This window comes from Ziziphus jujuba, chromosome 3 (genome assembly GCF_031755915.1).
Source record: "Ziziphus jujuba cultivar Dongzao chromosome 3, ASM3175591v1".
In the NCBI taxonomy this organism is placed as follows: Eukaryota; Viridiplantae; Streptophyta; class Magnoliopsida; order Rosales; family Rhamnaceae; genus Ziziphus; species Ziziphus jujuba.
The window spans coordinates 26823162-26894614 of record NC_083381.1 but is presented as its reverse complement, the minus strand read 5'-3'; the positions used below and the strand labels follow the sequence as shown (position 1 = coordinate 26894614).

General features: G+C 32.8%; 6 protein-coding genes across 10 annotated transcripts; 1 reads left to right on the top strand and 5 right to left on the bottom strand.

Moving 5' to 3' along the window:
* Positions 1-8474: 8474 nt before the first annotated feature.
* LOC107423034 (mavicyanin) lies at positions 8475-10238 on the bottom strand. Its single transcript, XM_016032546.4, has 2 exons — positions 9970-10238; positions 8475-9048 (listed from the first exon to the last, which is right to left on the bottom strand). Exons 1-2 carry the CDS (start codon positions 10136-10138, stop codon positions 8666-8668), a joined length of 552 nt encoding a protein of 183 aa, XP_015888032.1. The 5' UTR covers positions 10139-10238; the 3' UTR covers positions 8475-8665.
* A 2199-nt stretch (positions 10239-12437) lies between these two features.
* Positions 12438-17809, bottom strand: LOC107423040 (sugar transport protein 13). The gene is made up of 5 exons (XM_048477649.2): positions 17544-17809; positions 16719-17038; positions 14841-14965; positions 13535-13826; positions 12438-13432 (listed from the first exon to the last, which is right to left on the bottom strand). The coding sequence occupies exons 1-5, from the start codon at positions 17674-17676 to the stop codon at positions 12701-12703; spliced, it is 1602 nt and encodes a 533-aa protein (XP_048333606.1). The 5' UTR covers positions 17677-17809; the 3' UTR covers positions 12438-12700.
* A 4163-nt stretch (positions 17810-21972) lies between these two features.
* Positions 21973-24255, bottom strand: LOC107423032 (sugar transport protein 13-like). Its single transcript, XM_048477100.2, has 5 exons — positions 23941-24255; positions 23521-23843; positions 23243-23367; positions 22847-23138; positions 21973-22758 (listed from the first exon to the last, which is right to left on the bottom strand). The coding sequence occupies exons 1-5, from the start codon at positions 24071-24073 to the stop codon at positions 22129-22131; spliced, it is 1503 nt and encodes a 500-aa protein (XP_048333057.1). The 5' UTR covers positions 24074-24255; the 3' UTR covers positions 21973-22128.
* Positions 24256-24666: 411 nt separating this feature from the next.
* LOC107423013 (sugar transport protein 13-like) lies at positions 24667-26724 on the bottom strand. The gene is made up of 5 exons (XM_016032518.3): positions 26545-26724; positions 26121-26443; positions 25867-25991; positions 25480-25771; positions 24667-25390 (listed from the first exon to the last, which is right to left on the bottom strand). The coding sequence occupies exons 1-5, from the start codon at positions 26696-26698 to the stop codon at positions 24761-24763; spliced, it is 1524 nt and encodes a 507-aa protein (XP_015888004.2). The 5' UTR covers positions 26699-26724; the 3' UTR covers positions 24667-24760.
* Positions 26725-35917: 9193 nt separating this feature from the next.
* On the top strand, positions 35918-43204 carry LOC107423012 (protein TIME FOR COFFEE). 5 transcript variants are annotated; one of them, XM_048477969.2, is made up of 13 exons: positions 35918-36332; positions 36437-36901; positions 37034-37206; positions 37328-37646; positions 37905-38313; positions 38437-38497; positions 38614-38706; positions 38864-39176; positions 39309-39375; positions 39502-39571; positions 39674-40039; positions 40131-42555; positions 42741-43204. In XM_048477969.2, the coding sequence occupies exons 1-13, from the start codon at positions 36236-36238 to the stop codon at positions 42743-42745; spliced, it is 4863 nt and encodes a 1620-aa protein (XP_048333926.2). In that variant the 5' UTR covers positions 35918-36235; the 3' UTR covers positions 42746-43204. The 5 variants fall into 5 exon arrangements, with proteins under 5 accessions (XP_048333926.2, XP_048333927.2, XP_048333925.2 ...); XM_048477970.2 differs by having other exon boundaries at positions 37331-37646; positions 39505-39571; positions 40131-43204; XM_048477968.2 differs by having other exon boundaries at positions 37331-37646; positions 40131-43204.
* An 11137-nt stretch (positions 43205-54341) lies between these two features.
* Positions 54342-59764, bottom strand: LOC107423047 (vacuole membrane protein KMS1). Its single transcript, XM_016032565.4, has 8 exons — positions 59321-59764; positions 57667-57878; positions 57088-57166; positions 56534-56833; positions 55669-55823; positions 55367-55483; positions 55003-55182; positions 54342-54858 (listed from the first exon to the last, which is right to left on the bottom strand). Exons 1-8 carry the CDS (start codon positions 59412-59414, stop codon positions 54703-54705), a joined length of 1293 nt encoding a protein of 430 aa, XP_015888051.2. The 5' UTR covers positions 59415-59764; the 3' UTR covers positions 54342-54702.
* Positions 59765-71453: the final 11689 nt, after the last annotated feature.

Here is a 71453-nt window from a genome sequence, read left to right as displayed (position 1 = left end):
AGATGATATGTGCAGTGGCCATGGTGATTATTAGGGAAAACTGTAAGTATCGCTTTCACAATGCATTTGTGTCTGTCCGATATAAAAGCTATATTTGGATCATCCCCAAACGCTTTTTTAAAACTCTCAAAAAACTACGTGTAAGCCGCATCCGTCTCCCCAGGGCCTATTCCATAAGCAAATGGATAAATTTGATTGTTCCCATCCAAACATGATGCAATATATAACAAACCCCTATATCTATTCTTCATCGTAGTTCCATCGACTGCTATGACTCTCCGCATATGCTAAAACCCTCTAATGCTAGTTTCAAGTGCCATGAAAAAATATAAAAATCTGTTTTGATCATCAGTTTCAATTCGAGTAAATGTGGCCGGATTTTTGCTCTTCAAAACGTGACTTCATAAAGAAAGTTTTGCATATGAATCTTCTGGCGTGTCCCACAAACCTGATAGTACAACTTCCTTAGCGGCACATGCTTTGTTGTAGCTTATGTTTACTCTGTAATTAGAGCGAATGTCATGCACGATATCTCAGGGTTTGTATTACCGTGAAATCCTATCAAATATTGCCTGGATAATGTCTTCGATAACTGAACTTGTTGCTTGATGATGATCCCTTTTCATGCTATTTAAAGAGCAAATATGCTCATCCTTGAAGGCCTTAATCATGAAGGCCTTTGTATTATCACCATGTAGCTTGGTAGCACCCATTAGCCACATGCAATTGTTGTTTGCACATACAACCTCATATCAGACTCTATCTGACTTCTTGACCTTGAATTCAAAATTTCTCCTTAGTGCATAAAGATTAAGCTTCTTCTGTAGCGCATTCTTATTCACAAAGAGTTGGTTGATTCGAATGATTTCATGGGCATTGACAGATGAGAAGCGATGGTTAACCCTAAGTTCAGCCATGGATGCGGTAGAATCCTGTCGAATGTCCAAATGGTTTTTGGTATAAGGAGAGGCAAGCACATCATCATTCACATTATCAATTGGACTATTACCATAAGGAGAATCACCATGTCGACTATCACCAGCTGAATGTCCCGAATGTTGGGTCTAACAAATGTCACGTAACCCATCTTCATTACGATCAGTGTTGACCTCAACCTCAAATTGTTCATCTTTATCATAATCATGTCCACGATATTCATTCATATCATTAATGTCGAAGCACTCATTATCATGATCATCTTCCATAGATTGCACATTATTTTCACAAATTTGATTTTCGGAGAATCCAGGTTGAATTTCCGGCACATGAAGTTCGGTCGCTGGGGACTGCATGTCATCATCAGAGGTACATATAGCTGTCTCTGGAACTGCAGATAGTGGGGCAATATTCATAAATCCTGAACTTGTAGGTATCCTATTCACAACACATCCAGCAGTATTAATACTTTGTGCAACCTTGGATAACACATCAACAATAAGTGGAGATCTGTCTTGAAGTCTGTGTGAACTATACTCTTCTATAAAACTTTGTAGGTCTTCATCATTTTGCACAACGTACGACTCACATGACAAACACACATGGTATATGAACTTGAAGATTAATTGATGTTGTGTAGAATCTAAGTTGAGCGCATTGTAGACAACATCTTCAAGTTTTGCCAACGTACAATTCCTTTTGATATGTATAATCTTCGTTCTTTGACTTTGGTATCTCTAAGTACCTTCAGAACATACACTCCATGTTCCATCATAGAACAGTAAAACTGAAATTTGTGACATTGAGCACAAAGGGTTTGCCAATTCAAAACATAATAAGTATCTCCGTGTCACAAGCTTGTGGTAATTCATGAGTTCGTATGACTAAAAATAATTGCAATCGTAGAATCTTTGCTGGAAGGTTTAACTATAATCCTGAAGCAAAAGTAATGAAAAAATACAAATGCATTTTCAGTAAATGAGTACAGAAAATAAGCCAAACAATTATGTTATTAACGCCTAGTGGAATAGCATTTTAAATGCAAATGAGTAGAATAGCATTTTAAATACAAATACAAATGCATTTTCAGTAAATGAGTACAAATGCATTTTAAATGTTGCATATTAACGCCTAGTAGAATAGCTACTCTTGACAGACATAGTGGATCAAGTAGATTAAGATGTCAAGTTTGTAGCACATGTGCTAAATCATAACATAATGTTAGCTTGAATGGATGCAATGTTGAAAATGTGGTGTTCTGTGGATTATTTTGTTCAACATCATAAATATAGTTACATTTAGCATGTCATTCGTATACAATAACATTATCAAAGTGGACAAATTTGATTGTCCAATTGGTTTGCTTTCAGAAAATGGAAAAATTATATATTCCGATGGAACCGCAGGTTAAATTTTCCAACAAGCAAGTGTTTCGGTAATTACTGATGGACCGTACGTAACAAACAAAGGTTGTAATTTTCAAATGGAAATTTCCAAACCATTTATGGATTGTTTTACATAAAATAACACCAACATAGAACTTGCACTTATATATCATGTCAAAACGTGACAAACAATGAATCCAATATAAGGGAAAAATGTATACATATCTGTACATATATATATATATATACACATACCAAAAAATCTTTAACTCTGATCCGCACAAACGTACAATTTAATTACACCCTTTTGCAATCTATGGGCATCACAATGAAAATTTTTAGTCTTGTTGTTATCACAAAAGGTTGGGGGTATGCAGAGAGAGTGAACTGAATTGAAGGTGGTATTGTGTTTTCTGCAATGGTTCATCAGTGCGAAGAAAGGCTGAAAGGTACGTAACCAACAAAAGAGAAAGAGAGAGGGAGACACACAGGATTCATTAAATGTGGGAGCAGGGAGAGTAGAGAGAGGGATAGAAATTAATGAGGGTAGATGAGAAATGGGAGATGGTCAAAAAATTTGTTTAAATATTTTCCACTTTATTCGACAGTTAATGAGAAATGAGGGTAGATGAGAAATGGGAGACTGTTACATATATTCTACACTTTCATATCCATTTATTTTAATATTTTCCACAAGTGCACAATTAATTCCCTCCTGACAACTCTCGTTTGGACATACTGCCATGGAACTGTATTTTAAAAGTGATTGGAAAACGCTTGCAAGCTGGGAATAGTCTACAATCTAAAACTAAGTACATTTCAATGGATACCATTCAAACAAGTTCAAATGGTCAGAAACTAGAGAGCCAGTATTTGAGAACTCAATTACCATTCATTTAAATTTTCATCCTTCTTATTTATTGCTTTTCCACATCTCAAATAATATAGAGAATTTAATAATGAAATTGGGTCCTTACACATCATCTTGACACGAGAATCGTGTACAAAAACTGAAAACTAAATTTGAATTAGCAAGAGAAAATTGTACAAGTGTTTTATGAATAAAAATTAGAGAATATTACAGCTCCTACAAAAGGCTCTGTTGGTATCAATCCCAAATTGACCCAATGTTCCCCATCAATGTCAAAATCTCAAACACCAACTGGCACCACAAATGGTATAATGCCAAACTTTAGTGACAGCATTAAAAGCATACGGGGCACCTCCACTAAAACGGAGACCGATTTGATACCTGGATGAAATTAAACGAAATATCTACAGTTACTTACAATATTTAGCATACAAGTTTCAAAGAAAATAATTAAATACCTATAGTATCCATAAAGAAGTATAAAGGTTCAAATCTAACAGTTGAGGCAATAGCTCATACCCAGTAATATCCTCTGCTTTCTATGAATTGTATAGAACCAAAATCCAATCTCATAGACTGATTTGCTAAAGGATGCCCAAATCTCCAAAACAGCAAAAAAAACACCAATTGAAATCAAGACATTGAGTAGATGGCCAACCTTCAACAAATATTAATCCAGACTGCCAGAAAAATATAAATATTAAAAAAAGATACTCAAGTCAATTTTATTTTTTTTCAAGGATAAAATAGGTATAAGAGGATAGATAAAAAAATGTTGAAAGGGAGAAGGTATATTTCATTAACATATATACATATCAACATAAGGAGGGGTATTTTTCATCAAAGCTTTCAAAATTGGGGCATTCACCCAAATTCGTTTCAAAAAATAATATCTAATTTCATACATATTCAGGAACTAAAAGAGTCAGAAAAAATATGCTAAAAGGATGTCTGCAGATACATTCTATGAATTTCCTAAAGGCAAGACAAATAACATAAGATATAATTAAAAGTAACACAGAAAACATTTCCATGTCAAGTAACACCTTCAAACTTATAAACACATCAAATTGAAATAACAGTGAAAATTCCATCAATGGCATGGAAAATGTTATAAATGTTGGAAGCTATATACAAATGAGTATAATGAAGGAAAAAACACTCACAAATAAAGGAATGGAAATAGAGATGCTATTGGCAGCACTACAAACAAATTGAGAAAGATACTCAGTCATAAACAACTAATATGCTGAGAAAATCATATAGATCATACATCATACAAGTAATCCCGGACATGTGTGATTCAAGCAAGAAATGAAGAAGAGATCATTTCTTAAACAATTTATATAAAAACATGGTATAAATAAGACTGATCCACGTAAAAAGTACCAAATGATGAAAATTATCAATGTGATGCACAACTAAATTCTATTTGAAAAGGAAAACAAAAGACAATAATAAATGTCTAATCTATTTACAGATAAAATAAAATAACTTGAAAAAAAAATTAAGAAGGATGAAGAAGAAGAAAAAGAAACAAGGCTATAAGTCAGACTTCAAAAACGTTAAGAAAACTGAATTAAAGTTAAAGATGTTTGTTGGATCTTCATTCAATCCTACTTCAAAGCATGTCTATCAAAAATAGAGTGTCAAGAAGAAGGAAGAATGTGAAAATGTTTTCCATCAAATTCTTTTGCTACTTCCTTGTCAACCTCTACCAACCTTCTAAAGTGCAGCATCAAATTCATCCACCAGTAATCTAACAATTACAAGACATGTAGCAGAGAACAAAATACACATCACAGATGCAACAAATCAAACAAAACATCTACATGATCAACATTCAACAATGCTTTGGAATGCCAATAACCAAAAATTAATAAAAATAAATAAATAACAAACAGTAGAAGAATAAAAAAAAGCACCATTACACAACACAACTACAGTAATAAAAAGAAGGCCTCGAATTATTCCTTACATAAAATGTTTTAGAGCCTTTAGCATATATGTTGAAACATTCCTTACATAATTGCCAATGAAAAGTTCACATTAATATTCAATTTCATTTCTGCCTTGTCATTTCCAAATAGACCTTTCAACAAAATACCAAACAAATCTTAGGTTCTTATTCAACACATATTCCACTCGTTAGCCTAAAGCCACTTAAAAAAATGATTAGATAACTTCCTACACTTTGATGTCAATGGAATAGGGTAAGCCGTAAGTCTCAATAGCTCCAAAATTGTCCATGACCCTCCAAATAGAAGTTTGAAACATCCATCTTTCAGACTAACTATTCAAAGGGCAATCTTTTCTTTTATGGAGTTGGGGAACCGTATTACAAACCCCCAACTTTAACCAGTTCAGCCATCAAGCTCAATAGGAAAAAACGAACTCTTGTCCTAATAAAGTTAAAATTACTTTTACATATATATATATATATATATATATATATAATGAACAAGAGACAACAAACAACAAAAACCAAATGCAACCCTTAAATCATCATAGGAGACGCTTTTGATGAGTGAGAAATAAGAGATACGAGAATCTAAACCTTTTGGTCGTTGTCTTCTCTCCTGAGATAGAAGAAGAAATCACTGTAAAGTGAACAGCAGACCCAATTCCAAAAAGTCCAACGGTTTCATTCGCATAAAGCAATTTACAATCAGGATTTTCTATTTCCTTCGACATAAAAACAGAGGGAAAACCTCGCAAGACTCTGACTGACAGGCAAACCAATCCAAAGCTTTCGCACTGCAAGGCACAGCGACCTTTAGAAATCCTCACAGAATCACATATGAAATGAAAACCAAACAAAACGATATAGTATCAAAACAGCAAAGTCTTACGGAATTTTCCAGTACCTGAAACCGAAAGAATCCATTGGAGGTAGAAGGAGGATTTAGCTTCAACTTCCCCACAACATCTTTGATACTCTCTAATCCCTTCTCAAGCGTCAATGCCGGGGATAGAGTACATGTAATGCAAGTCTCCACCACAAAATCCCCGTCCTCCATTCACGAATCCTTGCCGATTTCCATTATTGGACCATCAAATTGCACACCGAACACTACCTAAAACAAAAATTACAAAAGCATAAGGAAAAAAATTACAGAAATAGCAAAAAAAAAAAAAAAACATAACCCTAATTTCGATTCCAACTTATCCCAAAAGCAATCAGAAAAATAAAAAACACACCCCACAAATGTTTTAAAAAAACCCTAGAAACCACTCAAATCGAAAAGTCAAAGCAAAAATGAAGCAAACAGACCAGGCATTTTATCAGAGAGGCCAAGTGAAACAGCAAGCTTAGGCATCTGCTTCCACCATGCAGTACCACCCTTGAGCTTCGTATACAAATCCACGTCCTCCTTCTTCACAATACCCTAATTTCGAATTCCAAACCATCAATTTTTTTGTATGGAATTTTGGTGATAGGAGAGACGAAACGGGGCTGTTTGGCAGAAGGACAACTAAGTGAAAAAAGCTTGATGAATGAGAAGAGATGAGCCAACTTTGGGGAAGGGTGATGAAGGAGAAGAGAACAGTCGTGTGAAGAAAAGAAAGAAATAACATAAAATAAAATAAAAAGTTAAAATATTTGATTTGGATATAAGGATATTTTGGGATTATTAAAAATTAAAAAGGTAGAAAAAAAAATACCAAATGAAAGGGTAAAAATCGTGAAACTCATCCCTATAGAGGCATTGGACCAAATTCCCTCGGAGTTGGAGAAGGTAGTAGGCCCACAAAGTAGGAATGGACTTTCAAATTTCCCCTCGTGAGCCCGTTTTCTATCTTTAGTCTTGAGTTTAACTCCAAGCCCGTTTTCATGATGAAGTTGAGTTTTTGAGTCTCGTGTTTGTTTTTTCATTTTTTTTGTCTTTTTCTTTTTCTTTTTTTCAGCAAGAAAACCTGCAACGTACTTGACCAAAAAAATGAAAATCCTTGCAACTTGAATTTGGATATGGTCTTGTGGTTTTTTTTTTTTTTTTCGATTAAGAAGAAAAAAAGGAAAATGCAAAAACGAAGCAACGATGAAATGCATACTAGTTTGTATTCGTCTAGTTTGCATTTGTTATTATTCTCATGATTTCTTAATTTAATAATATTATTATTATTTTTTAGATTTTCTTGTTGGGTGTAAAGTTTTTCTGTTTTTAATTTTTATTATTTGTAAAAAGGGATATTATTCTAATTTTTTTAGAAATTATATTTTTAGGCACCGTCATCGAGTTTAAGCTTTGTGGGATTTTGACACCATTACCCCTCTAAACTATATTTGGGTTGCATTTTAATCTCCTCTCCCCTCATGAGTTTAGAGTGAAATGGCCATAAAACCCCTTTTCCTTCAAGGAGTTGATGGAAAAAATTGGAGTCCCTACAATTTGCAAAAACGGATATAGTTTAGAGGTTGTTGGTGCCAATTACCCTGTAAACTATGTCTGCTGTGTGGAGCCTTTGTCATCGCATGTGTTTATACAGTCGCAGAAATTTGTGTAGGTTTGCAAATTAATACCCTACATGTTTCCAATTACAACTGGCATATATTCAGTGTGCGTAGAGTAGATTATTACGTAGATGTCAGATAGACCCACAAAATTTTCCGCTGATTGGAATTTATAAATTCACCACAATATTAGAGTGGTGTGGGTGTGTAGAATATCAAATATATTTTCTGAAAACGCATACAATGTGTGTGTGTGTGTGTGGGGAATATCAAATGTATTTTCTGAAAACACCACACAATGTATGTGTGTGTGTGTGTGTGTGTATATATATATATATATATATATTTCTGTGTGCGTGTGTAGATGAGATCTAGACTCTTAAGAGTGAAAAATTCTAAACGCACCCTCAAATTCATTTAGTTGCATATATCATCCTCACTTTCCTCCGGAATGGATGGTTTTCATGTTTGTTTGCTGGTTAACTGTCTTAAGGGCCTTCTAATTTGGTGAAGTTCCTACTTGATTCTGTCATCAGGTTCTAATGGTTTGGAAGAGACTGTGATGTTCCTACAAAACGTTTTATGCACCTGCCCAAAAATACTGCTCCTTCTTCTATTCCCTAAAGCACGAAAGTTAAAAACTTACCAGTCTGTCAACCTTGTGAAGCATTTTAATCCCTGAAAAACTTGACATTTTCATACCAATTTTTTCCCAGCTTTAAACTCATAAAGATGACAAATATTTCAGAAGCTTTTATCTAAATTTGATACAATTTGAATAGCCCAAAATGATCTGAAAAGAGGGAAGGCCGTGGGGTTGATGTCATGATGAAGTTTCAAATATTCTACTACAATGGAAAAAGATTTTATTTAAAATCATACATATTATGTCACATTATGTAACTCAAAAACTAATTACCCCACTTCCAAAAATTCCCCCAAGAAAAAAAAAAAAAAAAAAATGACTGCCCAAATATGCCCACAAACTAAAAAAAGAATTACTTCCTCGAACTGTTTTTCCTAAGCAACACCAGAAACAGAGACTACAAAAACTGCAATAAGAACCCCAAACATAACAAAACCACTTTTGAAAGCTTCTAATGGAGCAGCAGCCGTACTGGTAGTTGGTGCAGGTGTTGTGGCAGCAGGAACTGTGGGAGAGGCCAACGCAGAAGGAGTTGGAGCTGTCGAAGACAAATTCCGAGGCACATTGATATCAACCTTCTGCCCAGCTTGGCAATGCCCAGGGACACCACAGAGAAAGAAGTGGTGGCCTTTAGTTTTGACGGTGTAGGAATCGTTTCCAGTGTTAAATGTTTCCAATGGCACTGACGCATTGCATGATCTGTACATTGCATGTGTAACTCGCATCACATTGTGAAATTGAGAATTGTACTCGAATTCTGTTTTGCATGCACAAAAACAAATGAGAAAAATTGAGATCACTTCAACGGCATGAGAATTAAGTTTTCCAATAGTTGAATACATTGGTCTATATGAAAGTACACTCAAAAGCTAACACAAAAAAAAAAAAAAAATCTTTTTGTTTCAGATAATTTCAAGAAACTACATGCTTTTAAAAGTCATTAATAAACAAAAACTTGTAGTATGAGAATGTATAGGAATGGAATGGAGAAAAGTGAAACAAATCACACTGTTTCTACCATATTCCCAAAATCAACTTGTATAGCAACTAGGAATGGAATGGACAAAAGTGAAATTGTAAATAATTGATGGGGTCTCTGTTTGTTTTCTTCGTGGAGTTAAAGAAAAAAAAAAAAGCTACATCATGATGGAGATGGGTGGGTGGGTGATGTTGAATGAAAATGGCCCACGACAGAGACCACACGAGAACAGACGGCAGAGCATGAAAGTTCCCCCTTCCCAACAAAAGGTTTGGTGTATATGATCATTACCAATCATATAAACACCAGATGTTTTCAACGTAGGACAGAGACAAGGACAAAACTTCTTTTCTTCTTTCAAATTATCAAAATAAATTACTCTTTTACTGGCTGCCACACAACCCCACCTGGGTTATAGCACCAGCAGCCGTGTAAGGCATGCTTAGTTGAGGTATTTTTCCTATTCATGAAGTCCCCTAATACTACAGCATAAGCCAAAAACCATCCCCATATGAGAATTATTGCAAGAATGTGAAAAGCGGTTAGAGAAACAGCACAAACTATAGACTGTTGGAAAACAAAATTGGAACTTTGTAACAAAAAATGAAGCAACCTGGAAAATTCTTATCGATAAATAAACTACCAAACTGATCATCACCCAAAACCCAGAAAAGTTACCATTATCAGATAGAAACTTACGAATAATGTCACCAACTTGGAAGGTCTTAGTAGCAGCCCACTGTTTGTAATTAACGTTGCCAATGGTGGTCCATCCAGCAGAGTCCCCAACCTTATACATCACTCCAAGTGAAACCTGAAACTTGGCCATCAGGACCAGCAAAGCCACGGTCTTCACAAACAAAGCCATGGCTTGAGATTCTGGAGGAGGTTAATTTACGTTCTGGGATTCTTTTCTGGTTGTGTTTCGAGGCTGTTTGGGTGGTTTTTCCATTGTTGCATTTATAAAGCTTTTGGACTGCCATGGTTGGAATTAAGTAGGGACCATTGGAGGTTACAACCTCATAAAGGAGAAGGAAATAATTCGGTCCCTTGCTTTTCAACATATTGCAGAGGGACCCTTTTTGTTTGATATGTCATAATTATTAGCAACTGTTAATGAAAACAATGACTTTTTGTTTTGTCTTTTTGCTGAAAATAGTTTCAAACACACTTTTTTTTTTTTTTTCCTTTGTTTTCTTTTTTTGATTAGGTTACTTCAATTCGAAATTTCAAATAGGAAAGAGTATGATATTACCAATTTAACATATGCAATTGATTAGATCTCTATTTCATATTAAAAAAAATTTGATTGGATCTTTCTTTTTTTTTCTTTTTTAAATCATTGATTGATTGGATCTCTATTGGTAACTTATCACAAAAAATCCAAACCCAATACAAAAAGCAAATTTCAGGTTCAAATTCTAAATTATAAGTGAACTCACTTGGTTGGATTACTACTTTTTACAGTATTTTTTTTTTTTTCAATAAGTAATTTTCTAAAAAATTTACATAAGTTGTCCATGCCCATCTTTTCATTAAAAAATAAAAAAACACAAAAACAAAAAAATAAAATAAAAGAAAAATAAAATATATTTACGATTATGATTCTTAGGTCCAGACACCCAAAGAAGTGCAAATCAAGTTTATAGTGACAAAGTATCAAGTTTGGTGATCTTCAACATGAAGATTAATGAAGCAAATTTTTTCACTTAAAATATTTGGGTGTTGGGTACAAGAGTTAGTACTTGAGACCAAATTTGATTATCGAGAGAAAAATTGAAATTGAAAGTTGGAGTTCAAACTTGTTGGGGGACAATGCACAATATACTTATTTTTCAAGTAATACCTATACATGTAAGTGATTAAAAAGGCTTAGAAAATGAAACTAAATAAGAAGCAATTCTAGATGTAGATCATTAGATACATGCAAAAGGATTAAAGTCCAAGCAAAAAGACAGCTAATTAATAATTCTGATTTATAAACAATAGTTGACCATACCATGGTTCCTAAGGTTGAAGGACTTGAAAGGAAAGAATGTTTGGGTTTATGGGTAAGTGGTGGGTATTGGGATAAAGCCAATCTTCATTCTTCAGTTCAAGAAAATTAAAAATTGTGGAGGATGCTCTATCACTTCCATGATTGCTACTTTTAACTTTTATTTGAATATACAGTTTTATATGTTCTTCTTGGTGAATGATATGATTGGCATTCCCCACCACTCATTATTTCCTTTTAGTTGGATCTTATTGCTTTCTACATGGGACACAACTGCCTTGCTTCGTACATTTTCTTCTACCAAGTTATACACATGCATGTGATGTGCATTTGTATGTATGTACGTATATATTTAAATGTATTTCTGTGTGTGTTTTTTTTTTTTTTTCCCATTGCTTAGTCAAACCAATATTTTTGTTAAATAAAAGAAACACATAATATTTTATTGCAATGGCAGTGAACATAATAACTCACAGATCTATAGCTTCTTAGTGAAGAAAACAGGGGAAAAGCCAAAAATAATGTGACTGAAAAAAACTGCTTTTCATTAAGGTGAAAAATACAAAATGTTTTAGTAAATAAAACTGTTTCCCTGTAAAATTATTGAACTTATCAAAATATACCATGTAAAATAGGGAAAAAGAAAAAGCACAAGTTGTAGCAAAAATAATAAGAAGAAGAAGAAGAACAGAAAAAGCACCATTATTCTTGGCTTTGAGATTACAGGGGTACCAAAAATGACTTATGCTTTAATCTTCATTTAAGTTGGAACTGGTTTGCAATAAATAAAAGAAAAAGTGTTTGTAATGCTGTCTCTTTCAAAAATATTAATGCATGCTTCCACGCTTTTAACAGTACGGCTGTTGATGATGTCGGCAGGGAACAAGAGGTAGACCCACACACTTTGAATTTGGCTTCAAGATTTTCCACAACAACCACCTCCACATGCACCCAAAAAATTCTTTTCTCAATTGGACAACTTATATGACTAAAATGTGTTTCTTACGCACAAAAAGTTACGCGAACTTATATTAAACTATACTTTACAAAAAGTTACATGAACTTATATTAAACTATACTTTCTTATTTGTTTATTAATAAGCATTCCTAGAAACACATTGCGATCAAACTAAAGAACAAGATGGAGAAAAAGATGATGAACAATATGCCATAAGGAAAAAGAAAGTATTTTAGCCTTTAAAAGTACAACAAACAAAAAGGAGGTAAAATATATATAAGAGAATAACTACTGCCCTTATTAAAGCTTCCCTTTTGATTCCATGGCCCTATGACCAAAGAAATAAAGGCAAAAATTAATACCACATCTGTAATATAGCTTCCGTTTAATTGTTTCACATATACCTATTTCCTATATTTGCTATGACTTTCAATAACAGAAAAAATAAAAATAATAATAATAATAATAACCCAAATTTACAACTGAGAAGCAGGGTCAAATCCATTTGCATGCCCATTTTTCTTGGCATCACCATAACCATTTCCAATATGATTAACAGTTTCTTCCACCTCATCCACTTCATAATCCATAAATCTCTTCCAATACCAGTGCTGCTTCCATACTCTATCTGTCATCTCTTCGATTGGAATGTTCTTCGTCTCCGGCAGCAGAAACAGCACGAAGGTCGACATGATCAGAACCCAACCGGAGAAGAACAAAAAGATACCCCACTTGAAATGGCAAAGCATGGACAGAAAAGCCTGTGCTATAACAAAAGTGAAGAGCAAGTTGACACAGACGGTAACACTTTGCCCCGCCGATCTGGTCTCTAACGGGAATGTCTCACTGGGTATCAGCCACCCCAAAGGTCCCCAAGACCAGGCAAAAGCAGACACAAAAGTGCAGACCATGACAACAACAAATATTCCAATGCCTTTGCTAAGGCTATCAGATGTGTCTGTGACCTTCAATCCTAGTATTATTGCTATCACCGTTTGGGACAAGAACATCTGAACTCCCGCTTGCAATAAGAGCATCCTACGACCCACTTTGTCTACCGAATAGATCGAAACAACGGTGGAGAGAACATTCACTGCTCCTGTAATTACAGTTGAGTAAAGGGAAGCATCACCGCCAAATCCCAAGGTGTTGAAGAGGACTGGCGCATAAAACATGATCGCATTGATTCCCGTACATTGTTGGAAGATCTGCAACAAATTTCATATGAGAATTTAGTCCATGAGATTTCATATTCATGAATTAATGGGATAAAAAGAGAAACAGGATTTTGGAGGGTAATGTTTACTGACCTGAAGAGCAACAGAAATGACTAGCTGGGGACGATTCCTACGCTTCAGGAGATTTCTGAAAGGGTGCTTCACTTGTTTAGCAATTTCACTTGCATCAACAAGTTCCCTGAACTCAGGATCAACATTGTCAACGCCTCTGATCTTTTTGAGTACAGCTTTTCCTTCTTCCAAACGACCACGCTCAATGAGACTGTTGGGAGTGTCCACCACTAGAAGAGACCCTACTGTTAGAAGACCAGCAGGAATGCCTGCCAAACCCAATGAAAGCCTCCAACCCCATCCACCTTCGATTCTGTTACGATAAAGACAAATTATCACCAAATTAGCCATGGTTAATATTAATTGAGCAAGCATTAAGGGACGACAAAATAACTATATTACTATACTTTAGATGACGTTTATGCGTTAATAATATTACTTCGACAAAGTACTGACATCATAAAAGAATAAAGATCGCAGCTCAAAATGAGGGTTCCTTAATGGAGATCCAAAGACTGTTTTTTAGTTGCACATTGATGACATTATAGAGTGAATAAAATACTTGAACATCCCAAGAAAGTATAAAATAAATGAAACTTTTTCTAATCAATTTTTGAACCTGAAGCATCAGAAGACAATGCTATATAAAATAATCTACTTATAAGTATTCACCTTCATGTTTGAACATTCCCAATGTGACTCATTTCATATTCACTGGTCTAACAATTATAGATTAAAAATGAAATAAAAAAAGAGCACAAAGAAAACTGAAAAGCAAATAGCATACGTGTTAACCTCAGATATCAAAAGTCTATGTGTCTCATTCACTGAATTGAACCGCTATCTACTTAAAACAGTAAAATTTGAAAACCGTTAACTTGATTGTCAAAAGGTCAAAGCACGGTTTTTGGAAATGTAACACCTTAGACAAGTCAACAATGTACCTCAAAAAATCTTGGAACCAGGATCATTTGGTATTTTAAATAATTACTTCTGAGATTACGAAATGAGACACGTGTGTTTTTTTTATTTGGATAAGTGGGCACGTACATTATTCCCACATGATGTCAAACTGTCAATACACAGTAACTTGGAATTGTCTCTATTATTGTATTATACTGCCATATATTTATATTTATATATATATTACATTCATTTAAAATATTATTTAGCCACAAAACAATACTTTCATTTTACGCAAGATATATATAATCCAGGAATCTTTCTTCTAGTTGTCGCTTATATAAATATTTTAATACGAAAAAATGCAAAAAACCAAAAAACAAAATGAAGAACATGATGTAATTAGAAGGAGAATCTGTCTTACTTGGCAGTGCCGTAATTGATTAGGTTTGCCAAAAGAATGCCAATAGTAACATTAAGTTGGAACAGTATGTTCAGCCCTCCACGTATTCTTGTAGGAGCAATTTCCGAGAGGAACAGTGGCACAGCCTGTTATACATAGAATTTGAAAAGCTTAGAAACTATATAATTAATTAATTCTCTGCTACTACCAAATTAATACAAAGAATTGAATAGCCACCACCACCAATTGAAAAAAGAAGTCCAAGAGAATCGACATTAAAGTGACAATTACATGAGCTTATAAAGTGAGGTATTAAATCAAATGTACCATGTAAAAGAAAAAGACAATTATCAAGATGTTGTGGATTAAACAAATCAGATTACCGATATGCAACAAAAAGTAGACCTTGTTAAACAACTTGTTTCTTATAGAACAAAATATATAAATATATATATATATATATTCACAAAGAAAACTTTATTTCACATGCATCATGCCTTCGCGTGATTTCTATATGTGATCCAAGCCCTCGAACGTGGAGGGTTGAATTTAATGTCCGAGTGTAATTACAAAACTGGATAAGAAAAAGCAATTTCACAATGAAAATATTAACCACAGAAGCATGATAGGCTATTCGTTGGAATTTATAATAGAGAGAAAAAAGGGGGCAAAAAGGGGTCCACAGCATCACATTATTCAACTAAAGCCAATGACTTTTGATATGGAAAATGATTTGAACACATAAGAATTAGGTTTTTTACTCGGTTTTTGTCCGGATAACTCCGGACGATATATCATTATCACATGAAGTTTCCAAAAAATAAGCCAGAATAGACTTAAAAAGGTCTCAATTACATACAAAAACGTCAGAGACTCAAAAAGGGTTTGAGCATATTTAAAGCAATAAAAGTTGGAAAAGGCTGTGGATGATTACGACTCAATTGCTAATAAAGAAGAAACTGAGCTAACAATTTTTTCATAGTTTGTGATTTGATACAAAGCAAAGCCTTTTTTATTTTTATTTTTTCTTTTTCATTATCATATTGCTTTAACCTCCAGTCAATTTGGGCAACCTTGTATAGTCAACATTGGCCACCCTCTTAAAATTAAAAACTCTGTTCTTTGATCAGCAGCTAGATGCCCAAAAACCATTGGTGGGCTTCAGAGAATTAAACGAAAGCCCAGTATTTTGCCGACTACATGCACACATGCTAAGGTGTCTCTTCAACCCACGTAATCCAAATTATGGAATTATTGTTAGTTAATTGTTAATGGTCAACTCCTCGTTTAATTTTGAAAAGGATTTAATATATTTAATTATGCAACCTTAGCCAAAGACAAGATGTCTTTTGTCCTATTTTTTGGCTAATCTCTGGCCAAGACTTTTACTTGGAGTATGGGGGTATTCTACCAAGGAAAAATAAAAATAAAATAAAAAAAATATCTAGACTATTTTTATTTTTATATATTCTTTAATTCTTTTTTTTTTGAAAAAACCAAAAACTTATATTCCAGTGTATAAAAATTCAGAACAAAATATAAAAAATGTTATAAATCTTATTTTCCATTCAAACACGTTCAGGCATGATTGGATTTTCGAATCTTTCTAAATAAACGAAAACCAATAAAAAATAAAAATACAAAATGTTCAGTTGTTTTTACATAAAATATTTTTTTAAAAAAAAAAGAAAGAGAAAAGTAAAAAAGTATATATAATAAAACCCCCCAAAAAAAAACTTTCTACCACATAAAAGACCAAATAAAACATATTTTATTATTTTAACAGATAGAATATCCCTATGAAAGAAATTTAATTTTCCATTTATTGGACAAGGAAGAGCAATTATTGAAATAGTAATATAGCAAACAAAATTGACCCAAAAAAAAAGAAAGTCGAACCTGATTGGCGAAACCCACACCGCAACCAAGCAAGATTCTACCGATGATGAGCATGGCAAGGTCTTGAGCAGCAGCGTTAATAACGGTACCTAAGACGAAGAAAACCCCAGCGATCAACATGGTTAATCTTCTTCCCAGCCTCCTTGTTGTGTAAGAGGCGAAGAAAGTCGCGGTTAAACCGGCAAGGTAAAGTGAGGAGGTGAACAATTGGAGTCCTTGATTATCATACTTGCAGTAATTTTTATCATCTCCTTCCTGTATCTTCCTGTGTACCACTGGGAAGAATTTCTTCAAGAATGACGGCATAGAAGTCACTCCACCTATCCAAATTCCATTAAAATTATTAAAAGAAATTATTAAAAGAAAGAAAAAATCATTCAAAAAGGAAAATAAATAAATTAAATTAAACAAGCTTTCTTTTTTTCTTTTCTTTTTTTTTTTTATCTTTTTTCTGTTCTACAACAAATAGGGGTAAAAAAAAAAAAAATTAAGAAAAAAATTCGACGTAGGATAGCGAAGAGACAAAATAATAATAATAATAATAAATAATAAATCCTCATTGGGCAGCTCGCAACTACAACAACCAAAAGCTACACTGTTAACGGATTACGGAAAGCTGATTCGCTATCCAATCGAAAAACAAAGGGGTAATTTGGTCTTTTCAGACTGTTTCCCTCCCGTTTGCTTGGATTTTCCCACTTTGGCGAGCGAAAAGAGACACTTTCTGCTTCAAGCCATTTTTTTTTTTTTTTTTGGCTTCAAAGTCTATCGGTTTCAGAGAGGAAAAACGAAAGAAAGAGAAGCGATGAAACAAAAATCGATTACCTGAAATACCGACATCGTAACCAAACATGAGCCCTCCGGTAGCCGCCATTATGCATGAAATAATCACGATCGGAGTGATCTTCGCCTCGAACTCCGTTCCGGCCGAACTGGCCGAAAATCCTGCCGCCGGCATGGTTTCAGTGTCTTCTTCCGATCAAACTCAAACTCTCTCTCTCTCTCTCTACAAGAACAAAAGAATTCGAGGACGTGTTTGGATAATTGGATTACACAGCGTGTAGTACTGGAGATATAATGTGGTAGAAGAAGAAGAAGCTAAGGGGTTTATATAGACGAGAAAACAGAGAGCGAGAGAGGGAGAGAGGGAGGCACCAAATAGATGATGTTAGTGGGGGCCACTTATAGGATCTTTCCACGTGTTGTGTACGTTTATTCATTTTCTCCTAGTCAACTTCTAAAAACCTGTTTTATTTCTTCTTTTTTTATTATTTTTTTAATAAATAAACTTTTTTTTTTTTTTTCCTACCTTGTTTGTATAAGCCGTGACTTCAAATTTCAGCACTGCTCATATATTAATACAACTCTAAGTGAATACAACTAATAGTTACCTACATAATTTTATATTATTATTATTATATATATATATAATATGCACAAACACGTCAAACTTTTCAGCATGATCCCATGTTTTATAAGTTTCTTTTGAATTTGATTTCTTGTATGGTAAAAGCCAAATCTGAATATAATATAATATATTTTATCTAATTATATTAGTAAAAACAATGATGGGTACCTTTAAGGAATTAGTAGAAGAAGATTGGCAATTAATTTGTGCTCAAAATTTTGCTAATAACCATGATTTCATATATGAGTGAGTCTTTGGTGTATTCAATAAACAGGGTAATTTTCTTTCTAAATTTGTTGTTTTAAAGTTTGGTATATTACGAGGTTACAGCAAACGGATAAGAATATAACAAGTAACACCACGTCATATATTAATAAAGAAGGAACCAAAATATTAATCGTTAATATCTTTTTCTCTTCCACCAAAATTTGGATAACAAGCTTTCATTTATTCCTAATAACTCAAATTTGTAGTTTCAAAGTTTGATAAATATAATCAGGTATAATGAAAGTATTACTATTACTAAGAGATTGTTATTGAATTTGATACCCACAAAAATAGTAAGAACGTGGTAATTGAAGATTAAAGGAATATATTTGTATTTAAAAAATAAACAAAGGAGGGTCCAAAAAAATCTACAAGAGGGCAGTCTACATCAGCTTCAGCACAGCAATTTGTATCAGAGACGTTTAAGAAAGTGAAATAAAAAAAGGAATATAAATGATGAATCTTGGAGGGGCCAGCCAATAGTTTAGAATACAAATTGGATTTCGCACTTGGACTTCCTACTTTGAGAATGGATTATTTGGTGGTCCAACCACTTCATATTTCTTCTTTTCCCACCTATTTATTTCTCAAACCTTTGTTATCTTTTAAGGAAAAGTATCCGCCAACTTTTTTTGAGGCCTAAATTTGAACAAACATTTTGAGAAATTATTTCAATTTAACTATAAGTTTCAATTAATTAATTAATTAATTAATTATGTTATCCTCTTTACTTACTACCTACAAAACTTTTTACTAATAGCGTTATTTCTTTTTAACGTTCATAAATTTGGAGAGGAGGGTTTAAAACTTCAAACCCAATATGAACAGAGAGAAGAAAGCGTGCGTGGAGTGATTATCACAGTTTGACGTAAATTTAATTTTTTGCATTTGGCCCAAGAAGATAATACACTGCTTCTTTACCACTAATTGGAAAATTAATTTTATGTGTATTTAAACAAAGGAAACCAAAGCAACCACTTAATGGCGATTTCAATTTCAAGAATTTGTATCATTAATTCCACCCTCATCTTTCACTAAATCATATAGAACATGACCACCATAGATCGATCTTTATCATTTTCCACTAAATCTCTAAAGTTGTTTGTAGGACCCAAAAAGGCTTTTTCCATTTTATTGAATTATTCATATATATATATATATATATATAAAGCCAGTAACTAAATATATTTTTGTAGTAAAATACTCAAAGAACAGTAATAATTAGTTAATCCCAGCTAATTTTAAATACGATATGCCATTTTAATGACAAAGTAAATAAAAGCAGCAGAGTGTTAGCAAATATTAAAAAAATTACAAAAAGCAGCCTTCTAATTTGCTGATCTTTTGGTGACGAGAGCCAAGCTTTTAATCAATTTGTGTTATTAAAGATTATAATTACTGTAATTATTAGACTTCTTTTTGGTTCTTTTAATCCACCTTTTTTTTAAATAATATTCTTTTAATCCACTTTGTCGAACAAATTATTACTTCTTTTTTCCTGTTAATAAACTTATAAGCGAATAAAAGAAGAAAATTCAGTTCAAACTTCAAATCTCAAATCTGATTGCTTGGCGTGTTCTTATATATAATATTATATTACAACGCTTGTGACAATCTGACTAGATAAATAAGAATCAAAAAGTATAATGGAATTAATACTTTGTATATTCCAACTTTTATTTTAATTTTTCATATTTATTTCATTGCGAAAAAAGGAATAATAATCACATTTATTTCACATGTGACTTTAACCTAAAAACATGCTGGTCGGTTACGTCACGTAGATTTATTAATTAATTATAAGATAAAATAAATTTAAAATTACAACACAGAAAGTGTATATGACCATATTTAAATTTTCACCTATTGATAGATAATTATCATTATTTGTATGAGCTTTTCTGAATCTGTATATAAGAATTAATTTGCTTAATCCTGTACGTTGAATTTATTACAGTTTTTCACTTTAGAGGTACAGATAATTTTTTTTTTTTTAAAAAAAAAAGAAAAAGAAGAGAAAGTGAGAAATAAATATTACTTTATGAAGAAAAATAATCTAAAAATAAAGGTAATTACAATGAAATCAAAATCCTTCATCTTCCTTTGTCATTTTACCTTTTTTTATCCTGTTCCGTGAATTATTGTTTTTGTTACTTTTCAAAACACTTTTCGTGATTCTTTTCTTGCATCATTTTTTTTTTTTCAATGATTTTCCTTTTTTTTTTTTTTCCATGAATATGCCTCACAAATTATTTCATTATTTGCCATCATTCCATTTGGAAAATTGAAGGAAAGAGAAAAAAAAAAAATATTACCTTTTTAAAACCGTGCATTTTGGATTCCAACATATCCAATGAAGTTGGACAATACTTTTTATCTCTTCATCTTTCTCTTTTCTTTTCTTTTTTTCCTTTTTTTTTTTTATTCGGCTTCATCTTGTTGCATAGATTATAATTAGCTTCTCACGGCAAAATAACCAGCTGAGTTTGACCAGTTTAATAATTTCTTCAGAAATGAAATTTCAAAGAGATGACGTGGACTGCTGACATCAGACGGAGAAAGAAAAAGAGGCCGATATGTTGTAGCACGAGGATTATTGCCTGATGGACAACCGAGAGACCACCAAAATTGACTAAATTTCGTTGAAATTGAATGTCTAAAAACAGAGTAAAACCAAGTTTTTGAAACTCAACGAGCAAATAACTATGAAGACTTTCTGTTTTTAGGTTCTTCTTCTTGGATAAAGAGATAAAGATAAAAAAAAGTCTCCAAAGATGCTCACGAGAAAAGAGCAACTAAAAACTTTGTGCAAGAAAAACAGAATACGGATGAGAAAGTCTGCCGCTGGAAAGGAATAGCAACATGTTTTGGAAGATGATAATTAATTAACAAGTTTTTGGTCAGAACCATAACAGTACAAAAACTAAAACCTCCAATAATCATGAAAAAAAAAGAAAAAAAAGAAGAAGAAGTGAAAGAATACAATTTTGAACAAGGGAATTTGCTTGCCTTGTAGCTAGAAAATAGATTTTTTACTTCTTTTTTAAAGCTTTCAATTTCATATCTGCATAGAATATTTTTGTAAAGTTCACATCTGTATTTTGAAATGATTGAAAATAATAAATCACAAATAAAATAATAATTATTCTGGTTCTCTGTCTCCTAAACAGTGAGATATCCAGAGGGAACAAACCATTATTATTTTGTTATGTCAATCACCTAATTGAAAGTGTTTATATTGGTGCTGCATTACATGAAAAAATAAATAGACAAGCAAAAGCACTTATTGCCATTGCGCCATTGTCATGGAGCAACTTTAAGTCTTTTAGAAAAATCAAATTCCCTAATGATTGCCTTAGTGAAGTGAGTTTTGCACCCCATTAAACAAAGTGTTGGGAATCATTTCATTTCATCGATACCGTTCATTTTTAGTGCCCATCATTCTGATATTGACTTTAGATTTCTAACTATCCAGTAGCCCCATTTCAATTTAACCCCCCACTCATTATAACCATTTTTTACTTTTTTATATGCAGGAAATTATGGCCAGGAAATTTCTCGTGCTAACTAACAAGGAAATTAAAAAACATATATATATATAGAAGAAGAAGAAGATGAAGAAATTTTTTGTACAACTGATTTACAAGTATATACCAGTTGGGGTCCGGCAACTAAAAAGAATTTAGTTTTGCCTCTATTTTTTTTTTTTTTTGGAACTTCTTTTCTTCCGAGTATTCAATTCATATACTGCTTCCAGAACCAATGTTGCTTCCAGACTCTTTCTGTCATCTCTTCGATTGGAACATTCTTAGTCTCCGGCACCAAAAACACCACGAATATCGACATGACGATGATCCAAGCAGAGAAAAACACGAAAATGGCATACTTAAGGTGGCAGAGCATTGATAGAAAAGCCTGAGCAATAACGAAAGTGAACACCATGTTGCTACACACGGCCACACTCTGTCCAGCAGATCGAGTCTCCAATGGGAATATCTCACTTGGGATCAACCATCCTAATGGTCCCCAAGACCAAGCGAAAGCCGCCACGAAAATGCAGATCAGAATCACCACGATTATCGCCCACCCGCTGGACATGCCGTCATCGTCATGGTCCTTGAGTTTCAACCCCAATATTATTGCAATTAGTAGCTGAGACACAATCATCTGAACTCCGGCTTCGAGAAGAAGAACCCGCCGTCCGGCTCTGTCAACGCTGTAGATCGATACGCATGTCGCTAACACGTTGACGGCACCAGTTATGACGGCAGAGTAAAGGGAAGCATCTCCCCCAAAACCCAAGGTGCTGAACAGAACTGGAGCATAGAACATGATGGCATTGATACCAGTGAATTGTTGGAAGAACTGCAGCCAAAAAAGCTTGTTTAATGACAAGTTTTTGAAAAAATTTTGGTACTAAAATGTTTTGACAATTTATTTTTTAGTGACTCACCTGCATGAGCAATGCTAGGGCTAATTGTGGACGATTCTTAGGCAAGAGAAGATTCCTGAAGGGATGTTTGACTTCAGCAGACAAACGACTTGCCTCAACAATGTCTTCAAATTCGGGTCCTACATTTTCAGTGCCCCTAATTCTTTGAAGAGCGGCTTTTCCTTCATCTAAACGACCTCGTTCTATCAAACTGTTTGGTGTCTCTGTCACAATGAGAGATCCAACGGTGAGCATAAGTGCTGGAATTCCTGCCAAACCCAAAGATATCCTCCACCCTGCTTGTCCATCAATTCTTCACTCCACATAGAGAAAAAAGAAAGTAATTAAATGGTGGTCCTTAATTTCTTTTGTTTATAAAAATGGAAACAATTAAAATATGTAGAAAAAAAAAATTACTTTGAAGTCCCATAGTTGATGAGGTTAGCACAAAGAATGCCAATTGTGGTGTTGAGCTGGAATAGAATGTTAAGTGCCCCACGAATCTTTGTGGGTGCAATCTCGGAAAGAAACAATGGCACGGCCTATCATACATTGAATAAAATCTTAGGCGGAATGACCGTGTCACATAAATAGAAACTTATATGATAGTAATTTGAAGTGGTGGAAGAGAATGTGTATGTGTGTGTGTGTAAATATATATATATATATATATAGAGAGAGAGAGAGAGAGAGACCTGGTTACCAAAACCGACACCGCAGCCGAGTAAGATTCTTCCCAAGACAAGCATGGCAAAGTTCATAGCAGCAGCATTAAGAATTGATCCAATAACGAAGAAAATTCCAGCCAGTAACATGGTATGCTTTCTGCCTAGTTTTCTGGTGGTGTGGGAGGCAAAGAAAGTGGCTACTAAAGCAGCCAAATACAAAGAAGATGTAAATAGTTGTAATCCCTGATTGTCATATTTACAATAATTGCTGTTGTTTTCTCCTTCCTGAGTCTTCCTATACACGGCCGGGAAGAATTTTCTCAAGAAATGAGGCATAGAAGTAACTCCCCCTGTAGTACATTAACCAATATATACACATTACATGCATTTCAAAAACAAAGAAGAAAAAAAGTACCATATTTATATGACCAATAAAAGATGCATTACCAGAAATACCAATGTCATAACCAAACATAAGACCGCCAGTGGCGGCCATTATGCAAGAAATGATGACAATGGGGGTGATTTTTGCCTCATAGTGTCCTCCTCCGCCGGTCGTCGTGAACCCCCCAACAGCCATGATTTAGTTTTAGTATATGGTACTATTTTATTTAAATCAAGCTTCTCTATATCCCTTTCACAAGGTATGTACGTCAGGGGGACCGACGACGTTGTTAAGATGGAATTGGATGACCAGGAAGAAGATTGAAAAAATAAAAAATAAAAATGAAAAAAACGTAGAAGCAAAACAAAAGTTAGGACCCTAAGTATGGTACTGTATTGGGGGTTCAATTTATAGACATAGACACATAAATGTTTGAGAAGGAGAGTGAATGGCGTAAAGAATAAAGATGAATGGATAAATACAAAACCAAGAATGGGTCACAGTTAGTTTGTTTCTATAGATTGGGGCTCTGCTTGAAAATAGTTTTAATTTGTTATACTCTGTTTTGCTCTGTTTTAAACTATCCCATACTATTTTTAATCAATATAAAAATAAATAAATAAAATAAAATAACATCACATTCTTTTAATTCTATTGTAAATTAAAAAAATATATATTGTACTTGAACATTAATATAGCAACAACATATTAGCATGTTTAGATGGAATAGCATTAAAAATTATTTAATACATATACTCTATTAAACATGTATGTTCTATGTTCTCCAACCAACAAAACCGCAAACATTCAATTCACAACAAAGGAAGGTCCGGTGCTGAGTTAAGCATATGCACTTTTTTCTTTCTTCTTAATTAATCGTGCTTAATCCATAAAAGTCCTCCAAAACCAATGTTGCTTCCAAACTTTCTCCGTCATCTCTTCAATGGGGACGTTCTTTGTCTCCGGAAGCAAGAACAGAACGCTGAGGGACATGACCAAAACCCAAGCCGAGAAGAATACGAAAATGGTGTACTTCATTTGGCAGAGCATGGATAGGAAAGCTTGAGCTATGATGAAAGTGAAGAGCATGTTAACACAAACAGTAACACTCTGTCCCACCGAGCGAGTTTCGAGAGGGAATGTCTCACTAGGAATCAACCATCCAAGAGGTCCCCAAGACCAAGCAAATGATGAGACAAAAGTGCATACCATGACCACCACAAGGAGAGCCAGACCATGTGTTAGCCCTGCTGAGCTCTGGTCTTTGACCTTGAGTCCCAATAGTACAGCAATCACAGACTGAGAGATAAACATCTGAACTCCGGCTTCTAGAAGGAGTGCCCGGCGACCAACTTTGTCAACGAAGTAGATCGAAACAAAGGTGGCAAGCACGTTGACAGCTCCGGTAATCACCGCGGAGTAAAGCGAAGCATCTCTTTGAAATCCCAAGGTGTTGAACAGAACTGGTGCATAGAACATAATGGCATTGATACCAGTGAATTGCTGGAAAATCTGTAACCCAAAGGAAAAAATAAAAAATTAACAACTTTATTCATGTAACTATATATTTTTGGTCCAAAATTTATATGGGTTAATTTTACCTGCATTACAATTGCTATAACCAATTGTGGTCGGTTTCTACGCTGAAGGAGATTCTTGAAAGGGTGTTTCACTTCTGCAGCCAGACGGCTTGCCTCAACAATTTCCATATACTCTGGTTCAACATGTTCAGTCCCTCTGATCCTTGTAAGTACTGCTTTTCCTTCTGCCAAACGACCTCGTTCTATCAAACTGTTTGGAGTGTCTGTCACGACAAGAGCACCAATGGTGAGCATAAGTGCTGGAACTCCTGCCAAACCCAATGATAGCCTCCATCCCCAACCTCCTTCAATTCTATACATAATGGAATTAAAAAAATATGTGTTATATAATTAATTGTGGTCTTTATTAATTTAAAAAAAGTATTAGTTTTCAAAGTTAATAATTACTTTGAAGTGCCATAGTTGATGAGATTAGCACAAAGAATGCCAATTGTGACATTCAGCTGGAACAGTATATTAAGCGCTCCTCTTATCCTTGTTGGGGCAATCTCAGATAAAAACACTGGCACAGCCTGTTATGTATACATATGCCCAAAAAATATGCAAAAAGTGGTTAATAAAATGCAAAACCGTGTTTTGTGTATAATTAAGTAAAAAAATAGAAGTAAATTATAAGAAGAAACAAGTACATATATACAGACCTGGTTACCAAAACCGACACCACAGCCGAGTAAGATCCTACCGATGACAAGCATAGCAAAGTTGACAGCGGCAGCATTAAGAATTGCTCCAGAAATGAAGAAAAGACCAGCTAGTACCATGGTTAGCCTTCTGCCTAGTTTTCTTGTAGTGTAAGATGCAAAAAATGTGGCTATTAAAGCAGCCAAATACAGAGAAGATGTGAAGAGTTGTAATCCTTGGTTGTCATATTTACAATAGTTACTTTCTTTTGCTCCATGCTCAATCCTCCTATAAACCTCTGGGAAGAATTTCTTCAAGAAATGAGGCATTGAAGTAACTCCACCTGCATTAATTAATATTTCAACCATATGTAACAATAAAGTTCAAATTTATAATAATAAAAAATTTTAATTAATTAAAAAATTAGGCTAAAAAAATACTTGCCAGAAATACCAACATCATAACCGAACATGAGACCACCAGTTGCAGCCATAATGCAAGAAATGACGACAACCGGTGTGATCTTCGCCTCCAATTTTATTCTGCGGTCTCCGGTGGCTGTTTCAATGGAGACAGAGTAGGACCTTTCTAGTGCCATGGTTTAAGTGGTAGAATAGTAGTTAATCTAGGTTGTTTATGATTTTTTAGCAAGTGTAATGATGGGGAAGAAAATGGCATGGAAAATTGAATGCTGAAGAAGAGGGAATTAAAAGAGAAAGCAAAAATTACTAGAGAAGGCCTTTGTGTACCTTTTTTGTTCTATGTTCATGAAAGGTATATATATATATATATATATACATATATATATGCAGATCTTATGGAGTTGTAGAGACATGAGTGAAGTCTGTTGGACAATGGATGGATAAAAAAAAAACTTAGTGACAATGCCATGTGTAGATCGCTCAATCCTTGCTATTTAAGGATGAGATTTTGCTCTAAAATTGCTTTTGAGTTAACTATTTTCTCACTAGTTTAAACTACCTTTTGTCATATCAGTTTAACAAAAATGCTATTATGATGGATAACATGGCTTTTAGTTTAAACTATCCCAGATTTATCACTCATAAATTTAATAGTTTTTTTTTTTTTTTTTGGACGGTTATAAATTTAATAGTTACTCTAAGAAACTTAAATCAAATTGGTACTTATATGTTTTTTTGCATTAATTTTTTTAATTGCATATCAAAATGCATTACTCATTTGTTAACTAGGATTAAAGATAAAACTCATAACATTACAAACTACTCGGGATATTAGCATAAAACCATATCAATTTATATTCATAAGCTTAGTCTAATGATAAAAATACACCTTTAAGTTTAAAGTTCAAATCTTGATTTTGATAAAAAAATTTCCCTTGTCAAATTGCAATTAAAAAAGGAAACAAGGGTCAATTTAATAATTAACATATATATTAACAACAATAGTGAGAGACAAAATTCTAATCACAAATTCTTGCTATACCCAATGCAAAACCAGTACAAATAAGCAAAAATAGGCTCAAATGAAAGCCCAAGATTGCATATCTCACACATTTGCATAGTATTTGAGAACTATCGGTTTTTGATTATTTTTTAACATATAATTTTTTACATAGGTAATCTATTCTACTCTCTTTAGTCTTTATATATTGTTGGCGGGGGATCAAAACTTTACTGGTTTTACATGGGAATATGCATTTGTAGTAGTTTTAAAATTAAAAATGTTAATTTTTATCTATAAAATTATGTCCAAAATTGATCCACCCAATTGGGGACGAACCCTCTAGGCGGCTGCTCATACATATTGGTTTTTAATATTTTTTTTTATATATGCAAAAAATCACAAACTAAAAATTATCGAAACTCTCATTTAATTAAAAATATACTATTTTAGATACAAATCCCAATTATTGCGGCTAGATTGCAAAAGCATTAACAGTTTGTCGTTTCAAATGCATTAAATTACTTGCCGTACTAAGCAATTATGTGATTTGATTATCTCACAGTTCATTGAAGATTATTATGTAAAGGGCAAATTTCTTATTAGAATGTATTGATAGAGTTTGTAGACCAAAAATAAAATAAAATAAACAAATCAAAGTGAATTGAACTGTCGTTGACGCTATTATGACCTTTGTATTCACTTGCAACAGTCGGGAAAAAAAAAAATGGGGGAAGTGGTGGGGCACTGGAAAATTACCCTCCAAATTTTGCTAGGAAACAAACAGCTCCAGTACCGGGATTGGTCGTATGGGGATCATTTTATTCCTTTATACCTACGCATTTGACAGATTTTCTTTGTTACAGAAAAAGATTGGCATTGAAAAGGTGGATTATTTATCAATTAAACTTAAAAGCATTTCATTAGGCATTAAGCTTCAATTAAGCATGTGTTAAGAATATTAAATATAATATGACTGAGAATATTTTACATTGCCCTTATCACCATCAGTCATTTTGTCCAGATTACCATCATTTTTTATTTTATTTTTTTTGGAGTTTTTTTGGCTGCAAAATTAAATTGAAAAAAAAAAAAAAAAGGCACTCCTTTTGAGGATTTAAAATTTTGATTCTCAACCCCCTGAACTAGGAACAATTCCCCACTGATAGAACCCCAAAAAGTCCAAAACCCAAAAAGAAAGATAACAAAGTAGGTGATGCTGACCCCACCTGAAGTCACTTTTTATCGTCAGAAATCTATTGGAATTGTGACACATGTCAACATCTCAACCCTTCATCAGAGCATCTTAAGCACGTGAAATTTTATTTTTTAAACCAAACGTTATGGCACTACACGATTTACATTACTAAAGGAAGAAAATCAGAAGGTCTTTGATGAGAACTCTAATTTTTGGTTGTACCCATATAATATGAAAAAGAAAATAATTGCAAGTCCAAACCGTATCTAGTTTTTTACCTACTTGATCTTTTTCTCGGCCTACCCATATGCCCATGAAGCTCTTCTTTCCTATTTACCAAAAAAAATGAAGCTCTTCTTTCCTTTACCAAAAAGAAATGAAGCTATTCTGCTTCTTCTTATCTTTTTTTTTTTTTTTTTTTTTGGGTACTCCTCAAAAGTTGATCCTCAAGGTCAAAATTGATCACATGGTCTTAAAAGCTCTTCGTTTATTCATTTTCTACTTTGGGGGGCAGATAGAATTTTATCCAAAATTTGAGGTATCATATTGTACAATTCTCTTATATTTACTAATTATTGTATATACATAGAAACTATACAGCTAAAAATAATACAATCAGAACCTTCCTAAGCCAAAGCATCTTCCCCGTACATATACCCATTAGGGAATTAGACAACTTTCAACTAAATGCTGACCTGTAAAGTACATAGGTTGCCCTTCTCCGAGATCATTATCTAATATAATACAGATTACGATTTGATATCTATAATACTATTAAAATTTTTTTTTTTCAGAAAAAAAAATTTATATATTAAATAATTAGGTACTGCTATAAAACTTTAGTAATAATAGTTAAAATTCTGTTTTTACTGTTTTTGTGGAGCTAGAATTTGGCTATTGAAAATGAAGAAAATTTTCACGGTACATAAAGTAAAAAGGCAAGTGTAAGAGCTCTAGGATTATATTAGTCAAGGCACCATGAATCATCCGCAATATACTTTGATGGATGATGATGATGTGACTGGAATCATCGATGCCATTAATATCATCATCATCATCATGTAATTATTAGATAGTGACTGTTATGTCCCATTGCCATGCTGCTGGGTCCTCAAATTTGCCATCCATGAAGTTTACACACTTTACAATCAACATAACCTACTCTTCATCACGTCCTGACAAGGCCCAAAATTGTTTAAACTTCTGTCTTTTTCAAGGTAGCCCAATTAGTAAACATTTTTTTATTGATGAAGCCCATTTAAAGGTATTAACTCGACTTTATTCACTCCTCCTCAATATTTATTAAATAAAAACTGTGAATAAATCGACTTTTAGGGGAGTCCCATGTAAGGGTGCTATTCATATTAAATAACTAATGGAAAAAGCAGAAACGTCACTAAATCGTACGCATTTTTTTTATTTACATATTAGAGGTGGTTGGGATTGGAACTTTAAACTTTTGTTGAAAAAAATGGTAACTTTACCACTAAACGTTAATGAGACCTATAATTTACATTTTTTGTTCTTTTAAAGTTTTTAGTTTTGAAATTTGAAAATAAATTTAAATTATACCTCATTAATAACTGCCTTCTTATATGTGATAAATAGATGGTATTTATATGAAAATTGATAGTTATTAAATTTTTTTACCAAATTTTATTAATAAGATGTTATAATACAAAGTTTGTTTAAACGCCAAATGATATGATGAATTTAAGGAGTTCAATTTCCATTAGTCTACTATATAGTTTTTTGCTAGCCGCTAAACCAATCTGACACTGTATTATTTAGTAAACAAAATTACAAAATTTTGGTCATCGCGATAATAACTTATACAGGGGTGATGAATAGTAATACTATTTATTACTTTGTTTTTTTGATACCTGTACTATTTATTACTTAATTGTCGCATTAAACATCCTATTAGATACCCAAAAAAAAACAAAAAACACCTTAAAGATAAATATGAACGCCTTCCCTTTTTCCTTTTTCTTTTTCTTTTTTTCTTTTTTTTTTAACTTTTTTGTAGATATGAACGTCTTCCTAAATAGGTAATTGAACAAATAAGAATTGTTTTGATGATTAAAAATGCAAAAGGAATCTTTACTATTGCAACATCAATAAACAGGGTGACTATTCAGTAGGATAACAAAATGAAGAATTGGAAAATCCATCAGGGTCTACAACTTGCAGAAGACACAAGGTGCTTATCCTTTTCTCAGTTGAATCATATGATTTAGAAATGTCTTGTGCTACAAGGGATATTAATGAAAAAAAATATGCATCCATCTTATTTAGAGTCAATTTTATTAGTCCATAGTCTATGCTAATAGGAACTATCATAAAGTTTCTATTGCTTACTTTTATCACTTTCATATCTTCCATCCAACTCATATTCAATGAGTTAATAACCCATTATGTTTATATCTCAAAAAGAAAATAAAAAAAGTATTAATATAAAATATAGGTATATTAATTAAATTGTAATTCCATACATAAATTATTATTTATTTCGAGACTATAGGATTTCATGAGTCTTTATCAAATAGTGTTATCACCATTTTTTTTTTTTTATCTTTTTTGTCTTATAAAATTTGTTCACATTAACAGATAAAGAAACTAAACTAACAGATATATTTATTTTTACATTAAAAACTACCAGTATATATGCATTGACAAACTTTTTTTTTTAATTTTTTATAAACTTTTGATACAAATACTTTTTATTTTCTTAGCTTAGGATAAAAATTAAAAATCAATGGGTTTACAAATTAAAGTGAAAGTAATATTAACTACGATGAGAAATTATTATTTATTTATTTATTTTATTTTTTTGCTACAAGAAAATATGTAATAAATTATGACAAAAAAATGCGTTATGTAAAATTAAATGGCAATTCCAAAACTTTTGTAATTTGAACATCATCTCTCCAAATATACTTCCTCATAAAAATCATGAATGTCTAGTTCTAGGCAATTGCATGCTCAAATTAAAAAATTAGTTTTATTATTATTATTATTTTTTGGGTGCATTAATTAAAAATTTAGATGATAGCGAAAGTAATTACCGCATTTCACACCAATTTTCTGTTATGAAAAATAACTATAGTAATAATAAAAAGCAGCATACCTAATACATGCAACAAAGGGTGACACAATAACTACTCCAAAGTCACCACTTTGATGCACCTCATTGTGGCACGTGGGTCACATCCACATGGCACACACACACGTGTACCCTAAAAAATTTATCAAAAATAATAATAATATTACATAGATCCTTTTGTCCATAGCATAAGCTTGGATCTTGGGATTTAAATTACAATATGATTATGTTTTTTTATCTCTTTCCTTTTTCTTTCTTTTTTTTTTAATTAATTAAAGCAAAGCAAGAGCGAGACTTGTCGTATGCCACTTCAACTACACTAGAATTCAAAATTTTTTAATGAAATATAAAATTATAGTCATTGCTATGTTAGGTCAAAAAATCCATATTCCAATATAAGAATACAAAAATAAATTAAAATAAAAAACCCTTTAAATTTTTATCTAATTTTTTATTTAAAATATTCTTAATATATGCTTTCTTAAAGAATTGTTCCATGTATTTTAGCAAAAGAAAGGTGAAGATAGGCCCCCCTCTTTCTGAGCCTCAAAGCCCGGATACAAAGACAATAACATAAGGCAAGTGAGGCAAACTTTGATTATTATAAAGATGAATTTTAACAAAGTGGTGTAAAAAGTCACTGTGTGATACTACACGCTTTGTCCCACTTTGTGGACCTTTCTATCATATAATACAATTTTTATTTTTATCTTTTTTTTGGATCTTTTTTAAGATTGCACCGTCAACATTTTTTTAATCTATATCAGACTATCTGAAAATTTGGTCTTTTTCTACATCTACCTTTTTTGTTTTTTTTTCTTTCTGTTTTTTCATATTTTAAACTCCCAAAGATTGTGTTTGGGGTTTTTGGGGTCCACAAAACTTGCTAGCCAGCTTGTCAATTTTTGTTTTCCTCAAAGTGAAAACCCACAATATATAAATTTTAATTTTACAATATTTTATATTTGGAAATATTTTTAAATTTTTTAAATCAATCAAGGGAATAAAATAATTAGAGTGCCATATATTAATAATTCTTAGCTGTTAACAAAAAATCATAAACTATTAATTTCCTAATATTATATTTACTGATTAAATATTGTGGAGAGCCCAACAGGAAATATCTAGATCAACATTACCTATTATTTTCCTTTGTGTAGACCCTATCCATTGCTATGGCTTAATCAATTTTTTTATTTATAATTTGAACTCTAATCATCCGATTATTTAGTTTTATCATACGTAGGGCATATCATGCCTTTTGTTAGTAAAAAAAATTCTGTAAGTAACTTCACTTATTGCCATCAACTTTCAATTTTTTCCATTTACTGTATTTAGTATGTACTTGAAACTTGAACTTGTTTCCATAGTTTAATTTTTTTTTTTTTTTTTAAGTTAGAAGATTACAACGTAAATCAGATTGATTTACTAAATTTTAGATACCAAATCATCTTTGACGTTGACAAAAAATTTAGATCGCATATTATTGCAAGTGAAATTAATAGGTTAATATCAGGAGTACATCAAGATTTCATGAATAAAATAGGCAACTTATATCCCCAAAAAAAAAGAAAAAAAGAAAGAAGATAGCCTTTGACAAAATAGATAAAATCTAAAATGATTTTATAACGATGTATAAAACGTGGCAAAATGCAAAACTTGACGAATTTCATTTGTCATCATATAGAGAAAAAAAAAAAAAAGTAATAATAATAAATAAAGCAAACCCAATAGACAAATCCCATTTGGAGTCTAGTTGAAATTGTGTAAATGCCTCTTCATTTTATTGTAATTTCAAAATTCTTCTTTGGCCAAACAATGTTTAATTGGGTAAAAGACATGGAAGGCAGAAATGAAGGGTACCACATTCATTCTTTATTATTAATTTTATCTAACAGTCAGCAAATATAATAATAAAAAAAGAAAGCGGAGAGAGAAATATATATTTTTTAAATGGTTGCATTTATTAGAATATACTAATGGCAAATCCAAATTAAAAAAAAAAAAAAATTAAAAAGTAATGGAGGGTGAGTCAGGAAAGTATTTGAGAGTCTAATGGAGGAAGAGAGATAGATGGTGTTTATGGTTGACGGCTAGGGTTCCATATACACACAGACGGTAATAAGGAAAGCCACGGAGGCTTGATGACGTAGCACATGGGATGTACACGTGGCGAGCCTCTGAGGATTTGACAATAGTGAGGGAATGAAAACCCCTCACAAGCCGACAAAGGGTGGAGAAAGGGATCCATAATGGTGGGTCAACCATTTTATGTGGGCCCAATCTGATGTGGCCACACTGGTCTTCAGAAATATACTATTTTTTTTTCCCGAGAGATGATAAAACAAATATTACTGTTACTCAAGTGTTTTATCACCCGCGAGTGTCAATAGGTGTGGAGTGTGGACGCTTGCTCGGGCTGCTACGTGAAGCAATAGCATTGCCCGTCTGGTACGTTTGCGTGACAGCAGCGACTGATTTAGAAAAGTCTTAAATTGGGGAGCGAAAAGATATTTTTACTCAGTGTTTGAGGGGTGAGCGTGGAAAAGGGAAAGGGTTGCGAGTAACAAGATCCGAGGCGACGAATCAGCAATGAATGGTAATACGTGTCTCTTCCTGATTATGACACGTTGCGAAAACGACACTGCCACGCTGTACAACTTTATATATTTTTTTTTAGTATTACTCAATGTGAAGCCCGCCATAAGCGCGTGGAGTAAAAGCGGGAAAGCGGAGGGGTCTGTTTGTTTGTGTTTTTTATTTATTTATTTATCTATTTATATTTGTACCATTTTTCTTTTTTTCAAATTCTTTTTATTTTTTATTTTTATGGTTTTTTTTACTGCGCTGAAATATTTGACCGGGTGAGTAGGTTCGTTGGCTTTATTTTTTTATTTTTATTTTTATTTGTGTAGTGTGTGTGCGTATGTGTGTTGGGTTTATTATTCTTTTATGGGAACAGAGGTGGGACCCAGTACACGTCACCCAAGCGGCCACATCCCACGAACGTGACAATAGGCCAACGCGAGGAAATAATTTCTAGATCGGCAGCTAACGCGGGACCCACACTTCTCGGAAGTTCCGTGACCGTGACTGGAGTTTCCTCCCCGCTTCTGCGCTATTCTCAGCCGTCGGATATACCGAGATCCATGGTCACGATCTGGCGCGCTGTTCGACACGCACGAGCCTGTTGGTTCGGTGCCAGCTCGGACTCGATTGTTTGGGTGGAATCTTAGTTCGGGGTATTTGCTTTAATAGAAGCTATCGGAAGCAATAGCCACGTCAGATGCAAATCGGACGGTCCACAAAGTTCGTGCTGATGAAAATGAGAAGATCGGGTTCGTTGGATCCCTTAAATGGGTTGCTTTTTTTTTTTTTTAAGGTGGGCCCCAGGGGTCAATTTTTGGGAAATATTTTAATCCATTTTTAATATCAATCCACATTCAATAAAATTATAAAGAAAGTATTTTTTTCAGAAACGAAAGAAAGAGAATAGAAAACGTGGAACGGAAATAATGAATTTGACCGGTTGGAACGATATTTTCTGCGGTCACCTAGATTCCTTGTGATCGTCTGTTGCTTTTTACCACGGTCTCTCTAACCGGGAATAGCCGGTAACCCACAACTCCCTAGGGGGAAATTATTATTTTATATTTATATATATTATTATGAGTTCGTGGGCTACAGTGTTCTCACTCCAGATGACGAATATTTAATTATATTAATTAATTAATATTTTAATACGAATTTCTTATTATTATGTTATCTTTAAGAGGAAAAAAAAAAATTTATTATTATTATTATATTTGTTGAGTACCAAATCGGTAGTGAGTAAACATGAAAGCTTGTTGGGTAAGAAAAAATGCTGACACGTGGCTGTACTAGGCCTAAAAGGATATGAGTCTCTTAGGGTAGTGGATTGGACGGTGGTGATTTTGCCATGTTGGTTTTAACCAACGACAACCGCACGATGTGTCTGGAAAATATACGGCTGAGATGAAAAGAGGAATTCAGCTTGAAGATCGTGACCGTCCACGAAACTTTGGAGTGGGTTTCGCTAGGAGTGAAATAGCGAAAAGAAGATGAGATGAGAGCACAAAAGAAGAGAGAGATAGTTGGGAATAGAGAGAGAGAGAGAAAGGGGGAGGCATAGGGGGACTAGAGGAGCACAGAGAAGAAGAACAAGATAAGCGAAAGCTAGGATCTTTTTTATTGCTCCGAGTGGAAGATCTTTGAGACTATTGAAAATCGTTTATCCGATTGCTTTTTCTTTCTTTAAGCTTCGGTACTTGAAAATTCCTTTGACCGTGATTCTGTTTTTCCGGTGAATTATGATTAGTTTGCTGTGATGAGAGATGAGATTAGTTATCTGGGTGTAGCTGATTTGTTAAGAAGAAATCAAAGCAGAGATGGATAGGAACAGAGAAGCCAGAAGGACAACCATGACTGCCTCAAATGGCTTGCCAAGACGTAGACACAGAAGTAATAGTCTTAGAGACTCCCCAGGTTCGAATTTTTAACAGATCTAAGTCCTTTCTACAAGACCCTGTTCTTCGATTTTTTTCTTTGGTTTTTGATGGAATTTTTTTTTTCTCCTTTTTTTGTTACAGAGGAGGACGGACCAGTAGAGTTACAAGAGACGGCGAGGCTAAGAGATCGAGGAGGGAGCGGGAAGAAAGATCGAGATCGCGATCGGGATCGAGAGCGAGACCGTGAACGCGAAAGAGAGAGGGATAGAGATCGGTTGAGCCGGAGCAAAAGGAGGAGAGGTGATAGGTTGATGCACGGAAGCAACAGAGAAGATGGAGGAGATGATAGTTCGGAGGAGAGTGTGAATGATGAAGAAGAAGATGAAGACGACGACGGAGGAGGTGGTGGAGGTGGAGGTGGAGGCGGTGCATCCGTAAGGATGCTTCCTCCGCCGAACCCATCAGTGTCGTTGTCTTCTTCTTCATCCTCTATGTTGAATCATCACCGGAAGAGCTTCCCACCGGCGAAAAGTTTTAGAGCAGCGCCGGCGTGGAAGGCCGCCGATGAGATGATTGGTGTGCCGGTGCCCCGAAAAGCACGGTCAGGTAGAGCGTTGGAAGAGATTGAAAGAACGAGTTTTTTCTTCTTTCATTTTCTGATTTTCAGTGTCAATCTGTATTCATGGATTTTGAGATTCTGATTTTTTATTTTTTTTTTTTGATTTTGTATTTTTCCAGTTTCAACGAAGAGGTCGCATGAATGGGCTTCGAGTGTTGTTGGAGAGCCAATTCACCGACAGGCTTCGACGTCTCCGGTGAGACCCAGCCTTTCGTCTATGGCGGCGGCTGCGGTTTCTCCATCTCCGGCCTCACCTTCTTCTTCAAATCCTTCTTTGATGAGGAAGAAGCTGGTGGGTTATGGTGGTGGTTCTTACTTCTGCTGTATTTCTCTACTTTCTCATCCTTCTTTACTGACGAGGTGTTTTCTTTCTTTCTTTTTTTTTTTTTTTTCTTTTTCGGTGGGTGTTATAGAAGCCCAACGGACCCAAACTCAGACCGACGAAGACATCGTCGAAGCCGTCTTCATCGGCTCAGGACGAGATCGAGATAGAGATCGCCGAGGTGTTGTACGAGATGATGAGGCAGCCTCAGGGACCTTCCAAGCAAGAAATTCTGGCCACCGATTCAATTAAGTTTGAATCCAGAGAAGCTAACAAATCCACAAGTGATGCGAAATCCAGAGTTTCATCTCCGATCTCAAACTCGCCGTCGGCACTTCCTCTGTCATCCCAACAAGCTCTGCCTCAGAATTCTAGCTCTTCTGTCACTCCTTTGTCCGCTACCGCTACTGGTGGGGTTTCTTCTTTTTATTTTATTTTTTTGGCTTTGAGCTATTTGGAGCTCAATTTGCTCGATTCTTCTTTCTCCTACCCAATGCTCCATTTGGTCACTGGGGAACTGTAAGAAAAGGGAAAATGAAGTCTGGATTTGGGTTTGTCAGATTCCGAGCCTTCACTTTTCTCATGGTTTCTCAGCGAGCAAACAGAGTTGGTTTTTGGTATGTCTGTTTTGATGGAAATTTCCTGGTTTTTTTATTCGAAATCTGCAGCACCCAAGAGGAAAAGACCGCGACCCGTGAAGTATGAAGATGACAATCCTTCAATTTTCAACGCTCAGAACAGTCCCCTTTCGTCTTCTGCTAAGCTCCTTCCTGATCAGCCAGCAGAAATTGAGACTTCTTCACCTATTCTGGAGAAGAACTCGGGATCTGCAGCTGAAAATGGCGGAGTTGCATATGATTTGGCGCAATCTCATGCCGTACCGGCATCGACGACGGAGGCCCAGCCGGAGTCAATTAAGGCAGAGGGTAACAACGTCGTGTCAGATTCGAAGCTTGTCTCTGAAAAGTCTGAGAGTCAGGATTTGAGAATGAGCAAAGAAGAATCTCAATCGCCCAAGAAGGATTCTCCTGAGCTTAGATTGGATGATAATCGTGAGGATACGACGACGAATAAAGCGTAAGTGTCAAAAAGATTGATCTTTTTTTTTTTTTTGGGGTATCTCTCCTTTTCGATTCTTTTTCACAGTTGGTCTTTGAATTTTTTTCCTTCTGATTTTTCATCTGGGTTTTGTTATTTCAGGCATATATCAGTCACCGAAATTGAAATCCAGCGAGAAGAAAAATTCCAGATAGATCTGATGGTGAGGATCTTTGTCCTTGCGGCTAATATTTTTCTTCTGAAAATTTTCAGTCTGGAAAAAATTTTGATTTTTTTTTTTATTTTTTTATTAATCCATTTGGGTTAATTTTATTGTAGGCTCCTCCTCCGTTGAGATCTTCTCCAGAAAGAGACGGTGAAATTGATTTTGTGGCTGTAGATGCTAAACCTATGGTCATAGATACAGAAACGGTGAGTGGGCCACCCTCTGTCTATTTTCTTTCCTCCCAATTTGGTATGATGATGTGGGGAGGATTTAATAAACTTTTCTTTCTTTATTTTATTTTATTTATTTTTTGGTCAATACAAGAGAATTTAATAACTGGGTCTGTGCCTATTATTTTTACAGGAAATAAAGCCTATCATAAAAGGAGGAGATGCAAAGACAGTGAAAATTGGTAAGGAAGATAATGCAAATGTGGAAATTGAAAAGTCAAAGATTACGGTAGCAGAAGAAGCTGAACCTAAGAAGCCAACAGTTGTTAAGGAAAGGAATATTGATCTCCAGCTTGATTTGGAGAAGACTGATAGAGATAGTGGCGCTGCTGGTGTGAGTGGGAACAAGCTACAACAACAGCAAGTTCCAAAGCCGCAGCAGCAGCAGCAGCAACAGCAACAACAACAACAGCAGCAGCATTCGCAGCATAACACAGAGAAAAATGGTAATTGTAAATTATTTTTCCTCCTCTTATTTTTGCCCCCTTTTGTTTTGGTTTTTTCTTTGAGCTCTTGACCCACTTGGGATGCTCATTCTACACTCTTTTTTTTTTTTACCGTTCTCTTCCATTCTTCAGCCCAATCGAGCTCTCTACCTTTGCCAATGTCAATGGCTGGCTGGCCTGGTGCTCTTCATACTATGCGGTATGGTTTGGTTAATTTGTTATGTCTATCAATCTCTCCTCCTCTGTTTCTTTTCTTTTTTGATTATTGGCTATTGTCTGCTATTTCAATAGTCTTTTACTGGGAAAATGACTATGTTGTCATCAGCAGTTATATGGCGCCTTTACAAGGAGTTGTATCCATGGACGGGAGCACCGTTGCTTCTGCTGCTATACAAGTATGTCATTTTGCCACTTTTGTTGTGCTTGCTTGTTCAGAGAGACTGTTAAGTAATTGGACTTTGCCACCGTGTTTCTAATGAGTGTTCCAACTTTTACAGCCACCGCCTTATCTTTTTAACCAACCTCGGCCGAAGAGGTGCGCAACTCATTGCTACGTTGCAAGGAATATATGCTATCATCAACAAATTGCAAGGATGAATTCTTTCTGGCCTGCAGCCGCTGGATCTGGACCTCTATATGGTGCCAAGCCCTGCAATCTCAATGTTTTGCCTTCCACAGAAATGCATGGCAATATTCCAGGTGGGGGGGTGAATTCAACACATGAGAAGGGGCAGGGTCTTGCTATATTTCCTGGTCATGCTGGCAAAGACAAAGGCTCCCAAGCTGCAAATATCGTGGATGCCCAGAGAAAGCAAATTTTACTTCAGCAAGCTCTACCCCCTGGTGCACCCAGTAATATCCTGGTATGATTGGCTTTATTCTTATAAAATTCTTGAAAAAAGTGAATTCTCTTGGTGGATGAATCTTAATTGTGCTGTGTTTATTTAATTTCAGCATGGACCCGCTTTCATCTTCCCTCTGAGCCAGCAACAGGCTGCTGCTGCTGCTTCTGTCCGGCCTGGGCCTGTGAAGTCTCCTCCAACTGCCGGAAATGTAGCACCTTCAAGCACGCCTAATTCTACAACAGTTAGTGCTGTGGCAACTCCAGGTGCTGCAACTCCGCCAATGAGTTTTAACTACCCAAATATGCCTACCGAAACTCCGTATTTGGCAATTCTGCAAAATAATGCAGCATATCCATTTCCGCTACCTGCACATGTGGGAGCACCACCGGCTTATAGAGGAACCCATGCTCAGATGCCCTTCTTTAATGGATCATTCTATTCTTCCCAAATGCTTCATCCTTCACAAATTCAACAGCAGCAACCACCAAACCACTCGCAGCAAAGCCAACAAGGTCATCAAAATACTACCATTTCCAGTGGTTCCTCATCTTCCCAGAAGCATTTGCAGAATCAACAGCAGAGAGCACATGCTAGTGGCATGAACGGTGGCAGTGGAAGCTTGCAAGGCTTTCCAGCCTCAAAAGGCCAGTCTTCTCAGCCACTACAACAACTACAGCAGCGACAACAGCAACAGAACCAACATGTTTCTCATCAAGCTCGGCAACTCGAGTCCGAGATTGGTGGTGAAGATAGCCCATCAACGGCTGATAGTCAAGTGTCACGAGCAAGCATGAGCATGTATGGTCAAAATTTTCCAATGCAATGTCCACCAAACTTTGCCTTAATGACCCCTCCTGTATCATTCAGTGGTGCCAATGGTCCTACTGGTGCAAGTGGCAGTAATAGTGAAAAGAAACAACAGCAACAACAGCAGCAGAGCGCTAAGGGTGGAGTTGAAGCATCTCAAGCTTTTGCCATGTCTTTTGCTAACGTAAATGGAGCCACTACTGCTCCTGGCCTTGACATTGCATCCATTGCACAGCATCAAGCAATTCTCCAGAGTGTTCCAGATGTTAGGCAAGGCTACCATTTTATGGCTGCGGCTTCAGTTGCTCAGGCAGCACAGCAGAAGAAGAATTACCGAGTGCCTGAGGATGGGAAAACTGGATGTGATTCTTCCAATATGGAAGAGGAAAGAAAGGCCATGGCGGGGAAGGCTTCATCAACTGTAGGGCAGTCAATTGCTTTCTCAAGGCCAGATTTGTCTGATACACCTGGCAGCAATGTGATTGATAGCTCTGCCCGAACTCTTAACCTTGGCTCCAATCCATCTCGGGCTTCCAGTTCTGTTGTGCCTGGTGTCATTGGCAATGCAAATGCTCCAAATTCTCAGCAACAAATCCAGCGGCTTCTGCAACAGCAACAGCAGATGAATCAGCTTCAGAAGCAGCAACAGCAATTTGCAGCTGCTGCTCGAACCAAAACACCAGCAACAAGTAATGGCAGTGTTTACACTGATCACCTTCCTTCTACTTCGATGGCTGCAAAGTTTCCTAATGCTCTATCTTCATTTCCTCCAAACCTTGCACAAAGTAACAGCAGTCCAAGTCAACCTCCTCAGTGGAAGAACTCTGTGAGGACAAGCACTTCCCAAGTTCCACCTCCATCTATGGCCTCATCAAACTCATCCTCCCTTAAAAATCTTTCTCAACAGCAAGGTCGCATGCAGCAAAGCCACACTCAAATATCTTTTGCAGCCAATCCAAAAGGGTCAACACAACCTCAAGGACTACAACCCACAAGCAATAACCAGTCTCCATCTCCACCTATAATGGTTGGCTCACCCACAACATCAATGTCAAAGAGTGCTGGTGGAAGCCCGAGGACAACTACTTCTTCAACAGGAAACAAAGCTAGCCAAGCTTCTTCATTGTCGGCTCAGCAGGCTAAGAACTCGCCAACAATTGGCAACCTGAAATCATCTCCTGTTGGTGGAAGGAATGTGCCATCAATCCTTGGCAACCCCCATATCACCTCTTCTTCAAGCGCTGGAACCAAGCCTCAGCAGCAGCAACAGTTGTCTAAGCAATCTGTGCAGCAAGCCCAGTTAATTTTCTCAAATGCATACATGCAACCTCAAACTTCGCATTCTAATAGTAATACCTCCAATGCATCAGCCATGAGTGGGTATTATAATCAAAGACGTCGGAATGATCAACAGCCACAACAGTCGCAGCAACCGCAAAACTCATCAACTACGTCGTCCAGCGGAATGTTGTCGCTGTGCCCTCCCATCACGCATTCTAACACTAGCACCTCCGACCCCGCCAAGGCTGCTGCTGCTGCAGCAGCAGCCGCAGCTGCTGCATCTGGCAATATAAAAGGTGCATTGCCCTCACAAGCTTTAATCCATCCTGCTCAATTTGCTGCTTCACAGTCTGGGAATCCACATCAGCTTATGCCTTTCCCTTATGTTCATGCTGCTGTTCCAACTGCAGTTCAGGTGAAACCAGCTGAGCAGAAACAACCTGCTGGTGAGTAGAATCCATGTCATATTAGTGCTTTACATTGCAACCCCCCATACACAGTTAAAAAAAAAAAAATAAAAAAAAATCTTGAAAGATTTGAGAAAATAGTTTTTGAGTGGGGGTTGTCAATTTATGAACGGAAGGGGTGGTTTGTTGCCCAAGAAAATGACAATTTGCATAACCTCTGGCAGCCTGAGAAGAAGATGGAAGGTCCAAACATTTGGAGGAAAGCACGACCAAGAGAGGCTAGTCGAAGTTGAACCCACAATTTTGGGGTTAGCCAAGTGGGTGGGGGAGTAAATTATCCTTTGGAATGTGCTTGGAAGTGTATTCGTTTCTGTACACACTTTGTGTTTATAAAATCTGACCGGGTTGATAGTGAAAAGTCTTGATTAAATTTCATTGGTTTCATGGGGAGATGTGGTGGTGGGCGATGCTAAATGTTTATCAATGTTTTTGCCAGGCAAAGTTATGGAATAGTTGCATGGCCTCACATTTTGAGGGTCCAAAAATTTTTCATATTTATTTTGTAATTTTTTTTTTTATTATATATTACATCTACATAAACTTCCTTTTAGAAATGTTAAAGACTTCTACTAAATGTGAAGATTATGGTGAATGAATGTGAAGATATACATTGACAAATATTTTCTCATCCCCTCGTATAAAAATTACTCTTCCTTAAATGCAAAAGACACAGAAATGCTACTTTGCTGAAGCCTATTAATCATCTAATTGCATATACATAATAGTCTCCATAAAAAATAAAATAAAATAATATGCAAATCACTTGATGAATATGAAATGGTTGCCAAAAACTAGAGAGGCGAGGATATGCTTTTACCCAAAAAAAAAAAAAAAGTAAAAAAGAAAAAGACAGGAAGGGATTTGTGCTTTTAATACCAAAAAATAAAAAAATAAAAAAGGGAGAGAGGGTGGTTATTTATTTATTTACTTATCTTTTTAAATTTTGGTTTTTGTATTTATTTTTTTGGGGTGAATTTTTAAAATTTAGTTGTGAGGACTGGGTTGAGGAGAGATAGATAAACGTACAATAAACTGATGAGGTGGATCAATAGTAGCCTGAGAAAGTTCAAAATGTACAACCTCCATTTTGGGACTTTTTGTTTGGTTTTATACAAGGATGGCTCTTGGCACCAAAAAATAAATAATAAATAAATGAAATAAAAGAGAGAAAGATGGCGTAGGGTTAGTGGGCCATGTTTTGCAGTGCCATGGAGGCTAATAATTCTAAATTGCCAATTTAGTTAAACAGTGGCCACTACTACTCAAAAAAAGTTTGGTTGTTGAAAAGGGCAAACCCCTCTTTATTGTCTTTATCTTACACGTGGCACTTCAACTCCATTTTGCCAGGTATATAAAAAGATATGATAGCCTTATCTTTTTGTATGCTTATTATTACTATTATAATATTATTAGGTTGAAAAAAATGGATTAAATGAATATCTTATCTTAAATACTTTTCCAATATGAAATATGCATATAAATATCAGTTTCCATATTTGCCCTTCCTTACTGGTCCCCAGCAAAAGAAAGCCAAAGCGTTTTTTGCCAATGCTTCACTCAGGGTGGTTCTTCCAGAAGCCCTACCTTACGTAGGACATGTTTTTCTGACATCCTGACTGTAAAAATGTAAGAGATTAGACTTTTGAGCTTTCTTTCCTATTATCTGCACACGTGTCTCTATCTATTTATAATTTATTTTCAGTTATTTCTCAATGGAAAAAAGTGCAGCACTTTTTTTTTTTTTTTCTCTGATTTTGCTTCATTTTGATCTTTGCTTTTCTAATTTATTGAACTTCCATAACAGGGGAAGAACAAAATTACAAATACTAAAAGTTGAGCAGTTTCTTTTCCTTTTTTTAAAATTTTTTTTACTTGGGAAAATTTATATTTTTCTTTCTCTATGCAAATAATTAAACTTATACTAGATTTGGAGTTCAATTATTATGTGGACCAATATAGAACCCAAAACAAAATAAATAAATAAATAAAGTGGGTGGGTTTCTCTGTAAGATCTACCAATCACCCAAAAGCCCCCCAAAAAAAAAAAAAAAAAAAAAGCTAAAAAGGAAAAGAAAAGAATGGGCCTCCCCCATAGTGAAGAGTTGGTTTGAGAATATTTGAATGTTTCCAAGTAACAGATCCTGCACTTATTGCTACTTTCTCTTTCTTTTGGTGATATGAGAGAGACACTTTTATTTCTAACTTGTTTTCTTTTTTAATCTTTTCTTCTTTTATTTATTTAATTTATTTAGATTTTGTCAAAGACGGACCTACAAAGGGAATCAAATTGATAGAAAGATGAAGCCCATGCTGCTATTAGCTAGTCTTTATTAATTTGAAACTGCAAAAATAAAAAATAAATAAAAAATAAACATTCTTTTTTATCAAAGATTACGTGATCACTTCCCAAATTTTTGTAATTACCACCGTACTGACCCTACCACGTGTAAAATCTACCCACGGTGTTTGAGCGACAGTGACACAAGTTTAGGTATTATCATTTTTTTTTATTTCTTTTTCCTTTTAATTTTCACTTTAACAATTCTGATACAGTAAAAATGCCCCCAAAAAAAGAAAAAAAAATAATAATAAACACATCATCTAAATCTTGATATCGTTTTTTATTTTTTTAAATAAATTTAATTGGAATTGATAATTAATTTTTCTAAATGATAATCAGGACATGATGTAACTTGTTATGTATGATATTTTTACTATAAAAACATCTTCAATAATTTGGGTTTGTTTTGCCATATAAAAAAATAGATAATCATTAAAAATAATTTTTTTATTAAATATCCTATTAAACTGACATGGTAAAAATAAAAAATAAAAATAAGTTATGATAAAAATATCCCGTGTAGCAAAACTAAGATTGTTCAATAATAATCCTCAATTTCTACCCTTATCCCAATATCAATATATACATATGCTTTAATCAAATAAAAATGACTAATTTGATTAAAAATAGCAATGTCAAATGTTCAATATTATTGACTACATGATCAACAAGGTATGTATGACTGTTTTGGTATGTATGACTGTTTTGGGTTGAATATTATGGCCAAAAAAAAAAAAAAGGAAGGATTAGGAGGTTGTTGTAAGATATGGTAAAAAGTGATAGGTATTGTTGTTGTGTTTATCAATGATTTTCAAAGCAAAACCCATTGTTTTTTTATGACGACAGATTTTTTTTTTTTTTTTTTTTTTTTTTTTGGGGACAACGATTTATCAGAACACAAAATGACAAAGATAGAATGTGTTTATGGATACTATTTATATCTTACTATTAAAGAATAGAAACTATAAGTTCAAATTCTATTTTTTTGACAAGGAGAAAAAGAAAATATGTATATATATATATATATATAAAGATTAATTGTTGGACCCATAATTATAGTAATTATACTCAGGATCGATTCATATAAACATGCAATTTATTCTTACCAAAAAAGATAAAGATGCAATTTTTTTGGTGTGTAGAAATATGCAATTTGTTTATTTTTATTTTTATTTTTTTTATGAGATAGTTTAGAGTCTCTAGAACAAAGAAAAGATACCCTGCATATGGAAGAAAGTGATCTCTATATATATAGTCATGGAAATTAGAGATGTTTAATAAAGAGCAGATTTGTTCAATGAAAGCAAGTACTTGGTTTTTTTCTTTGGACAATTACTTATTAGCGTATGGTTATATTTACCAAAATGAAAAACAAAGTACAAAATTAAAGTTGCGAATAAATGAAGCAAAAAAAGAAAAAAGGTCATGCATAGATGAGGACAAAACACCAATCTAAAGGGACAAGCTAAAAAAGAGAGGGTAAAGGTCAATATCAACTATTTTTAATATTTTTAAAAAGCAGATAAAGGGAATTTGAAACTAAAGATGCTCGCGTCGGGCAAAAAAAAAAAAGAAGGAAATTGTTAATTTAAAACCCACTTGACTTAGAAACAACGTTGAAGATAAAATAAAAAGAACCAAAAAAAAAAAAAAATCATAACTACAAAGACATAGGGCAAAGTTCAATGGCTCCAAGAAAATAAAATAAAATAAAATCATATCATCCTATAATTATAAATGGAGGACCCTAGCAAGAGATATTCAACCTTAAAAGTTAATTCACATTGACAGGAATGGTTTTCTAGTGAAAATTTGTTCAGAAATATTCATCAAGCAAAAGGGTAAAAGCTTGCCAATAGTGATTCGACAATTATTATATTTATTAAATATAAATACAATATTATATATATATATATATATTTATAGTAAAGGGTTTGCAAAAGGACCAGAATATTTCAATTTTTTATTTGCTTAAGTTTCCTTCTTCTTTTTCTCCTTTGAATTTGATTAGTGGCTTTTATTTAATAGAGAAGTCAAAGTAAAATAGATGGCTTTACTCTTTGTTTCCTTTTATTTATTTTTTCTAAATAAAAAAGTCTTTTAAGAGTCCTATTTAAGCAATCAATGAACTTTTTCTAATGTTTGAAACTTCATTAATGAACTTCAACCATTTGAAAAGAACTTCCTTCTCTTGAGAATTTGGACGCGCCCACAAACTTCTTTTTCTGTTCTCTTTCATGGGCTAGAAAAAAAAAAAAAAAAAAAAACTCTTGCTTTCTTAAGTCTACATAAAAATACCGACATTACCCCACTTGAAGTTTGAAGCTAGAGGATTGCCTAGGACAACTCTTTGATCAATTTATATCGTACGGGTCCATTTCTGTCATTTTAACTTAACTATATCTAGCAACATCTTGTCAATATTCAAAGCGTGCTATGATAAGTTGGGTAATTTTTAAGTTGGGAGCAAATCCTATTTTGAATTTTTGGTCCCTGATTGACTCTAATTATACAAAATTATTATATATAAAACTCTTTTATGCTTTTTGGTTGGTCCTGGGTTCACATAGCTAAAGCCTAGAGGTTGTTATCTACCTCATCTCATACGTAAATCCTCGATGAAGAATATATAAATCAATTATGAGGACGCAATCCAACTAAATTTTTATTATTCCAAATAAATAATCTTTAATTATTGATTGTTCTAAATGATCATGATTTTGTTTGGGTCAAGATGAATTTGATTAAAGTACTAGGACAATAACCAATTTTATAATAATTTGCACTCAATTTTAGGTTCCTAAATTAGAGTTGGGAGCTAGAATTGTTGTAGTTGTATAAATTTTGGTCAGTACAATGTGATTGGCTAGATGCCCCCCCCCCCAAAAAAAAAAAAAAAAAAACTTATGCTCTAAGCCTGTTGCTAATACTATATCATTTTCTCATGAGGCCCCATGGGGGAAAAAAAAAAGAAAAAAAAAAGTGCAAAATTCACTCCCATTTAATTATCTATACCTTTCATGTGAACTGTCAGTGAAAGCATTTCAAATATGAAATTTATAATGAAAAAAACATTATGAAATTGCAGAAATCCCATAACTAGAGGATTAGATTAAGTTAAATAATTATGTTATAGTATGGCCCTGCAAATTAATTGGACGGTGACATACCAAACGTCACAGGTTAGTGACATGAAGCCAACCAAAAATAAAAGGTATTGTGGGACCCATAGATGTATGTTCAACCGTGTTGAAGGATGATGCAGCAGACAGCAATGCAACAAAAATAAAAATAAAATAAAATAATTAGATAACAACCAGAAAATCGGGGGATGGATGGGAAAATGTGGGTCCCGCATCATATAAACCCCTTGTCAGTTTTGTCAGTCATGTCTCAAAATTTGATAAACCCCGACACTTTCTCACCAGGCAGAAGCTAATCTCATCTTTTTTGGGTCAAAAATAATAAAGAAAAGTATATATATATATATGTATAATAAATAAATAAATAAGTAGAAATAATGTGATCTCTAATTTTTTTTTTTTAAATTTTAATTTATAAGAGGTTAAGTTAAAAAAAAAGAAAAGAAAAAAGAAGTTGTTCAGTTAATTAAATTCTTTAATGATTTTGTTTTGGTTATAGGTTTTAAAATGGAATTAATTTTAATGATTATATAAAGAAATTGTAATTATATAAAATCCTCATGGGGAGGGAATTGTTGAATGTTGTACCGGCCAACCAAATTAACTGGTGGTCCCTACAAACTTTAGACATTGGGATGGTCGATTGTGGTGGGGGTGTAGGAGGGTCCACTGCCGAATTAATGGGCCTGTTTTGGTGACAATGCCGTCACTTTACCACTCAGCAACTGACCACGTTGGGTTGAGAGAAGATTAGAGTTTACCTTCATTATTTTTAAGTTGAAATATTTATTGAATCATATAGACTCATAGCGGTCCTTCACTTAAGTGATGTGACTACAGGGTGAGTGGTAGCAACTGGGTAGTGGGTTTTCCTTTTCCTTGAGACATGTTTGTCTATGAAATGTAATTGGCAATAATCTATGGTGGGATTGAAAGCAACCCTTTTTTTTTTTTTTTTTTTTTATTTAAAAACACTTTTCGCGGTGATGATTCTTGATACTATCTGGAATGTGGGAAACAAACTGGTCTTCGATGGAAAAAAGAGCTTACTTGAAGAAGAGGTTAAGGTATTATATAGCAGGTTTGAAGAGTTTATGAACACCAATTCCACAGCCAGTGGCCCCCAGTTTTCAATCAGGATGCAATCAGCTCATGGTCCCCTCTCCCGAATGAAGCTATTAAAATTAACTCTGATGTCTCTATTGGGAAGGGATTTGCAAGTTTCGGGATGGTAGTGAGGAACCATAATGGAAGAGTACTAAAAGTTCCAAAAAAGTTAGAAATCCCTAAAGCTACGGAAGCTGTAGCAATTCTCAATGCCATTTTGCTGGCTCTTGATGATGGCCATCTTAATCTCTATTGCGAGAGTGACGGCAAAGCTGTAACACAAAACCTTAACCATTCGGAGAATCAATCTGGTCATTGATATGCAACTGGAATTATCAATCTGGTCATCCTAAATCACTGACAGCGTGCCTTTCTATTTGTTTTCAACATGAATTTTTTAGATTGCGTTTTTTATTTTATGATTTATCTGATTTCCTTTTACAATCTCACTTACCTTTTTTTTTTTTTCTTTTTTTTTTTTTAGTGACTTTCATATACAATGCATAAGAGCATTTTAAATGGCTACATGTGTTATTAATATTTAAAGCTGATTTTTTTTTTAATAAATTTAAAGCTGATGTGTTAAAAATTAAAAATAGACGCTACAAAAAAAAATATATATATATATATATTTGTTGGACAATAAGATTTAGTACAAATAAATAAATAAAAATAATCCTTATCGAAAATATAATTTTTTTAAAGAAAAAAATAGATAGTTATATCAAGTATTTGACACAATTATTAAACAGATATTTATTTTTTATTTTTATTTTTTTTTATAAAAAAAGGAAAAACGCAAAAATTACATCGAGAGATGATTATCTTCCTATACAATTCGGAGCAACTAATTCATAGGAGCAACATCAAACAAATTTGTAAGGCTATTGTTCAATTAAAGCTTTAAATAATTCCATAGCAATGGTGATTAATGGCAACTGCCGACTCCAAATTAACCAAAACTTTATCCAAAATTCATATTTTCCACCAACTTTAGGCCATAGTACAAGTCCCAGATTTCGTGTAAAATGTAATTTGTTTTCCCCAGGTTTACTATGAAACTAGAAACTCAATTATTGATTTTTGAATCGATAGTTTATTAAATGAACATTTGTGCTATATGTATATTAATTCTTTCAAAATTTTGTGTTAAGTAGATAGTAATCTATATTATCATTTGAAATGCTCCAAATTGCCCGACTCATACAAATATACAAAATCAATTAAGTTTATGAAAATTCTTCATTTTAGTCATATACAAGTCATTACTCATTAATAATGTTAAACTTACTAAAATATTCACCAAATTATCAAGTAATGTGACAACTATTATTTTATTCATTTATCCATTTATAGATTTATTTATTTATATTTATATTATATAAATATATTAATTAATAATATATTGACACATATTATTGATAAGTGTGGTGGAAATGCTTTCTTATATATATCTATTTTTTAGAGCACTTTTACTAATAAGTGCTTTATAACATAAATGATATAATGTTTGATTATAAAAATATATATATATATATATATATATATACTTTCAAATTTATTTTTTATAGTTTTACATTTTAATTAATATATTGAACACCTATTTTTTTTTAAATCCCATAGCATTTAAAGTACCTAAAGTGCTTATTATTATTATTATATGCAAAAAGCATTTCCTAATTTTTCACCTAACATGTAACGAAGTGTTTTTTTCTCTCTTCATAAAGCTTATTTTAGCTCAAAATACATTAAATAAAGTAAATATTTTGATGTTTGTGGTACTATTCATAAATCGTAAGGTATATTGGGCTTTTGAAGCGAAGTTTGGGTTATATTCCTAAAGGCTTCGCTTCATAGCAGAGGCCTCAACAAAGCTGTTTTTTGTTTATTTTAAAAAATAAATAAATAAACTATGGACATATTTGGCTTATAGAATAATATTCTCCATAAAAATAAAAATACTTATTTATAGAAATTAAAAAATAGTTATTTTTATTAATATATTTGGTTATTATATTGAATTAGAATCAATATTTAGTATTTATAATTTTGTTTTCTTTCAAATCTAAATTTAAATATAGTTTAAATATAATAAGTATATTTATCTTTAAAATGAAGGAATATAAATTATAAACTTTTTAAAAAATAGATATTCTTTGAATTGATAAAAGACATATTCTTATAGAAAATATATTTTTAAAATGAAAAATATACCAAAAAAATAATTAAACATGTGGAATAATTATTCTGTTCCTATATATATATTTCACATAACAAACGTGTCCTGTGTATTTCTTTTTGTTTTTATAAGAAATGGGTTAAATGGATTTAAAAAAAAAAAAAAAGAATGTTGATGGCCCAAGAAAGAAAAAACGACAAAACTGAACTAATATTGATTTTTTTTTTAATGTAAATATTGTTTTAATTGATCAAAAGGGCAGGTGAAATGGTGAAATGGTGAAATGAACCTATAGATCTCAATTTTATTTTAATAGAAGAAAATAATAAAGCATATTAATTATTTTATTTGAAAAATTGAAGAGAGCAAATAAAGAAAGAGTAAGCCTTGGACCTATTTGTTGTGTTGGACTAGATCAAATGTGACTTGATTATTTTAAATATAATCCAATCAAATTAAGACTAACTAGCATATCCAGTTTAATTCAATTTCGTTCAACAAATAGGCTATAAAAGCATATCTATGACTTTTTGGATTACTAACTTTTTTTTTTTTTTGGGGGTTATATTAGAAACATAGACATTGATTTAAAAAAAAAAAGAAACTTTATTTATTTTGTCAAGTTAATATGATTAAAAATAAAAAAAAAAATAAAAAAATAGACACTATCAAGTAAGCTATCTACTTTCAAGGGATTTATATAGCATTATCCAATAAAACAATTATTATCAAAATTTTTTGTTTAAATATATAAGAATTACCAAAATATTAATCAGTGATAATATTTAATTTATTTATATTTTTATTAATTTATTTATATTTAAATTATATAATATATGTTAATTAATTATAATTTAATATATATTATTTGATGAATATTTTTATATATGTAACTATAAAGAAAAAAATTAGATATATAAATCTTTATTAATTTTTTATTATTTTGATAAAAGAAATATATATATATATATATATATATACGTCGTTGATTTTTAGGTTTTATATTTATCAAATAGCATTCACCAGAAGTCCTTTGAACCTCTATGCTACATACATGGAAATACTCAAAGGGTCCAATCATCAAAGTTTTGTCCTTTAAGAGAAAGTTTGTATTTATTATAACATATCCAATTATCCGTGCACTGGACAAGTTTGGAATACTTTAAGATAAACCAGTTATGCAGGGGTAGTTTCCTATGCATATTCTAAAGCTCCACATGTTCCCAATGAATTTATTTTATTTATTTGACCAATGACAAATAGTTAATTGAAATTTTCATTATTTTTTATTATATTTGAAAGATTCGTTTAGAAAATAGACTAATAATGTTGTATCGGGATGATTAACAAATCGTGAGCATTAAAAATGTCTTTATCATATTCTTGCTGTTCAAGTTGTGAACTTAATTAGTTTGTTTAAAATAATAATAATAATAAAAAACTGTTCTATAAATTAAGTTATTAAATGGATGAGAAAGCCTGTTACGAATATTTTATAGATTTCACTCATCAATCAATCCCAGCAATCTGGTCAAACCCATATTCTAAAATTCCAATAGTTATGTATTCAAGATAAATTTAAGTTATGATTCATCCGAGCGACCAAATTTTAATACTCATTTGTCTCAAATTTAAAATTTTTGTTTTTGTTTTTTTGTTTTTATTTTTTGTTTGTTTTATTTGTTATTATTCTTATTATTATTATTATTATTATAAGCGAACTTAATATATTTCGCAAAATTTGAAACTATCTCGGGGTCCACACAAGAAAGTGATACAATTATTTGGGCTTTCTTCACGTTCTGTACGAAAATGGGAAATTAATTAAATAACATAGCAAATGCCGTGCTATATATTTTTAAAACCATTTTAATATTTCTTCTTTTATGAAATTGTCTATCATAAAGAAGATACTTTTAATATTTAAACCTAATCTCTTCTCTTCGTATCAATATATATATATATATATATATGTACTATACATATAAAAAAACACACATATATGAGGGTTAGTGTTCGTGATTGATGCAAATATATATTAATTTATTTTGATATTACATGTAGATCATATTTATATTTATTTATATACATGTTGGAGTGGGACATTAGAATAGATTGAATATAAAATTTGAAATAATCTTTTCTCTTTTTTTATTCCTCCATTACGTTATGATATGAGTTTAGAAACCCCTCAAGTTATATTTTAATCCAAAGTGATGCAAAAAAATAATGGGCCATCTTTCGGCCAGAGATTGAAACACAAACTTATTTTTTTAATACCAAATCGTCGACCTTAGAAGCAACCCTAATAATATGCACCATACTTTTAAATATATTTAGACGAAGATGAGAATCAAAACCATGATCGTAGCAACGTGGAAAGAGATTTCAATAACAAAAGCTGACTGGATTGCTTCGCATAAATTAATTTACTACTTGGAATTATTTATATTATATAAGATAATGTTAATTAATATAATATAATACAAAGCCATTAAGTAATTGATGTATTTATTTTTTTATAAGGTAATAAAAAAATGATTCTCTATCTAACCTAATCCGATTCCTTGATGTCCATTAAGATTCCATACATTTTATTTTTCACCTTTCATTAATTTATTTATTTTTTTAAAAAAATATAAAATTAGTGGCTCACTTCAGATCTTCCTTTCTAAATTTTAATGGTGGAGCTCTTAACTGAATACAAGCATTGTTGTTTAATATATCAATTATGGATTCTTTGGCCTTTGACTTATTAATTAATTAACTTAGTATTTTATTATTACTTGCATTGGCATCTTTATTAACACTTTACCACCCGCATCGTATTAAACCATAGCTAGATTACTTGCTTTTGAACCATTAAACTATTCTGCTATTTTAAGACATCGTTTTGAATAGTCATCAACCGGTTAGAAAGTGAAATGTTCCAACTTAAGAATGAAAATGGACAGAGACAGAGACAGAGAAAAGGAATTCCAAAATGTCCAAAAGCTAAAAATAAATAAGTAAACCTCGTCGTGCATTGTAAAGAATATCTAGATTCCAATTTTCCAAATTTTTCAGCAATAGTTGACAATGGGTAAAAATCTACCCAAAATAATGCTTAATAACGCAGGATGAACTGGCAATTTTTTTTTCCTGTTCACTTCACTGTATTCCTGAACCTATACAAACTTCTAACAAGGACCCCTGGTAATTTTGGAGCCAGATCAATGACGGCTTTAGAAAGATTATAATCTGCCGTTAGGAATTTCTGTTTCATCTACTTGTAGTAACATATGGAAATATTTATATAAATGAAGGTTGCCATCGTCGAGGAACATGGCCAGACTTCATCTGAATGTGTTGATTCCCTAAGATTTTTTTGTCAATGCAGCTATCTCCTTGTCCTGCTGTTTTTTCAGATACCTTTGTGCAGTCGCATTCACAATCTTGACAAAGAAGTTCATAAGCATGAGCCACACAATGGTGTTCCATAACGAAGCAAATGAGAAATCCCATTTTTTCACCTGGGAAGGATTCAAAAGTACGAGACTTCAATCAAACCGTTTCGAGCATGCATTGTACTATCAATAGAATTAAGTTGTTACAACACAGAATGAGAGACCCACACTATGGTCAGAATGGATGCCTTGTAAGGGGTAAGGCTATACCTTAATGTTTGAGGGCACAGGAGTAGAGGCTGTGAGATACTTTTCTTTCATCGCATTTAGTTTGGCAACAAGGTCGGGGAGCACAGAAGCGAAACCAGGTATGAAACTGAGAATCCAAATCAATTCATTCTCTATCCAGTCTAGAAGTTGATTGTTGCAAACTGAGATGATGAAAACTGTCTGCATAAGAGGAAAATAACCAAATGATGAAAGGCCAAAAATGTCAGGAGGAATACACTTTCATAAATAGCAGAGCTTCTGTAAAATGAAGAAAGCACTTTGGAGAGAAGTCAAAACCAAAGGCAAAAACTTTAACTAAAGCATAATGGCCCAAATCACATGAGAGAATGAGACCATGACAAACCTGTATATGGGTTTTAATAATAGCCTTCCCAAACAATGTTGCAAGAAAAAATTTCCAAAACGGAATACCAAATTGTCCACACATAATTCCAGCAAGGTCAAAAAGGGGATTTGGCACCTGAAAAGTATCCCAATTAATGGGTAGAATACATAAATAAAATTAGAGACTCTTTTGTTGCATTCTGCAACAAAAATAATTTTATATATAATAATTTCCTTAGGAATCATCATTCACTCAGAAGGAACTGAAACCTATTCTGTGAACATATTGTGAAATAATGAAGCACCAAGATCCAAACTAACCGAAGCAAGCACCAAGATTGTGAAAAAGTTCAAATGTTGTGCGTGTGACAGAAACCAGCGCTTGATTTGATTTAGGTGGGTAGATATGAAGCCGCTACCCTCACTTGAGTCATCCAATTCTCCCATCGCATCCAATTTGTCACCCGATAAGCTTGCTGCATAAAGCGGTGATTAAAACAATATTAGATTTAAATCACAAAGGTCAAGTGATTTCTAAAGTAAATGCCTTCCAAATGCATCATATATATCCATACATTTATTCCAAACATGTAATTGGATAAAAAGTTCATAGGCCACTCAATGAAAATATAACCTGTGTTCTGAAAAATGAAATCCAGAATTAATCTTCAGTCACTAAAATCCAATGAACTAATCAAAACGTACAAGTCAATGGCATATAACAAATAAAAGCACAAATAAGAAGGCAAATGGTATCCTGAACTTCCTGCAATCAATTTCAAACTACAATGATCTTCGAAAAACTAAAATGCTGGATTCAACATTTATGAGGGAAGCAAAAAGATAGGAAGTGACTATCGAAAACCATTAGATGAAGACTCATGCAATTCTAAATAAGACTAAGAGATACATTTGTTTGAATCCCCAGAGTGATTATTTTGCTTGATGAGATCTTAATTTAAATTCTACTTTATACAGTACCACAATAAAATTATATTTTGAAAAGGATGAGATCCCTGCACTATCTGGAATTACAACCACCTTATGTGCTCTGTGTGTGTGTGTAAAATGATATCCTCCCAATAAACCATGGACTAATTCTCCACTATGTTACTGATAATGCTTATCACATAATAATGGACATACGGATATAGAAAATATCAATGTAAAATTTATTCTTGCACACCTGCCCTCGAAATAAAGTATGGGGGAAGCTCCCCAATTGCAGTCCCAACACCCCATAAAACGGCTTCGATCTGGACTTGTGGTAATATGCTGCTAAGTGGAACCCGCAAACCATGCACTAACTGAAACAATGGGGGCCCAAACTCAGAGCAGTCTTTGTCAAGCCATGAAGGACCTCTTTTCAGCTGTATTGTATCATATGGAGCACTTTTCAAATCAACCCGGCCACATTGCATTGCTTTTAGAGTGAAGAACGCAATATGAGGACCCAGATATAGGACAAAAGTGTGCAAACCAGATCCTGATGGAAACAAGTAAAAGAAGATTAACTTGCAGCAATGACATATGCCAGGACAAGAATTATCACTCAAGATGTTAGTAGAAGCCAAAATAGACACCAATTATGAGTGTATAAATTAGTATTTTTATAATAAATATAAGAACAGCCACAACAAAGACAAAAATTTGCTTCCAACATCTAAAACTTTGCAGCATCAGAACTTCTGATACAGGGGCCTACAGCGCATATTTTTCATTTGCATAAATTATGCTTACCCAGACCAATTGAAGAGGCTACTCCAAGGGCCATCCACCATAATCCAAAATGAAAATACTTCATAAGCTCTTCAACATGCTGCAGAACAAAGGACCAACTTGCAATCATTATTTCCTAAGAAGTGTTAAAACAACATGAACAAGCAAACAACAACACCATCAAAAAAGGCAAAAACAAAAGGACTTTCACATCCTTGTAATAGAAGGTAAGTTTCTTTATGTCTTCTTAAAAATTTAGAAAGAATAAAGATCTCTAAAGGTTGTACAGCTATGCACTGACCCAGCAAAATGCATAAAGTTAATAAAAATCTATAGAAAAATGATGTTAAGCGACAAAGAAATAATCTTTCATGCAGCGACGTCGCAATATGTGGCCTAAGGCAGCTTATGAACTATTACAAACTTTTGCAGGCAGGTGTTTCCATTTGCAATTATAGTCTACCAATAAATAAGTGACTTGTAAAAATGGGAAGAGATTATATATATAAGCACAATAAATGGAGAATTTGCGGCCCATATACAAGAATATAGAAGTTACCATATATGAAAATTACTAAGAAAATGTGTAAAGTACGTCACCTTCTCATGAGGGCCATCAATGGTCAAAAGAAGAATTCCAAGGGCCAAAAATGCGGTACTTATTAGCATAAGCCAGCCACCTTTTGCCAATATATATAGTATTGAGCGCTTAATATACAAAGCTACAGCCAAAACAAAAAACTTCAATGTTTTGAAGGGCTGCGTTGTTAAAGTCAAATTTTCTAGATCCTGTTGGTGCCTTTCATGGAGCCCTGCAAAAGGAGGGGTGCAAAAAATCATGTCAGCTTATATTAGATTCTGTGGTCACTTTGCTTCATTCTAAGATTGATATCACATTTCTTTTTCCTTCATCTATTAGTTATATTAGCTGTTACTACCATATAACACTCACATCTTATTCTAGATCATGCCCAAACTCGTGTAGTATATAAGGAAGCAACACATGTAAAATTATTCCAATGAATAAGTTCTCCCTCTATTTGGAGCATTTCTGCCTCAGCAAACAGACTATAAACCACCCAAAAAGAAAAAGGAGCATAGAAATCAATCCTTATCTATCCCCCCTCCCCCCACCCCCACCAAAAAAAAAAAAAAAAAAAAAAAGGAACCGTTAGTAAAGAAATCCCATCTCTTTCTGACCATTTCGTTAGTCTTGAGCTTCAATTAATTTCCCTCGTGAAATTCAGGCAACATAGTTAGGAGTCAGACAAAGCTCCTTACTAAAGGTCTCCACAAATACAAAGATAACAATAGGTGAATATTCAAACGTTTTGCATAAGTCAAAACATCAACACTTCTCCGCTCAAAAAATCAGTCCACCAGAAGAGCCATTCAACATCAAAAATTAGCTTAAAAGACTAGAGAACTACATAGCACAAGTCAAAGAACAAAACTCTCCAACTCCAATAGGATCAACACCCACAACGAGATATCAATGTCCATCCTAAAAACCATCAAGCCTTAAAAACTTCCAGTAAATAGAGACTTCAAACAGTTATTCTATTGATAGTCGGCCTTCTTTTATACAAAAGTCCATGGATTACATCAAATCCCAACTTCATTAGGAAAATTTGGGTTTATGAGGGAATGAAGAGAAAAATAAATATATAAGCAGGTGCAAGTAAGTGTAGGCACCATCTAAGCTGAATATTTTCCTAGATCTCCATGATGGAAATTTGTACTGGCATATTACTGGTAACACCGCCAAGTACATTCTGTTACACTAAAATTCCACAAAAGATTTCATAGCACAAAAGGGCCATCTCGATTGGTAAAGTTTATCCCAAACTTTCCGAGAAATGATGTAACTAATCTTCATATTTTAGCATCCATTTGGCCTTGTAAATATCTTAGTAAAAGACCCTTTTTTTTCCCTATATCATTCAGTTTCACTTTCCAACCCAGCAATCATCTTATACTTACGGCTACTCCCAACCCCAACTACGCAATTCAGATTAAAAAATAAAAAAATAAAAAGATTTAATTTTTGCAGACCCCAAAATTCGAACACAGAGTTCCAATAAAGCCCACCATAAAGATTCCACCAATTTTAAACAGGGATGGCAAGAAAGCTAATAAATAACGAAATCTATGATCTTGCAAAGAAGAACCCCAAAAATAAAACAAAAAAAAATCCAATCTTGAAAATTAGAGATTAATGAAAAATAATAAACAAAAAATTAAAAGCACTTGCCTGATACAGATATGTCATTAGGTTGTGAAGAAGACGAAGATGATGAAGATGAAGATGAAGAAGAAGAATTATTTGCTCGTGTGCGGGACCCCATTAGGAGTTTCTCACTTGCTAGGTTCACAAGCTCTCTCTTCTATTAGACATGACTATATATAATATATATTCTTGTAATATTTTTACTTTTTTCCACCAAATGGGGAAAATCTTGAGGAAGAATCACAGATCGAACACCAAACCCAGAACCTGAATTTGGAAATTGGAACCCCCCAAAAGTTTTGTTATTTAAATTTTCATGGAAGAATCTTCAGATCTAAAATAGCGAAAAGCAGAGACGGAGAACAATATCCTCAGGAGTTTGCGTGAAGATCCAAATTGGGAGCTTTTATCGCTCTCTCTCTCTCTCTCTTTGGGTCTCTGAGATGAAGGCTCATCCTTCATAACACAACACCCAAAATTAGAATTTATATATAAAATCTTTTTTCTTAAATTATTATATTATACTATTTATTTCAAAAAGTATGGGTCACTGATAATGATGTCAAATATTTTTTTTTTTTTTAACAAAAGAAACAATTTTGTGAAAAATGGAAATTTCTTCCAATTCCCGCAGGTTTGTCGTATAATTACTCTTTCACTGCGCATGAAAATTTTGACTACCCAAATTTTTATATTTTTTGCTTTATTTATCTATTGGTATTCTTTTGCTTGAGTTGCATGCATATAGGTCGTCGGAAAAATAAAATAAAAAATCAAGTTTTCTAAATTTTGAAACAAAATGAAATGAAAAATAGGACTACTATGTACAATTTTTTTGATCACTCATCAGATAAAATCATCATCTTCATTATTTTTTGTGGGCTAATAGATCTAGAAGTAAAAGAAAATAAGTTGTACTTTTAAGAAACAAATGTTGTACATTTAAGTTGTCAAAAGACTAAAGAAAAAAAAAAAGTCGTCAAAAGCCTTTTCATTAAATTAATTTTTAATGATTTAAGAATTAAAATATTAAAATTTGAAATCATTCATTTTTGGTTATAAATTTTGTTAAAAACTAAATTGGTGATTAATTATTGATATTTATTATTTTTTTGCAATAGACTAATTATTGATATTTTCATTGTCAATGTTTACTGTTTTGTTACAAATGTATAGAATATTAAATTCCAAATGGCAAATATACATAATCTATAAAACAAAATTGGGAAGCCTAAATTTCTATATGAATGAAAGAGAGTTATATGAATAATGAGTGTTGTTAGATTATTATTTTACTTGTCAAACATAAATTTACAGTATAATGTTTTATAATTTTTGCTAACTCTTTTTTTTACTGAAAAATAAAAATAAAAAATTAATTAAAGTGTAAGGGCATTCAATAGAGGCCTTACACAAAAAAGTACAAAAAACTAGCTCCTTAAAGTCAATGTTTCAATATAACCAAGGCAAATTATGTTTTAAAAAAAAAAAATTAAAAGAATTAACTCTCTAATTACTAAGAAAAAAAAAGGCAAATTATGTAAAAAGGAATTAACTCTCTACTTATCATGCTTAAAACACATACTAATCTAATCATAAACTTATATGTGAGAGGAGCCCACATCAGGCTCGACTAAACTCCACCGTTATATCAAGGTTTTTAAATTTTTGTAAATCAAAATGAATATAAAATGACAAATTTTGAAGAGATTGCTTGGTTCTGATAAGCAACATCAAAATTTGTTTTGTATTTGTCCCCTGTGATTTTTTGTTTTGTTTTTTAATTTGTTTTGAGTGAAAATTGTTACATATATATAAAATTCTCAAAAATCACTCCCATAGTTTTAGAAGCAACTAAGCATAAAATAGGATATTGCATCCATTTATAAAATAATAATAATAAAAAAATTATTGGATCCAATTGAAGGAAAAAAAAAAAAATGCTGGCTGTATTAGTGATTAAAGACTGATGTCAAACATGATCACACTGAAAATGGTTTATTGATTGAATTATTCAATTTCATCATATCTTGAGATTGGTTCAGATTGTTTTTTCTTCTTTGGATGTACAAGATTAAAAATAATTTTGTCAAATTATTTTTAATCCAAAGTTGAGATGGATACAATAATTAAAATACTCTCATATCATAAATTTATTAAACAACTAATTGTTGAACCTCACACACCCATTATACATATTAATTCTCAATTTGATCATATATTAGAAAAATCTCCCCATGCATTAATTACGCTGCCATCACTTTTTTAATAATCTCTGGAAAACCAACATTGATTTTTGTTGTCAAATAAAAACAAAAAATAATGATTTTCAAATATTATACACGCATAAACGTAATTATATATTTATAATATTGATGGCTTAGATTGGTGATGGTCTGAGAAAATTTGGAGGGGTTGGTGTGGAATTGAGTTCTGTTGATGGATTAACGAATGTTTTTTTATTTATTTATGGATGAGAAATAATTGATTAATTAACGGTCAAATAATTGAAGGAAAAGAAAAAGCAAAAAAGCAAACTTGCTATCTGTCAACGACAGCCAAGCCAATCACATCGCTTGAATTAAGGTCATACGTGCAAGTCAAGTTGCTAATTCGCTATTTGCCAAGCTCCATTTTTCTTACTTTCACGGCAACAAAGTCCATTTTTTCTAAAGAATTTTTTCGAAAAAAAGTAAAAGAGTCTTTTTTTTTTTTAATAAAATTTTTTTTATTTTTTTTAAAATTTTTCTTCTCCTCAATAAAACAATCTGTTGGTGTGTGCAGCTTTTTATACTCTTTTTGATAATTTATTTTTTGTGATACTTGTTTTTTTTTTTTTTGTCACTTTCTATATAAGTATCTGATTCTTTTTTTATTTGCTTTTTTTATTATTATTACTTACATGAAAGATATTAATTAATTTCGATTAGTCCAAGAAAGTACATTTGCCAGCGTATGGAGTAAAAGTAATTGAGATGTGAAAAATCCAAGCAAAAGAGGGATTTTATTGAAACATGTTTATTGTACCATTTTTGGACTTTTATTTGAAATTATTTCACATGACGTGAAAGCCCAAGCTTACATGTGCATCTATTTAATAATGTGTGTGATGCACAATATAAATATGAATTTTCAGGTTTGTCACATGCGTTGCACGTTCTCGATTGACAACCTCCCAATTTTACTGGCATTTTTTAATATGCAAATAAGTTAACTAAATAACAGACATAATAATGTATTATATTTTCTGTTAAATCAAATTTTTTAATGAATTTTTAAATACTAGACACCTAAGCCGACCACTGACCATTCAAAAGATATGGATATATATGATATGCATGTTCCATGGATCAAACAAGACAGCACACATCTCATTATGTTATTTTTTTTTTTTTTTCAAAGGAAATTGGAAAAGAAAAATACTAAACTTGCATTTTTTGATAAATAATACTAAACTTGCATTTGGAATATGCATAAACAGAACAAGGAATTGGGAATATATTGTCATGGTGGGTGGCTTTGTGGCAGTTTATCGTTGGCAACTGCTACAATTAGTTTTTTTTATTTTATTTTTATTTTTTTATTTTAATTAGTGAGCATATCTATGTTACAATAATCATAATAAGCCAAACCCAATCAAGTGTTGGATTTTTATTTTTTTTAAATTAATTTTTATTTTGATAATTAATTATTATTTTTTAATGATTACTATGGAATTCGAGCCCACATCCAAATTTCCATCGGTAGAACTTGTTTTGGAGCATCAACATCAAGCAATTTGGCAAGCACCGCAGAATATGCTTATGGGTAGCAAGCATATTATTTTATATTTTTTTGGTAAATAGAATATTATTTGAGTTGCATATTGAAATATGCTTCGCATGAGTTTTGTTATTGGGCTCAGGGGACTCCCAAGTTTAACCTGATAAACCAAAGCTCTTTTGCTTTTAATTCATTCGTTTGAAATGTAAAATGTAACAGAGACTTAAAGAGTAGCCATTTGAATATGAAGGTGTAGACATTTTCATTCATTATATGGAAGTCTATTTTTCATCCACCATATCCTAAAGAGGAGGGATACATATAGAAACTCTAACAATCAAGCCTCTTCATCATTTGCCTTATGTACCAACTCTTAAAATTTAGGAGTGGGCTGCACTATAGAGGTACTGCTTTATAGTGGGGTGAACTATATGTGCTGAAAGTAGGGAGTGACAAAGTAACGGATTGCAAAGGAGAGTTATGTGATCCATACGAAGTGCTATATAAAACGATTTGATCTGGTCGAAAATGATAGCTGGCTAATAAGATTGACAGTGATTAGGGTCTTCCAATGCAAAGTCATTTTTATGTAACCATAAATAATGTAATGTGTCGCATGCCATTTATAATCAAACGCATAACAATATTTAGATAAAACGTATATATTTTGTTTAATTATTGTGTGATGTATAATAATTGAAACGGATATAGATTAATATGGTATACCTATTATATTATAATACCTTCTCCTCCCAGTAAGCATTTCTACTTGTTCTAATAATATAAAATTCCATATGGAAAGACAAATGGAGCCAGGTGCATACAAATTCTTAATAATAATAATAATAATAATAATACATATCTTATTATCAAAATATTAATAAACTAAAAATATATATGCAAGCAAATTGTTTGATTGATATGAATGATTTCATCATTTAAGATTGTAAAAGTACATTAATCTTTATCCCTTCAATTTTTTTTAGTTCATCAAAAACTATATATACGTTACTAAACTAAACTGGGGGGAGTCTACTATTATTTATCTTTTTTTCTGAAAAATTTATTTAATTTACAAACTATCCAAAATCCGGAAGAGTCTGCTATTATTGAATTTAAAAAAAAAAAAACAACAAATGTGAAAAACAGCATTATAAATTTTGAAATAAATGTAAACAAATCTGATGCCTAATTTTTCTACTGGGCCTTTTAGACTCAAGACCCAAATTTCAAACAAGGCTGATTAAGGGCCCTGGTAGTTCCCAAATTTTGCGAAGTTAAGCCTGCTGATTTTTTTGGCCCATAGAAGCTCGTCCGGCTCTGCAATGCAAACCCCAACCACTGACCCCACCCTTAGCATGCTTTTTGTTTTTTTTCAGAGCCTACTTGTTCAACATTTAAGTTCTATAAACGAACCACGTGAATCACAGCTCTGAAGTTAGATTATAAAAATAAAAAATAAAAGAAAAATTCATATTTTGAAGTTTGAAAGGAAAAATATACTAAACAAGTTAAACAACTAAAGCTTATGATTAATTGATTGATTGATTGTCCTCTAAAAAAATTTTCTTGATCATGATCGTCCTGGAATAATTAAATAATGTGTTTGACATGGACTAACAACTTTATAGTATAAATAAAAATAATGTATAATTAGTTAAATCTAGACGAGAATGGAATCACCACATGGTTTTGTTTTAATAAAGTATTTTAATCTCCTGGACCTTCTAGATTTTATTTAAGATTAAAAAAAGACCCAAAGAAAGTTGATGTTATTGAACAGGTACCATAGACATCGAACCCCCAACATCACTTTCCTAAATTTCGAAAAGCTTTGGTGGGTACCAAATATAATTCCTGGTTCAATGTTTCAAAACCACAATTAATGTATAACTATTGTTCTTTTATTTTTATTTGTAATGTCATTATATATGACAACGGACTCGAGATATTTTTGTAGGAAAAGAAATATATTGTATTTTACAAATAATTAATGGGACAAATATCATCATTTTATAGTTGTGTTACAAAAGCAATAATAATAATAATAATAATATCTTAAAAAAATGGAATACAATATTATATATAATTACATATGATGTTGCTGCCCATCTACTTTCTAAATGATTTGAAGTTAATAGGTTTCATTTAAAATTGAAAAATCTAACATAATCTGTCTTGTTCTTAAAATAGGTCTTTTTTTTTATGAGTAATTGATTGTTTTTATCCATTGACTAGTTATTATATATTTTTTCATTTCTAATTATTTGAAGGAAGAGAATTTCAATCGATAGATTTTTATTCTTTATAATTATTTAATTAATCCTCATTCTTTTTGTGATCAACGGCTCGTAATTAATTAAGCGCTTACCTAACGAACTACATAATTTTTATTAAAAAAAGAAAAAAGAAGGAACTACATAGTTGGATTCAAACATTACAATGAACCGTACTAATTAAACATCCTCTTACATATAGAAGTGAACAAAAGTAGAAAGCTTCCACTATTTTCTCAACAAAAATAGAAAGCTTTCAACTATTTCGATCTAAAGCCAACTAATAAAATAAAGATATTGGTTTTTTTTCCACTTGTTTTTCTGGGCACTTTCGTATTACTTTTTCTTGTCGCTTTATTATTATTATTATTATTATTTTGATGAATATAATTTTTCTTGTGACTTATCTATGAAAAACTAATTACGGAAATGAAAACATGCATGGCCAATATGGTTCTAAAATACATAATCAAATTTGGCCAAGTCAACATAAGAATAATATTTGTTAAAATATATATAAGGTCAACTTTCATATGCATCCCCCCGCCCCAACACACACACACACATGTAATATTTATATAGAAGAGAGTTCCATACCAATATTTTTAAATACATATTTATATATATGAGAGAATTCCATATACCATACTTTTTAATAAATCATCATCGTCATTACGTTGGTCTACTATAAAAAGTATATATAGTTAAAAATGTGTCTTATTCATAATTGATTTTAACTAATTTCTATCATTCTACATTTTTTAACATTAGAATTAAACCATTTCAATGATAAAGAAAAATGATCAAATATACTAGTAATATATATACACACACACGCGAGACATCAATTATAAAGATTGAAACCCACTTTACAATGTCAGGCTTTTTTATTTAAGTTAAAAAAAAAAAAAACAACTTACTTTTGTTTATTTGTAAATTAAGAAAAAAAAAAAGACATGGGCTCTGACCTTTTTTTTTTTCTAAAATAAAAATTTTATAATAATTATGCAGAAGTGAACAGTCTGGCCAGGAGAAGCCAAAAGTTGGTGTGTAATGGCTTCCACCAACCTTTAGGGAATAAAAAAAAGGAAAAGAAAAAGCCATAATTGACCAGCCAAGTACGGTTTTCTTTACCATGGATCAATAATTTATAAACCAAAAACTTGAGAGGGCTTCCAAAGAACCTTGTATATAAAATTAAGTAGAGCATAATTTTATCATCTTGGCAGTAACTACTGTCCAGTGACAAACTGGCCACGTGCACAGAAAAGCTACATACATACCAAAAGGATTCTTCGGCGGTGCACTAATTAATATTATCATCATAAAGATACTTCATTTTTAAAGTACATTTATTTATTTATTTTTTTGTTTTCCAACCACCGAATTTTATTTTATTTTTTTAAAAAAAAGGTTAGTGGCTCCATTTGTTTTTAGCCATGCTCATAGTTGTGTTTTGGTCTTTCATTATTAACTTTTTTTAACACCATAATTACTAAATTTCCTCTTTAATGCATTTTATTCCTTAATTAATTTTTTGCGGCTTTGAGACAAAATACATTTATTGTATTAAAAAAAATTATAAAATTATAAAAATTATAAAATCAAACATCCCACAAAATCTGTATATATGTTGTATCAAATATATTACATATTGCAGACAAAAAATAATTTAAGAAATAAAGTATACCAAAAACTAAAATTTAAAAATTAGTGTTAGAAAAGAATCTTCGAAAATCAAAATGCAACATAACTATAATTTATATGTGAACTAACAAAGCTAATAATAAAAAAAATAAAAATAAATCATTATTAAAAGCTCCAAGTAAAGAATAAATTTCAAGAAAATTTCACTTTTTGTTTTTATTTTTCCTTTTCTTCTTTGTTTCTTTATTGCTTTCATGGTATGAATGAAGTAGAAGGAAGGACTAAGGAATAGATGTAGGGTGATTTCTCTTTCGGTGTTAAAAGGGTCAAAAAAGCTTACGATCGAGTTTCTTCGTTATTGATGTTAACTACTTTCTACTCTCTCTGCTTTGCATTTATTCCTTACATTAGAAACAAGAAAAGGATGGTATCAAGTATATATCAACCACCAAGAAAAAGCCACCATTTGGGAGCGTTTGGTACGCAGGATAGATCCGGATCGGACGGGATCGGACAGGATAGGTTCGGATCGGACAGGATCGAATAGTGCAGTACTGTGTTTGGTATAGTTCTGGACTGAATGTTAGACTAGTTGTCCCATGTTTGGTGTAGGATCGGACTGGATTGGATTATTTTATAATTATAGTATTTATTTTGTTATATATGAAAAGATTTAAAATTATATTTATATTTACAAAAAAATTAAATATTATATTTAATTAAAGTTTTATTATTACTTATATTTAATATGTTTTGTATAGATATTTATATGTTCAATTAATTAATAATAAAAATAATTTAATGATATTTATAACACATTTGTAATTTTTTTTTAACATCCATAAACTACTTAAAATATTGTTTTCAAAACCAATTAAAATAAAATTACTAATCATGAATAACAATTAAATACAAATAAAAAAAATTGACATAATATTTAATTAAGAACTTGTTAATAGCATAAAAATATCCATCTTCAAAGCTAATCTTGAGTTTGTTAGCAATAGTCTCAACTTCTGACTGAAGCTTTTGCACGAGGACACTAGACATATCTATTTTACCCATAATGTTTTGTACATCATTTTCAAATTTCTGTTTAATTACAAGATTATCTGATTGTGCTGCATTTAAGGACACTTGAGCCATATCTCTTACACTTCTTTCAGCTTGTAAGTCATCATGCAATGATTGCAAACTTGATTTCAAACCATTAAGCTCCAGTGATAGCTTGGCAGATTCCTCAGTTTTATCCTTTATGGTCATGATTAGAGCTTCCTTTTCCTGTGACAATGCTGCTGTTTCCAGAAGACAATTTTCATGAGTGACATTTTGTAAATTTGCTTCTAAAGCTTGATTATGCAGAGCCAGGCTGTTGCATTTTGTATCACAGGCATTTTTGTATTCCTTGAGATTGTGAACCTCATTGATAGCATCCTGCAGCTTCAGCATCAGTAACTCCTTGGACTCAGTTGAAAGCTCCAGCTGCTGTGTAAGCTTATTAATTTTATCTTTCATCAACCTGAAGTCAGCACTTGCATCAAGCAAAGTTTCCTGTAGAGTTTTTGAGAAAACATCCAAATATACATTTAATAAATGCACTTCATAGACTTTGACTAAGGGAAAGTCCAACTAAATCACCAGAGGTTGTACTCTTAAGACTCTCAATTTCATGGCTGCTGGATGTATCATGTTTCTCAGCATATAAACTGCCTGAAGTATTGGAAGACCCATCAAAGCCAGCGGCTGAGTCTGCATACTCTTCATTCGGCCCCACCTCTTCTTCAAGCGGAGGCAGTTCTTCTTTGAATCTAACCTTTGTATTGACCTATTTGCAGGAAAAACAAATAGAAGAAGATATAATATATTAAGATAGCAAATTATAACACCTATTAATCATGAAGAAACAGTTTCAGCTGGAAAAAGAACTCCAAGATACTGTAATATAATAGTTTATACTTCATATATGGTCCAGACAAGTCAGGTCACATGTGAGACATGTCAGGCATAAGAGAAAGTGATGCATCGTTTTTCTATAGAGAAAGGAAACCAATAAATTTTTCAGAGGAACTTACTCAAATACTTCCAATCAGAATTCGCATATGTACCACAAAGGATCAACCATTGTTTGCATCAGAATACACATAAATCTTTCAATACAAAAAAAAAAAAGTGCATTTTTATAATCATTTTTAAGTTTTCTTTTTGAACTTTTGCAGCAGATTAACAAGAGACTAAGACCAGCAATATCGATGTAAATTGAACAAAATGCCTATGACAAAGCAAAAAACTTATTTCTCATATCTAGATTTATGGAGGTTTTTGGACTGTAAACGAGACACCATAAGAGACAACCTTTATTCCTTCTGCCTCATTTTCCCAGTGATCATTAGCACTTATCTTTTTCCTTTGCAGATTCAAAATTTTTGCACCAGATTTTTTTTTTTTTAAGTTTTCAAAAACTGGTATTTCTGTCATTAAACGTAAGTTTCACATTGGGGATAAGATGACAGTGATAGTATGATGGTGGGTATTCTAAAGCATAGATGTGCAATTAGTATTGTTACTTTTATACTGCTAAATGACATTATGACTGTAAAGGTCAGTTGCACGCTCTGTATGGCAAAATCCAGAAATGGGATTTTGATGCACAAAAGAACAGGATATGCATTATGCAAATTGGCAGTAAAGACTAGTTTGCGCGCTTTGTGTGGCAATATGCATTATGGGGTTTTTATGCAGAAAATGAACAGGTTATACATTATGCAAAATGACAACGGAAATAAGTTTCCACACTTTGAATAGCAAAGTGATGTGCCCCCCACCCTCTCTCTCTCTCTCTCTCTCTCTAAGAATTCTACTTCTGCACTGCCTTTGTTATTCCGAAGTTTCAAAGACTGCTAGTAAGAGGCATATCAACAAGATATGATTGAAGCAGAGTTGATTAAAAGATAATTGTAACATGCACAAATCCAAAAATTTTGAAGCCTCACACGTGCACCAAAAGTAGATTACAATAATTCACTTAATTTTTTATTTCTGGTTTATAGAAACCATCCTTGAACCAATTGGATGCCTCTGTATTGCAGTTATAGCAAATTGAGAATGCAAATCGGTAACATGAAATTAAGCTGTACAGTTTACTTTGCACTAGACTCAGCACATCAGATAGGGAGCAATAAAGTTTCTTTTTAAGAAACTAGCTAGTGTTTCGAACTAAGCAACTAACATATTTACCAGGTGATGATGGCAGATCGATGAAACAGAGGAAGGATGCAGCAGAAGATAAACTCACCGGCCAGAAATGCTTCGAAGGGTAGTTTGCCTCCAAAATCAAGCTTCTTCCTCCTGAATATCAAATCAAGCCCTAACATAAATAGATCGAAGCTTATTTCGCAGATCAACAAATGACATTTCCCAAAAATATTTCATAATTTTTTAGCTAAAAATTAAGGTAAAAAACAAAGAAAAATAACAAGATGATGATGATGGAAGATTGCCGAAACAGAAGAAGAAGACATGCTCACCGGCCAGATGCTTCGAAGGGGATGGTGATGCGAGATCGACGATGCTTCGAAGGGGGCGGCCAGAGATGCTTCGAAGAGAGCTCGGTGGGACAAAAGTGACCCAGTCTCCAGATGGGTCAGATTTATCCCCCTCATTTGGGATAAAATGATCTACGGGACAAACCTGTCCCCCTCACATTTTCACTTTCCAAACACCGGACTGGGACTGGGTCCTGTCCTGACCTGCCCAGTCCGGCGTAACAAACACGCCCTTTAAGATATTCATCATATCAGATCACCAAAATTAATGGTTTTTTTTTTTTTTTTTGGTCCGGTTTTGAAGATAAGAAATTGTTAAGAAATTTCCTTTTTAAAAACAAAAAATAGCTTTGACTAAAATAATTTTTAAAATTTTAATGCCATTAAAAAAAATAAAAATAAAAAAAGGATATATGTGTAAAAGAAAAGTATTAGAAAGCTTGGTGATCCAATCACAACAGAAGCATTGTGAAAGGGAACAATTGAAGATTTTTCTTTTTTTTTGGCCAGAATTACAATAATTTATTAATCTAGAAGGAAAAGAATTGATAACTAGTTTAAACCGATCTCAAATGTAAGGATGTGAGGCAAAATGAGATAAATGGGATGGGGTGTACTACATGTGAATGCATTTATATGGTGTATATATATATATTTCAAACTCTGATTATTTTATTGCACATTTCCAATAATTAATTTGTATTAGATAAGAAATTATAACTTTTTCAAATTGGTAAAATTAGCTTGCTGTTTAGTGCTTAATTACATAATGAATAAATTAATTAAATAAAAATACATTTTTTTCTTTTGCTATGAAAATATTTAATATTACTTTTGCATCTTGAGGACTTTGAAAATGATGTGAGATTGATTATTCACGTTGCATATAGAAAAAGATAGTTCCATCGCCCATTCCCTGTACGTTTACCA

What these genes read in the sequence shown, in the direction of transcription:
- LOC107423013 (XM_016032518.3), bottom strand. Translation starts at nt 26,698, where the DNA reads ATGGCACTAGAAAGGTCCTACTCTGTCTCCATTGAAACAGCCACCGGA. An exon ending in GTGTCGGTTTTGGTAACCAG is followed by an intron (nt 25,992 to 26,120) that starts GTCTGTATATAT and finishes TATACATAACAG; the next exon opens with GCTGTGCCAGTGTTTTTATC. An exon ending in TTATAGCAATTGTAATGCAG is followed by an intron (nt 25,391 to 25,479) that starts GTAAAATTAACC and finishes TTTGGGTTACAG; the next exon opens with ATTTTCCAGCAATTCACTGG.
- LOC107423034 (XM_016032546.4), bottom strand. Translation starts at nt 10,138, where the DNA reads ATGGCTTTGTTTGTGAAGACCGTGGCTTTGCTGGTCCTGATGGCCAAG. An exon ending in CCAAGTTGGTGACATTATTC is followed by an intron (nt 9,049 to 9,969) that starts GTAAGTTTCTAT and finishes CATGCAAAACAG; the next exon opens with AATTCGAGTACAATTCTCAA.
- LOC107423047 (XM_016032565.4), bottom strand. Translation starts at nt 59,414, where the DNA reads ATGGGGTCCCGCACACGAGCAAATAATTCTTCTTCTTCATCTTCATCT. An exon ending in TAATGACATATCTGTATCAG is followed by an intron (nt 57,879 to 59,320) that starts GCAAGTGCTTTT and finishes CTCCTTTTGCAG; the next exon opens with GGCTCCATGAAAGGCACCAA. An exon ending in CAATCTTGGTGCTTGCTTCG is followed by an intron (nt 55,484 to 55,668) that starts GTTAGTTTGGAT and finishes GATACTTTTCAG; the next exon opens with GTGCCAAATCCCCTTTTTGA.
- LOC107423012 (XM_048477966.2), top strand. Translation starts at nt 36,236, where the DNA reads ATGGATAGGAACAGAGAAGCCAGAAGGACAACCATGACTGCCTCAAAT. An exon ending in GGTGCTCTTCATACTATGCG is followed by an intron (nt 39,376 to 39,501) that starts GTATGGTTTGGT and finishes TGTTGTCATCAG; the next exon opens with CAGTTATATGGCGCCTTTAC. An exon ending in TTGCTTCTGCTGCTATACAA is followed by an intron (nt 39,572 to 39,673) that starts GTATGTCATTTT and finishes CAACTTTTACAG; the next exon opens with CCACCGCCTTATCTTTTTAA.
- LOC107423032 (XM_048477100.2), bottom strand. Translation starts at nt 24,073, where the DNA reads ATGGCTGTTGGGGGGTTCACGACGACCGGCGGAGGAGGACACTATGAG. An exon ending in GTGTCGGTTTTGGTAACCAG is followed by an intron (nt 23,368 to 23,520) that starts GTCTCTCTCTCT and finishes AATGTATGATAG; the next exon opens with GCCGTGCCATTGTTTCTTTC. An exon ending in CCCTAGCATTGCTCATGCAG is followed by an intron (nt 22,759 to 22,846) that starts GTGAGTCACTAA and finishes TTTTGGCTGCAG; the next exon opens with TTCTTCCAACAATTCACTGG.
- LOC107423040 (XM_048477649.2), bottom strand. Translation starts at nt 17,676, where the DNA reads ATGCCGGCGGCAGGATTTTCGGCCAGTTCGGCCGGAACGGAGTTCGAG. An exon ending in TTACGATGTCGGTATTTCAG is followed by an intron (nt 17,039 to 17,543) that starts GTAATCGATTTT and finishes GAATTTGGATAG; the next exon opens with GTGGAGTGACTTCTATGCCG. An exon ending in TCATTTCTGTTGCTCTTCAG is followed by an intron (nt 13,433 to 13,534) that starts GTCAGTAAACAT and finishes AATTTGTTGCAG; the next exon opens with ATCTTCCAACAATGTACGGG.